Source organism: Rhinolophus sinicus, chromosome 2 (genome assembly GCF_057876585.1).
Source record: "Rhinolophus sinicus isolate RSI-liver-muscle chromosome 2, RSI-T2T, whole genome shotgun sequence".
NCBI lineage: Eukaryota > Metazoa > Chordata > Mammalia > Chiroptera > Rhinolophidae > Rhinolophus > Rhinolophus sinicus.
The window spans coordinates 23,184,662-23,256,750 of NC_142502.1; the positions used below are offsets into that span (position 1 = coordinate 23,184,662).

Sequence of the window (72,089 nt, forward strand, 5' to 3'; positions counted from 1 at the left end):
ACTTCAAAAGGAGAATGTGGCGAAGTTTTAAAAAGATGTTCACAGCTTTGAAGATGATCAGCCTCCCGAACAGCCTCCTGTTAGCTCCTACCCCCTGAACATAGTATGTGCTCAGGAAATGCTAAATTGAATAGCATTTAGCCCATCGATCATGACCTGGGAAAGACTAATTTTAGTGAGACAGTCATCATTGTTTAACACCAAAGATCAAAGGCATTTGGGATAGATGCTCTTTTTTTTTTTTAAGTACCAATAAATGGAATCATCGCAGACTCGCTCACTTTAATAACTTCTCCTATTTCTCATTGAAGGGTTTACAAATTCATTTTTTATTAATTCAGTTAATCTCAAGAATATTAGAAAGTTGATGTTTGTGTTTTCATGCTGTAACAGAAAGCATGATCTGAAAGGTTATGTGATTTGCCTGAGTGTGTACGAGGCACAATTGAAACCCAGGCCCCTGACCTCAGAGACCAGCACGTTGCCAGGCACTGGCCAGGGGTTCACGACCCGTCCAGTACGATGTGCAACCTAGATCCCCCGAGCTGCATAGGGCCCAGAGAAGCAAACACCAACACTGCAGGCATCAGCAGAGCCAGCAGAGTGGCCGTGATGTTTCCATCACATCCCAAGTGTTATCAATTGTGACATTCACTGCACTAAGTCAGGAGTGTGGATGCCACGCTTCACGGGCATACTTCAGATGAAGAAAACAATCACTACAACACAACTGTTTTCCTCACCAAGGGGAAGAAGTGGAGTATTTTCCAGCCCAAGAAGAAATAGGATTTTTTAATGTAGGTCTGTTTGCAGTTAAACCCAAATGGGAAAAATCAAATAGGGCTTTGCCAAAATTTCTAACCTGCCTTACTAAGTCACATTTCATCTATTTATTAGTCCCACAACCTTTTCATCCCTTTTTTTTTTTTTAACTGGGGAAGGGGAACAGGACTTTAGTGGGGAACAGGGTATACTTCCAGGCCTTTTCTCCAAGTCAAGTTGTTGTCCTTTCCATCTTAGTTGTGGAGGGTGCCGTTCAGCTTCAAGTTGTTGTCTTGTCAGTCTTAGTTGTGGAGGGTGCAGCTCAGCTCCAGGTCCAGGTGCCGTTTTCTAGTTGCAGGGGGCACAGTCCACCATCCCTTGTGGGACTCGAGGAATTGAACTGGCAACCTTGTGGTTGAGAGACCACTGGTCCATGTGGGAATCCAACCGGCAGCCTTCGGAGCTAGGAGCATGGAGCTCTAACCACCTGAGCCACCGGGCTGGCCCTTCATCCCCTTCTTAATTCACTGTCTCACTGAGGCCTGGTTTTCCCTTGCTTCACACACCCACTGATTGGAGCTATGTGAAGGAATACTGACAATTCAGAAAGTATTATTCAGCAAACATTTTTAAAAGATGTTCATAGCTATTAGATGGTCAGCCTTCTGAAAAGGCTGCTCCCAAAAGAAGCTCTTGCATGCGTTTGACATAAGGTCTGTAATCCCTCCCCTAGTATCAGATAACTCTCCAGGTTTTCAGGAGCCTCCTGGTAAGAAGCCCCCTAGGGAATATCCTTAGGGTTACCCCCTTGTTGGTGAGGCTCAAGGCCTCCAGCCCTCCATGCTGATGGGTGTTGCTGAGCCACTTTCCCCATCTGTCAAGCAAGTTGAGTCAGACAGCACCTAAGGTCCTTCCTGCCCTAACTTTGAGTGCTTTCTAAAAATCAATGATCCTAATTAGGCCCATTTTCAGCACTTCACTTACATTACTTCACTTATACTTCAGTGATACCCATACCCACAAGTAGATACTCTTAATATTTACAGATGAGGAAAGTGCGCATTAGACAGCTTGGGCAGTAGAATCTCCCTTAACTGACCTTTACTCAGCCAATCCAGCAAATGTGCTGATTCTAATTCATTTTGTCATACGGCACAGTGATGAATGGCCTCAGTCTGTGAATGCTGGTGGCTGGTGGACCAACTATTAGGCAGGGTCTGCCTTCGGTTTCCCCCAGCAAAGTTTGTGTGCTTACCAAAATTTAATCGTGTTTGTTTCCAAACTTGTTTATGTCAGTTACACTTGTCACTGTAACAATGAAATTTAAGAAAAACAGTATACAAGCCAATGAAATAGAATTATAAAAAGAAAATACCATTTCAATAACTCAGAAGGAAGTTTTGGAACGACAAATTACACACACATTAAAAATATTGAGTTAAATGTAGAAGATAAAACAGTAAGAGATTAGGGGACAAAAGTCTACAGAGTTTTTATATGTACATCATGTCCTTTAAGTTCTCACTCCATTTTAAAGACAACCAAATGCAAAGTATGATTAGAGAATGCATCACAAAAGGTTTTGCAAGAAAGGCAGCATGGTCCTACAACTGCAGGAATCACATATTAAAACAAACTGAAGAACTGAATCTGTCAAATGACTGTATTCCTGATTTAAATTTAAATAAAATGTTTATGGTATATAAGTCATCCCTCGGGGGAGGTGTCACTATAGATTCATTTACATTTTCTGAAGTGTTATATAAATGGAATCAGTGTGTACTCTTTTTTTTCCTCTGGCTTCTTTCACAGCAGTGTGATTATTTTGAGATTCATCCATGCTGTTGCATGTATCAATAGCTTGTTGCTTTTTGTTGCCGAGTAGTATTCTACTGTATATACTCCACATTTCCTTCATCCATTATCCTGTTGAGGGACGTTTGTTTCCATTTTGGGCTATTACAAAGTAAAGCTGCTATAAACATTCATGAACAAGTCTGAGACATGCTTTCATTTTTCTTGGGTAAATACATAGAAGTGGCACGGCTGGGTCATAGGACAGGCATGTGTTTAACCTTTGTGAAACTGCCAAACTGTTTCCTATTGGCAGTGTATGAGTTTGTTACTTCACATCTTTGCCAGCTATTGGTATTGTGTTTTTTTTGTCATTCCAATAGGTGTTAGTGGTATTGTATTGTGGTTTTAACTTACATTTCCCTAATGACTAATAATGTTGAGTATCTTATCATGTGTTAATCTTATCATTAGTCTTTTTCTTTTTAGGTGAAGTGTCTGTTCAAATATTTTATCCCCCTTTTTTAAGTGAATGGTTTTTTTATTAGTACGTTAGGAGTTCTTTATATGTTCTGGATACATTCTGTGGTTTGTCTTTTTATTCTCCTAACAATGTTTTTTGAGTTCTTAATTTTAATAAAATCCAATGTATCCATTTTTAGATTTTACATTTAGATCTATGTCCACTTTGAGTTCTTTTAAATATGGTGTGAATATGAATCCAAGTTTGGTTGATCATTTTGGTTTTTGCATATGGACATCAAATTGTTCCAGTTCCATTTGTTACATTATCCTTTCTTCACTGAATTCTCTTTATATCTTTGTCAAAAATCAGTTGACCATATATGTAAGTGCGGATCTATTTCTGGAGACTCTATCTTTCCATTGATCAACTTGTCTAGTTCTATGCCAATCTATTTTTTTAAACTAACTTTTCTGATTTCCTGACAAGTTCATGTATGGGTTTGTCAGGAGACTTTTACCATATTCTAATGGTTAATAAATTTGATGCAATAGGAAAGCCAGGGGAAAGGATAAGGTAGAAAAGAGAGATGGGCAGGTACAGAAAAGATAAGGCAAAAGTATCACACAGGCAGAAGGATTAGAAAAAGTAGGCACTTTTTAAAAATAACATTTTCCCAACTCTGCCATCACCAAAGACCAAAGACCTGCCCCCCACCTAATATGACCCTATCCTGTCTTAACGGTTACGTCTATAAAATAAACAGTATTTATTAGGTAATAATTCATTTGTGTTCTCATATATTATTCATCAAAGGCATATGCTACTGCTAGTGTTTCTGAGTATGAGATAACCAAGGTTGCTACAACTCCTGTCAAAAATAAACTGACCTTTTAGATATCCTGTGCAGTGTTGTGGTAGGCAAGGTTATCATTTCCATTAAGCTGTTTGAAATATTCACAGTAGCCCCCCCAGGACTCAAACCATCTGCTCCTTGCCCAAACCACTTTTTAGAGCCATGAATTTCTATAGCCTCAGACAAATCCTAGCCTAGGGGTTTCACCCGGCTTTACTTCCTTCATCAACCACTTGCTGTGTCATCAGAACTTCAGAAAAATATGTGATTTGTTAATGTGATGAAAATAACAAGAAAGTGTAAAGCACCAATTGCCAACCCACGTTTTCCCAATAACTCAGAATATCACTACTTACCAGCTCAAAAGACCCTAGAAACCAAGAAAAATTTTAACTTTCTGAAAGAAACCTGTAACCAGGACTTTTTTCCCCCTAAGGTTGTATGGAATTGAAATAACATTAGGTTTAACAACTCAAAAAAGTCTGTGATACCAGAGCTTCAGACAAGATAATAAAAAACTGAAAATCAAATACACCAAGAGAAACTGTTTGAAGTTACTCAAAAAAGGAAAACCCTGCCCAAATTAGATAGATCAATGTTACCTAATCTGACAGCTTGACACACTGGAATCCAAAAACATCTCTAAGTCAGATCCCAAAGTGAATAAAATGATGGATTCCTAGTGTAGACTGTTAAAATGTCATCTTATACCCACACACAGTAGTCCTCAAGCAACGATGTATCTTAACAATAGGGAACAGATGTCAACAAATGAATGCATGAAAAATGAGGTAGAGGACACAATTACTGATTGCAAGTATTATTTTTCTCTTTTAGAAAATTGTTCCTGTTGTTTTGTTATTTTTTCCTAATATTGGGGGATACCTTCAAATGTGTTCATCGCCCTCATGGCGGAACCCCAGCAAGACCTCTCAGAATTATTTCCATTTTAGCACCTGTGCTGCTGAAACCAGGGCTACTACAACTTTTAAATCTACTGCCTCGTCAAAACAGGCCCAACGTTATCTCTCCACTGCAAACAATGTACTGCCCCACTGATCTCATTTTGAGGACTAGGCGAGGGCATCCAGACTTCATTCCCAGATAGCCATTATCTACGTGAACTTATTATTTAGATTTAAGCTCTCTGGGCCTCACTTTATCTCTAAAATAAGTACACTATTCAATGTAATTTAACAAACACATATTATGAATACAACAAAAATACATAGCCCTGGCTCCAAATTCTGGCATCCCTAAATTCTGTGACTATGACTTTTCCCCTTTTAGGGTTATGGAATGTAATTAGATGATTCTAAACTTGTTTTGAAGATATGATCTAAATTTCCAATCACATGTGTCAGACGGCACTTAGCCTGGGTCCATGACCAGGAAGTGGTACTCTGGGCCAAAACCATCTGAACGCTGACAAATGTCGTTAGTGTTGTCCTGCTGAGTTCTGAAAGACAAAGTGTTTTGTTATTTTCATTTCTGTTGTCCCTAAGGCCTAGCAATACCAGATCAAGCTTCTATAAAGTAATTATCACAGTGCTAAAGGCCATCGTTAGAAAAAATATGCCTTAAAAATACATTATTTCAAATAGTACTACTGTATCATACTTTACTATCTTCAAAGATATTTCACATTCATTAGATAAAGTTTATCCTAGGTGCGGAGAGCTGGGAGAATATGAAGAGAAAAAGCTCAAGACAAAGCTTTTTTCTTCCAAAATGTAACTCTTTACTAGATAAATAGTCTACGTAATTAGCAATCTAATTGCTGCCAAGTTTAAGTCAAAATAATATAAGCAAGATTTAAAGAAATGGAAACCAGTAAGAACAAATAAGATTTTTCTTCCATTAAACTTAATTCTTTACAATCACTGTTTAACTTTGTTTTTGTTTTTTTTCTTTCTACTACAGTAAGAACTGTACTTTCCTTATAATTGCAAAGGAATTTTACTGACATAAATTACACTAGTAGAAATCACAATATCCCAAGTCTTTGAGCTTTTAAATAAAATGTATGCTTCAGATGTCTGCAGTAAATAAGTGGTAAAACAGGCTTTAATCCACTAGCAGACTGGACTCTTTCCTCACCCACGTTTCCACATTTTATCCTGCGTTCTAATGACTCTGTGGATTGGAATCCAATGGCTGAGAGTGACATTTGAAATGAAGCACAACAACATGGATGGACCTTGATGGTATTGCAGAAGTGAAGTAAGTCAGCCAGAGAAAGCCAAATAACGTGTGATTTCACTTATATGTGGAATCTAAAAACAAAACAAAAACAAAACAAATGAACAAACATAACAGAACAGACCATAGATACAGAGAACAAACTGATGATTGTCAAAGGGGATGGTGTGGAGGGATGGGTGAAAAGGAAAACAAACAAACAAATAAAAAAACTAATTGAGTATATACCTAGGCTTTGAAACGTAAATGTTTCAGTAACAGATCAGAGCTCAGAAAAAAACACACACACAAAAAAAAAACCCCAGAAATGAAGGGGACAAGGAGATTTGAAAGATTATAAACTATACTTGATCATTGTGCATAAAGTCAGAAAGAAGTTTAATTACAACTCAGTTTTCGTTTTCTTATAATGAAGAAGCATGTGATCAAATCTTTTCATTATGAAAAATGTTACAGGCCTATGGACCAAAGAAAACATTCGCAGAACAGGATTATCTATCTTTTCAATAGAATTCCCTATAACCAGAACAAAAATTTGGATTATTCATATGTAATCAACTTTGTTATACAGAATGCTTATTTTTGTTGCAAAGGGAGTTTACACGTGACAAACCACTTTCAAACGGCATAAAAAGTTCATAGTTTTATTAGCTGCAGCAGTGACTTTGAAATGGTTACCTGAAGAGTGATCAAAACCTCAGATCTTCTCTACTGTCTTTTCTGTCAACAATTCCAAGCTCAAAGACCTTGAACCCCAGCAAAAAAATAAAGTGACACACTGAAGAGACAGTACAATGTTAGTTTCTGAAATTTTATTATTTTTAATACATATATTTCACAAACAGAAACCTTCTAACACCACACAATTCCGTAACCAAATGTTTCAATTTTATCAACATTCTTTAACTATTTACACTGTCTTCCCTCAACAAAAGTGCAATCCAAGACATCTTGACAAGAAATCTTTACTGACAAGAATATATTTTTGAGCTGGTTTTAAAGATGCCCATCCATTATAGTTTCTTCCAATTACCTGGAATAATAATAAAGTCAACAGGACATGGAGATGAGCTGAGTTAGGCAGCATCCGATTACAGGAACCAAAACACTGAACAAGAGCACTTTCTCCACACGGCCTCCCGAACCTCCAACTAAAATTACTCAACAGCTGCTACCATGAGACTAAAGAGAAAAGCAAACTGGAGTTACTGACCTGGGCACAGGACAAAAGACTGTATGTTAAGTATTGGTCTTACAGGACAAAATGAAAGATTTCAGCAAGTTAGTTTTGTTGGTCTAATAAGTTATGTATCAGTATATCTGTTAGTTTTAGAGTTTAAACACCTAATAATGATCTTTCCTGGTAAGTTAACTTCCCCCAGATATGAAAATACTTTTTACTCTGAAAATGAACTTTTTTTTACAAAAACTGTAAGATAAATACTTTGGGGAAAGCTCTTTTTTAATTAGAATGGGATAACTGACCCTGCAGCCCATTTTCATGGCCAATGTCTTTTAAGGTATAAACCCAGTATATCAACTGCTTCAGATGCAACCAGAAGAAAGTGCAGAACTGAGTTGGCCTGAAGAAAAAATGATGAGACCATCAGAAAGTCTTCCCACTAAACTAAAGTAAATAATTTTATTTGTTCAAGATATATAATTCTTAACAATAAATGATAAAAGTTAGAGTAGATGAAAAATAGCTTTGAAATTATAAGTCACTTATGAGTGGTTCGTATTACTGAACACTATTCATCAGAAAAACAGAAAATGGATTTCTTAGGTGACTAATATCCTCTAATATCCAAACCACACAAAAAAAATCAACTTTTTTGACATATTCCAATTTCCATCAAGGTACACAGAGCAAAGTACTTTGAGAAAGCATGGGGAAACATTAAGGTCAGCAGATTTCCAAAATAAGATTTATTCTTTACATTATTGGATAGTCAATTATATTTTATTCTCAAATCAACCAGATTTTCCATTTTAGACACGAATGCAATGCTTTGAAGGCAAAAGATGTGATCCTCTCAGATGTGATACCTATGCCTCTTCTTTTACAAAATTGAAGTATCCACAGAATTCCTAACTTCACCATCAAAATAAAAGCAAAAAGCCAATTTACCTAATTACAGTGACACCTCCTCATACTTATTTTTTAGGAATAGAAAACAATATAAGGAGAAAATACTGACTGCATCAGGCACTATCCTCACAGCAGTTTTAGACTGAGGAGCTTGCTGAATGTGATCTATACGTAAACTTTAAGCTTCAGAACAACAATGTAAGCAGGTTTCTTTACAAAAATTTAGGTGGGTTAAAGAACAGCATTACAAATATTTTACTACTCATTTTAAATTCCGAAGTAAAATCCAAACGGTACTCTGAAGACAAGAGAAACTTTTGTACTTGGGTACATGAGAGAATCAATAGGGAACAGTTAACTCACAATTACAGCTTTGCGTATTAAAGATAAATTTGCAAGGGTTATGTCCTATAGACCTCTTTAAGTTGCATCAAATACTGTCACACCAATAATGATTTTCTGCTTCTTACTGGCATTGAGCATTTCCTTCCACTGTGAAATATTTTTCAGATCATCAGACAGCAAACTAGATATGGTAAACCAAATTACAATCATCCAAACTGAAAGATGAAGAACATTAACATATTGGTTCTTTAAGGCTGTGCTGTTTCAAACAAAACATCAAATATTTCATGTAGTAGAACTGAAGCTCACTTGCAATAATATCTAAACACCTCTGAGAAGAAAAACAACTGTTTTTCTGAGGGAAAAAAAAAAATGGTATAAACCAAGTGAGTAACATAAAATGCTCACAGAACCCCAAACTTGGCTACTCATAAAATAAGTGTATTTTTAGCATTCTTTTAGCATATATGCATGTCATATTTGACATTATCCAATTCATTTGTGAGAAATCATAGTCCAGTTCTATAATGGTACAGGGCATATGTCTATTTAAATCACCAAGGTCTAAAGAACCGCAAGATGTATTTTGCTCTGACAAATTAAGTATATAAATGATCTTTTTTCACCAATGACAAGGTATCATGGAGAACTTCAGAATGATCTATTTCCAAACATATTGTTGTACATTACGATCAGTGATATTCCAAAATGAAACACACTTTGAACAGAAATATTACAATTACTCTTTTTCTCATAACCTCACAAATAATTTTTTGCCTTTTCTTCCTAGGGTCAAACCTTTGATTTTAGAAACTCAGCATTAAATGGGTAAGACATCGCTGTAAGCAATTCTGTGGAAGGTAAGTGTGGCGATGACTGCTTCTCAAACTCACCAGTTAGGTCTGCGGCTAAGGTTTACCTGTGAGAAGGATCTGACATCAAATGGCACTTCAACAGTGAGTGCAAGTTCTATACATCGGTGCCGCCCAAATCACGTTATTCCTGGATTCTCCTTAAGAGCCATGTGACCAACTTCAAATCACCATTTTCTGCCTTTTGGCCTCTTGCGTCAGTGTGCGTCATTTCCAGATTCTCAGTTAGTATATTCTCTGTTACAGGTCTGCTTACTTGCAAATATCTGCAATACCAATGGCTTTTATATGTCTTATAAGTGGGATGTTATGTTCAGTATGAAAACTGACTGTTAAATTACAACAGTGATGGAAAGAGCACTCGTGTTCACTTTCACGTAATCTGTCAGTGAGGGTAAACTGCAGGGCAGTGAGCCTGCACAACGCTAAACCGAGACAGACTGAAACCCTCTTGGCTCTGCAGGCACAGACTTACATTCACTCGTCACACGTTCTTCCCGAGGCCCAAAGCAGATCAAAAAGGGGGTCTTTAGATGGCTAACATTTTATTATAGTAAGCGCTTCTTCCCAACTCCTAGTTTAGAACCGCATGATCCCTTTCCTACATTCACCCCATCCTCCCCACCACCCTCAAAGCTGCAAGAGAGGTTCTGAGTGACAGGGAGCCAATACCCCACACTCACAAGATTACCCATTAGGGCTCAGGTCATGACCACAGACTAACACTCGGAGTCAAGAGAGGGCAAGGGGCAGCCCCCATTTTAGTGGCACACATACACAAAGGAACTCTCCTTTAAATTAGAAAAGAAATTACCGTCACAGAATGTTTTCCTAGAAAAGATATGTAACAAAGTAATAATATCAATAAAATAGCTATTACCAAAGCAAAGCTTTCATCAATAAGCTTCGAGAACTTTGAAGGAGGAAAATGGCTTCACAAAATGGTAGTCCAGGTTCCCACAGTGTGGACACTGCTGGACGTTGCTGTACTCGGAGAAGTACTGCATCCCGATGCGCACGTCGATCACGGGCTTGCCGCAGTGCTTACAGTTCAGGCGGGCCTGCGGGGAAGCACAGGGGCTGTGAGCGCCGTACCTGCCGCCCCCAACACTGCCAGTCATCTGAACCCAAACGCCAGATAGCTGTGTCTGGGAAACGGATCCCAAGTTGAGTAAAGCGTAAACCAAAAACAGGGCAGGCAAAGCATAAGGTAAGCATGAGGGGTATGCTCAAATACTTATCATCAGTTTTAAAGATTAACAGCTAATTTCTCGGCCAATACGTAGCATCACTACTGATTTCTCCTACCCGTAGAAGAAAGTATAAATGTGTACTGCCCTGAAGTTCTGCACTAAAGTCCCCCTAACATTAGGACATGTGTTCCCCCTGGATTTTAAAGAGTGGCTGAAGCTGACTTCCCCCAACCCAAACCTGCATAAAACTTCTTTGAAGATTCTGAGTTTATTTTAAAAATTCATATACATTTCTCATTCTTACTATACTTGTGTTTTCTTTGATGTAAAAATAAAATTTCCCTAAAACACTCAAGTAAAACTAACAACCTAGGAAGAAGTGCTATGTTTCTCCGGAGGCTTCTGGAACCCACTAGCGCAGTATATCTTCATTCATGCCCAGTCTTCTGTCTAATGGCATAATACTAAGGCTTTCACCAACAGGCCTTAAGTGAATCACCAGAAATAATAAATACAACAGACTCTCAATTTAGATTCATTCTATAAACATAAAACAATAACCTCATTTTGTCTTCAAAACACTACTGTGAGGTAGGTAGTATTATGTGAATTTTTAGATTATGAAACGGAGGCACGTAATGATAAAGTAACATGCCCAAGACCACACAGTTAGGAGGCAGACAGGCTGAGGTTCGAACCAAAGTAGAGCCCACGCTCCTAGCCATTATATGGACTACGTTTTGTAACCTGAGATAACCTCCCTTTTAACTCACTAATCTCTCTGAACAACATTAAGAGTGAGAATCCCAGCAAACCTTTCTCTTTAACCACTCTCTTTAACTTGTTATTCTTTTCTAATAACTAATCATTGCTTATTTTTGGCTCAAAGTTGTATTGGAAGACTTTCTTTGATTTCTTAGTCATGTCCAACACTTGTCACAGGGAATATAGTTAATTGATTTTTTTTTTTTTTTTAAGCCAAACAGTAATCAAACATGTTTTCCATTTCAGTAGGGGGCCAGAAAATAAAGGTCTGGGCTTACTCAGTTTTAAGGAAGACAGACACTGAGTACCAGTAGGCTGGGTGTGGCTGGATGCCCTTCTGCTTTTCTCCCTAAAGGTAAGGAAATAAAGCCATTGTTTTCAGTGTTGTAGTAGAAAGAACACGGGCCTGGGAGTTGATAGGTTTCATAGGTTTTAGTAGAGGCTGTAACACACTTGTGAAAAACATTCTAATTTTTTAGGCCTCCACTACATGTGGAAAAGGAGGAGGCTGGACCAGACCTCCCAGGTTCTTTCTAACACTAATAGTGTATGTGTCACAGGCCCAACATTCTTTTCCCTCCTTGCTTCTCGAAAAGATAACCCTCTCAGGTGTATGTGTGAGGACGTAGGAGCCACTTCCTTTTGTTTCCCTGACCTCAAGAGGTGGCATTAAGGCACAGTGAGTACTATAAAATGCTACAATGGAAAAGACTGTGGCTAACTTTTAAAATGGAAATGTGGGCCATGCATTAGCATAGTGTAAAAGTAGTCAGCCCTATCTGGAATCAAATGGCAGGCTATGGGGGGCCATTTAGGTCTCTCCCAATCATATTTCTCTTCTAAGATCAGTGGCATAGACAAAGTATAGCTAAAATCTCGACACTGCCAACCTTTTAATTTATATTCTGAATAAACTGCTAATAGTAAGGCTATTCTCCTTACAAAAATCAAACCATAATGATAAAGATACAAAACTATGTAGTAATCTAATAAAGTGTTTCTTGGGCACTTACATAGAAAGCCAGGCTTGGCCACTGAAGAGCAAATGAAATATCACTCCTACCGGTGAAGATCAAGAACTTACAAACCAAGGGCTTGCTTTTTCCAGCACTTGGAAATAAAGCAAGGCATTTCCAAGACTCTGTCTTGTCTCCTGTGTTCCCTATGGACTTGTTTTCACATGTTCATACTTCCCTCTTTTCCTGATGATGGCTAAATTTCAGATGTTCTCTTAGCAGTGTGAAACGCCTCCTCTTAGCAGCCCTTTAAGGATTACAAATCTTTCAGGGCAACCGCCAACACCTGACAAGACAGGTGGTTCCTGGGTAATTGTAATGTCCCACAGAAAGGACACGAAAAGAAAATCTGATCTACTAAAGAAAGTGAAACGTTCTACTTCCTTTTGAAAAATAACTTTTTCTTACTAGAAACTTAGGATATGGTAATCATACAAAATATCAGAAAATAGAAGCAAGCAAAAAGAAAACTAAAGGAACAACCTAGCATCCCACAACCCAGAAACCTCCGGGTAACTAATTAGCAGGTCCCCTCTGCGTGTTCACTTTTTACAAATGGAAGCATTCTATGACGCCATTTATAATCTCTTTTAACTTCAAATACTGAATCTACTCCCCACACAGTGACACATTGTTCTACAACAGCCCTGTTCCTGACTGCACAGTAGTCTAGTGACGGCTGCCCCACTCACTGCCGGGCTTCGGGGGTCCATGGCTGCTCACGACCGAAGCCCCTTCGCCTCGCCCGCCCGCCGCCTCCCCTTCGAGCTCCTGCGCATTCACGCAGGGCCGGCTGGCGCTGTGGGGTCCATACCAACCTGACAGCACGGAGAGGCGGCCAGGATGTCGTAGGTGTACATGGTGCCCAGCTGGTGCCAGCTGCCGTCCCAGCGCGACTTGCACTTGATGCAGATGATCTTGTGCACGCCTTCCAGGCAGTCCACGCACAGCGCGTACAGGTGCATGAGTCTCCCTGCGCACAGAACACAGTGCTCAGCGTGGCCGTCAACCACACCGCCTCTCGTCTACCAAGGGGAGTAAAAAGGGGTCATCTATCCATTATAGGCAAACATGTTATGTGGATGACGACAAAAAGCAAAAGAGACGGCATTTATCACATACCCGCAAGTTGTCCTTTTAGAGTAACGATTACTCCTATTGTCAATGGAACATGTACTTTAGGTTCCATCTTAAGTACCTGCTTCAATGCACTTTTCCAAGAAGTGCTGCCCGGTTTACAACACGGACATCCAAACTCAAATGACCAAGGCACAGATGCTCAAAACCAGCCCTGCCCGTGTAGGCCTCCCTGCTCGGAAGCCTGCACGTGGCCTAGAGACTGAACTAGCAACACTGGTCTGCGGTCATGAGCTCTCGTCCAGTGACAGGTCCCATCACAAAGTCAAACGTCTGCCCTGGTAACGGGAGCGCAGAAGTGTACCACAGCCCAAATTACTATGTTAACTGCCCTTGTCTCCAACTGCTCAACCATCACCACATCTAATTTAGGAACCAGAATTACATCCTACTTGTAAGTGCTTTTTAAAAAGGAGATCAGTGTCTTGTTATTTACTGGGCTCTTAAAAGTCACATCCCCATCCCTCCATTATTTATCAACATCTAAGGCTTGTAAAGGAAAGAGGCCACCCGGTTTCTATAGAAGGGGAAAGTCAGAATGTGCAGGCTCTGCCTGGGCAGTGTGTGACAGGAACGTCGCTGCTTTCCATGTGGGGCCAGGAAGCTCCACGGTGCCCAAAGCTACCATCAGGAGAACACACACTGCTCAGGGGCTTTCTACTCCCACCGTGCTGCTCTCGGCCGTCAGCCAGAGCCTGAGTCTTCACCTGTTGTGCTAAGGCCCAGCCTGCTCCTGACACGGATTGCAGAGGGCTACACAGTGCTCAGATACTTTTCACTGCATTTGCTTACAAGACTCTCTCCCTCTTGAGGGCAGGAATATGCCTTCTTCATCCTTGTAGGCTCATGTCTAGCCCAGTGTCTGAAATGTCGAAAGTACCCCATAATTGTCTGTTGGATGAATGAAGGGGCATGTTAATAGCCAAAGACAATCTAACCTTGAGGGCATGTATGTCGAAAATGGAAAGGGTGACAAGAGCTTCTTGCAATACAGCCCACCTCTGCTCTAGGGCACTGAAAATAAAATGGGCTCACATGCCATCCCCACTCAGAGTGGCTGGGGGCATTTCAGGACGTGCTTCATTTCCAGTCTGCGCCCTAGACGTACTCACTGCAATTCTCAAATATTCAGACACCATGGAAGCTGCCAGGAAGGGTGGGGGCAGGGACAGACAGAGGTCAGGCGTTGGTAGCAGTGACCGGGAACGCTTCCTGAGTTCTTACCGGGGTCTGGCTGAGGCTGTGCTGCAAAGCTACATGAATTGTTTCACTTCACCCCACAGCAACACTACAGAGCAGGCATTATTGTCAGCCCACTGCAGACAGCAGGAACTGAAGTTTAGACACTCTGAGTAGCTTGCCCAGGTTCACAAAGACAATTAAGTATAAAAGACTAGGCTTAAATTCCTATCTGTCAAACTCATGGGAATGCCTGGGCTGAGTCTCTAGATTTGTTTCAGTTACTATTACACATTGTCCTAAATACAGAGAATTTTAAATTTCTAAACTTTAGGGTTGTGAGTTCAAACAAAAAGCAGATTCCTGACAGAACCATCACCTGTGGTTCTAAGTGGGAAACAAGCATAATTAGATCAGTCTTACTAAATTATTAAAATCAAACAAAAACATCTTATGAGAGGAAGAGTCCGAGAGCAGAAGCTGGAACCGGCGGCCGGGAGGGCAGTGAAGGGCAAGGGGCACGGCAAGAGAGTGCAATGCACAGGGGCCAGCCCTGGAAACAACAAGGTATTTCAGCTGCAAGTATATGATCAACTGCAGCCTGCAATCCTGTGGCCTGGAACGGGGCCTTTCTACTGGGGTTGAAAACGCTTTAAGGAATCCATGGCTGGGACTCTGTGATGGAAGAAATGATTTACGTACACTAGCTTGCTATCAAAAAGAATGCATGGACTTCTTGGAGATGTGGCAATAAAAACACTGGCACGCGTCAAGCAAGGCCCCACCTGTGGCACTGACTTGTCTGGTACTGATAAAACACCCTGAGCTTCAGATTTTATCTTCAACACAATTTTCAAGACCTACACCTCCATTATCTATTTGTGGATGCATATGTACTTAGGTGTACACACACACACACACACACGTTCTCAGGCGCAATTTTCACCTTCCTCCATCCACTCACTCCCTGATGGGTACCCTCAAGCTTGGGTCTTCGGCTCTGTCATATACTCTTCTTTCTCTTTTCTCCCCATTCAAGAGCACTTCCGCTCTGAAGATTTTTAAGCACCATTCTAAGCTCCCCAATTCATCTCAAATGTTTATTATTAGTAGTGCTCGCTAGACACCTCCTCACAAAGTCCCAACACCTTTTCAAACCCAATACGTACACCAGTGCCCTCGTCTTTCCCCCAAGATCAGGTCCCTTTCCCAACATTCTCCACTCCGGTCTGTGACAGCATCATTGTATCTGATCTAGAACCAAAGTGAGCCAATGAGGACGCATCTTCATCCTCTACAGGCAAGTTGTCCCTGAAGTAATTTTTCCTTTAAAATAATCTCTTGCAGACAGTCCCACTATCAGCACCCAGCTCTTTCTTATCTCCTTCCATCTACATTAGAGATATAAGTTCCAACTCTCTGCATCTAAGTTCCATCCCCTTCAAACAACTTTTCCTCTAAGCAATCATCTGCTTTAAAAAAAATTTTTTTAACCCTTCAATTCATAAAGAACACTGCCATCAACACTCTTTATTATGGCCTGAAAGAGCGTCCACAACCTGTTCTTTATCTGCCATACTTAGTTTCCACTCTAGAGTCTCTGCTCAACCAAACGGTTCTCTCCAGTTCTGTCTCTCGGCTTTTTTAAAAGCACTGTTCCTTTGCTCACATTGCTCCCTCTCCTTATCCAAAAACACATGGGATGGCTGGAACCTCTGTTTATCAAAATCCAGCCTACCTTTTGATATATGCTTTCACATTGCCTCTGGCTACCAGGGCCAAAGTGGCCCCTTTCTCCTTAGGAATTACAGGATGCTTAATGCACACAATAGCCCGGTATTACTAGTTCCACTGGTGGTACTAGGGCCTTAGGCCTAGTAGCTAGTTACATTTTCATAAAAAGCATCTACATCCTATGACTGTAAGTCAATGAACAGCAAGCACTGACAGTAACCAGAACATGTAGGAAATTCATGTTTGATTGGCTGGTGAACGGATTCAATTAAAAGAATGTGTCCATCACGAATGGAAAAGAACAACACTATTCTTGTGTACCGTTTACCCTTGTACCCTCATTCATCTTCATAAAGAGTATCTCTAGCCTAAAAATGGTAAAGGTATTCCTACTTACTTTCCTCTAAAATTATCCCCCAAACAGTATAAAGAACAAGGAACAAAGCACAACCTCTATCTTCCATGAAACTGTGCAGTACCTCAACCCTGGAACAGAATGTGAGGTCAGAAACTGGGAGGGAGGAATGGTAAGTGTTTTAGCTCTGAAATTGGCCCACAAGCATGGAGAAGAGTGGGAATAGGTGCTGAAAGGGAAATAGTGGGGTACACAAGTGACCATACATTACGTGCAACTTTTTCCATTAAGAAGCAGAGTCTATTTAATCATCCCCTGAATCTGGGCTAGTCTTACAACCTATTTTGAAGAACAGAATGTGACAGAAGTGATGTTACTCAGTTTCAAGCTTAAGTTTCTAGCGAGACGGGGTAGCTCCACTGTCACCCGGCTGAGGACGCCGTGTGAAAAGCCCGGGCTAGCCTGTTGGGAGATGAGAGGCCACACAGAACAGGGACGAGCCATTCTAGCTGAGGCTCTGGAGGCATCTACTCTGCCAACTGCTAGGTGTGTGTGCGAGGCCATCCTAGCCAGACAATCCATACAACTGTAAGACATTATAAATCATCACTGTTTTATACCACTACGTTTCGGAGTGGTGTGCCTTATCACAATGGCTAAAAGACAGGGGATTAGAAAACTCTAGAAAATAAATGAGACCACTCCCTGCTGAGAAAATGACAAGAAATTGCATCCCTGAAACTAGGACACTATTAAAAAGAGCTCTTGGGAATTAGAAATGTGAGAACAGAAAATCTTTAAACTCAGTAAAAAGACTAGAATATAAAGTCAAGGAAATCTTCCAGAATGCAGAATTAAAGAGATGAACAACAGGACCAAAAACTATATAATAAAGGTAAATCAAAAGAAAATTTCCCCAAACTTAAAAAACGTAAGTTTACCAAGTCAAAAAGCCACGAAAGCACCCTGCACATCGAATGAAAAAAAAGACCCACATCAGGGTGAAACTTCAGGCTATAAGGGATAAAGAGAAAATCTTAAAACTCTTGGAGGAATGGGGGGATAAGGGGACAGGAATAAAAACAGTATTAGGTTTCTCAATAGAGACACTGGAAGACAGGAGACAGTAATGAAATGCCTTCAAAATTCTAAGGAGAAAATATTTATAACCTGGAAGACAATAACCAACAAACGAGCAATCAAGCATGAAGATAGCAGCAAGACATTATCACACTTTCAAAGTCTTAAAACATCTCTTCCTATGCTCCCTTTTTCAGAAAGCTGCTAGGGTACGTTTCTTAAGAAATTGAGGAAATAAACCAAGAAAAAGAAAATAGAGGATCTAGGAAACAGAAGACAAAAAATGGGAAAGAACTGAAGGAATTCCTAGAAGGACAGCTATGCAGTATAGCGGGTACCGAGTGCACCGGGACAGACAGGAGAAGGAAGATGCAAGTCTCCACAAGGGAAATTTCTAGAAGAAAAAATCCATAAAATGTCTGACAAATATGTGGAAATGTTTTTGAAATGTTCCTTGTCACCTTCAAGGTACTGTATCGCTGCTGGAGAGTGAGAATATCCAGCCAAAGATTCAAAAAAGGCTAAGCAAACGAAAACGTGAATTATTAACTTCAATAAAAACAAAAGGTACCCTAGAATGTACTACACTCTATATAGGAAATACACCTATACTTCTTGGCTCAACACTAAATACCGGGGGTGCCAAAAAACAATGTGTACACATGACTTGTATTTATCTTTTGTTATCGGTATATATTATTACAATTTTAATACAGTTTTTTCCTTTCTTAAAATGTGTATACATTTTTTGGGCACCTTTTGTACTTACATTCTCAAAATAGTAAAAAAATAAAATTAAGGATTATCCAAGAATTGTGATATATTATCCTGAGAGAAAGAGGAAGTTATAAGAGCGCATAGTCATCAACCTTAAAATTTTGTCAATAGGTATATCTAAAATTGGAGAATAAAGATAGCAGTTTTAAAATTATGATGGTAAAAACCTGAAGAATCAGTTAATATTTTAAAGTGTTTGTCTCTGGGAAGTGAGACAGCAGGAGTTGATGTGAAGATAGGTGGGATATATCATTTTTACTACAGGCTTTTTTAGACACTTATAAACATATTTATTACATGACATGTATCCCATCTTTATAAAAATGCAATAGTTTTACATGAATTGACAGATTTCTCACTTACACTGACCAAGCCTGTCATTTACCTTATGGCTGAAATGTCACCAAGTCCTTGTATGTTATCAACAGCGCTAATAAGCTCCCAACCCTCACCCCCAGGGGAATGTCTGAGCTTTCAATATCCATTTTCCTTTCGCTGCTATCAAGAAAGTCTCATCTTTCATACATGTCAAGATTAATTCAACTAATCTAAAAACACTTGGCCCTCTGTGACCCCTCCTTTCCCTCACTCTGTATGTTTCCAAGAATCAAAGAGAATACACAGCTTCCTGCGCTCATTAACACAGGTTTCAAAGGTAACTATTTGACAGTGAGTGTCATTTTTATGCAATTCTTCTCTAAATTTCCTCCCAGTTATGAGAAATTATACACCAGGAATCCTCTCTTCAAATTACAGTACAACAAAAACATAAAGTTACCCACCAGGGCAAACTGTACTCTTGGCACAGTGACATCAGAGTAAAACAAACCACCACCTCCCTAGACGAGCTGAAATATTCAGCTGTTACCCAGCACCTGACTAGAACAAAAAAGTACCATCAGTTAAAATTAAGCCTGAACAGAGAAGTCCTGTCTTGTTTGCTGTCCAGCTTTTAAGGAACAGAAAGCAGGCAAGGTGAATTAACACCTGTACCTTGAAGGTGACAAGGAACATCATACTCGATCTCATCATGTCTCGATGGGCTTAAGAACAGAGTTCCGTCCACCAGTGGGAACTGTTCGAACACTGGGAGCGCCCGGTGGCACAGGGCACAGTTTACAACATTTCTGTGGCTGGCACTGAGGGCCGCAAGAATGAACTTGCGCAGATCCTCGCCCTGGCCCATTTGGGCATCGTCTTCCATCCGCACGTGGAAAGTGTTCAGTTTATGCCTGGGGATGTGAGTGAGCAGCTCGGAGAGGTCCAGCCGCCGCAGGAACTGCACGGGCGCATCGAAGTGGCTGCCCCTGTGAACCGATAACCCAGCGGGGCTGTAATCAAAGTGGGCGTTTCGGAACACGTGGCCCCCGGCCATGGCCTTTTTGTGAGGCTCAAGATGGATGGCGTTCTTTAAGAATTCCCCAAGGTATCTGGAGGAGCGGGGGCCACTGAAGTGGGCAGGGGAGAGGATGGAGTAGCCGCTGGGCGGGGACTGGCCCGGGGAGCCACAGGGGGAGCGGGCTGCGTAGGCCCCGGCGCTGAGGGCTTTCTCCTGGGAGTTCTGCCGGTCCATGGAATGGCGGCGGGGGAGGTCGTGGTTCAGGCCTTTCTGGGGCTTGTTCGGGGGCCTGCACTTTTTTGCCTCCTCCCCCGCCTCGCCAGGGGGCCTCCCCGTGTTCTTCTCTGACCCAGACTTCTTCTTCTTCTCATCCTGCATCCGCTTCACCTGGTACCAGTCTGTGTCCTTCTTTAAGTGGCCCTGTCCACAACGACAGGAGCAGAAGCGGAAGGCCAGGTCGTAGCCCTTCTTGGTCCACATGTTCTGGCGGCACTGCTTCTCGTTCCAGCTGCGGGCCCGGCCGATGCAGTTAAACTGGACCAGGATGCTGCTCTCCCACTCGTAGAAGCACTGCAGGTGCATCCAGGTGCTGTGGGGACAGTGCTCGTTGTTGCACACCACCTTCTGGTAGTCGTCCTTCTCCAGGTCAACCGGCCTCCCGAAGCTGCAGATCAGGGGCGTGGCACAAGGGGCTTCTGGGGAGAAACAAAAGGACAGCGAGTCAGCATGGGGGACGTGGGACTCCAGCTGCCACCAAGTCAGAGATCAAAGCGACCATCCTACATGAGCCCATTCATGCCAAAGGTACTTTTCTGGTGCCAAGATTCCCACCACTGGAATAACACCACACATGGTTAGAAAACATTTACCATTTTCTCTGGTATGGTGTGGTGCCAAGGGAATTTATTTTCTCATATTTGTTATCTGCTGGAAAACATACCAATAACCTTCAAAAAGTCCAAATCCTTCACAGAGCAATTAGCTGTATGTCAGTACTTGCAATAGTGTAGTATAAGGTTTTTCCAAGACATGGGTGTAATGACAGGCAGTCCCAGGGTTGTCCTGAAAATGAATCACTCCAATGAACTAGGAAATAATATGATGAAGCTACTTTACCAACCAGTTCGTGTGGTAGCTCCAAAATGGCCCTCAAAGCCCTTACCAGGGTTAGGTTATTATCCTGAATGCCATAAAAAACAGACGAGAAAACAGACTGGCCCCTCCCCCATTCTCTTCTAGAATGGTCTGACACCTCATGACAAGGATGTTTGATCAAACTAATTGCTGGTCTACACAGAATTACACTGCCAGGTCATGAAGGAAAAACAGAATTCCCCTAAAGCTAACAGGACAGAAAGGGGTAACACCAAGATTTTTCTACCCCATTTAACCACATGCCCCACAGGGCGTCCAAAAGGCCAAGTACGTTTCCAGAAAGGAGGAAAAACTTGGTGACACAAGTAGAACCCACTTCTTAAGAAGTAAACAGGATTTATGGCGATTGGAACTCCACTGAATTCCCGTTACTTCAATGTCCATAACATTTTCAAAAGGCCCCTTTGTAGGATAAAGGAAAGTTCCATACACCGTGCTCAGTTTAGACTTTACCCGTTGTAGCTGAGAAGCTAAATGAGGACTAACCCAGAGAACCCCTCAGTCAGAGTTCTGCTTTAGAAATCTCACCCTGGGGGCAGTGTGGGACATGAGTCTGGAGGCAGGGAGGCCGGAGTGGGCTGTGGGGGTGCCCCGTAGTCCAGGTGAGAAATGACCAGTGCCTGGGCTACAGCAGCAGAGTAACACGGCTCCCGTGTTGGGGGTGGTCAGACGCAGTGAACAGCGAACATGGGAGGGGCAGGTCTGGGCAGAAGACGACTCTGGGCTGGCCTTGTTTTTGGACCTGCCGAATTGGGAGTGCCTGTGCACCACCGACATGAAGAAAGATGTGACTGGAGCTCGAGAGGCTTGGAGCTGTGAATACAGATGTGGAGGAATGTATCCAGATATGGAGGTTAAACCGCTGGAGTGATGAGCTGGGCCAAGAAGAACGTGAAGAGAGGAAAAGAATCCTGGGAAGCAACGTTAAAAGGCAGGAGGAGAAGAGTCCTCCACAGAGATTGGTAAGGAATGAATCAAGAATTCACTGGAAGACAAGTCAGGAGAGAACTCTATCAAGGCAGTCAGAAAAGCTGTAAGATGGAGGGCTCGAAACGTCCTGGAGGGCCAGGTGAGATCAGTGAGTCTCAGCGTCTGCACAACTGACACTTGGGGCTGGGCAAGTCTGCTGGGGGGCTGTCCTATGCACTGCTGATGTTCAGCCACAGCCCTCCTGCTAGATGCCAGCAGGGACACCCCAAATGTCTCCGCTCACTGCCAGATAGCTGGGGGCAAAATCACCCCTGGGTGGGAACTACTCAGTAAGACGCAGACTGAGAAGTCCTCACCAAAATGGGCAGAAAGTCAGGCACTGACACCTCCGTAAGACAGTTCCAGTGGGATGGCGGGGGACAGGTCACAGGCACATGGTAAGGAATGGAGGTGAGGTAAAAAAGTAGAAGCAGTACACATGACCCTCCAGAAAACTCTTTCCAGAAGTACAACTGTAGAGGGGAGCACACAGAATGGGCAGAGGACGCAAAGGCGGAGTCCTGAGTATGTTCACGAACCGGGGGAATGAATGCCAAAAACTCAGGACAGCTTGAAGATGCAGGAGAGGGAACAAGCTACTCAGAAACCTTCACAACCTCACCTCTGCCCACAGAACTACAAACTCGACTTTCCAGCAAATGGAACAGCACAGTGATAGGACCTGTAAAGCCCACGACTCTTGTGTGTTACAATCATCCCCGTCGGTGTGGGATCCCAGGACCTCAGCAAGGCAGCCCTAACCAACTGGTCTAGCTGAGCGCCTTTGATCACTGCAGCCTCCTCATCTACCTCCTGGGAGTCCGCAATCCTTAATCTTCATGTGTCTGAATCCCAGCCTCCTACTGTCACAATCCAGAGCATGGACTCTGCAGCCAGACTACCTGAGCTGGAATCCCAGCAGCACCATTGATGAGCTATGTGCTCTTGGGCAAGTTACTTAACTTCTCTTTGAGTCAGTTTCCTGTGTAAGATGCAGGTAACAACTGAATGTACCTTAGATGGTTGTCATAAGAATGAAATCTACGGATACACAGGTGGCGCCCAGCGCAGGACCTGGCACACAGTAAACTTCCTCCCCTGCCCCCACCCTTCAAGGCCCAGTGATGGGACCAGTAAAGGACTCCTCCCTTCCTTGTACCCTGGACCCCTTCCAGCACAGTCTGCTCTGAACCGGACTTGAATCCCCACTGTGGTCCCACCAGGCGACGACGCAGGAGAGGCTGGCTGCCTCTTACTCAACTTTGTGATCCTGGAATCACTGGGCCCTTGCACACATCCACTGCTGAATAAACTTGCATTAAAAAGACACCGGCACCCGAAATCCACATATAACAAGCAGAGCAGAAGGAAGAGAGAGAGCTGTAACCCTAGAGAAAGAGAAAAGACCTGACTGTATCGAAAAGAGGTAGAAGAGTGGTTTGTATATGGAGTAAATTAACTGCAGCCACCTGGGTTGTGACCTTCAGTGTCCTTTAACACGTTAGTGACAAGTTCAGTGGCTTTTATCTTCAATCCTTCAAGGAACAGCCTTAAGGAAATGTCTCTGAAATGTGATGGCAGTAACCCAAGTGATATGACCCCAGCTCTAACGAAATTAAAGAATTGCCTAACTATCCCTGTGCATTCACAATATCCCAATTTTAAAAATTTAAATACTGAGATTGACTTGATATTTCTTTTAAAAGTATTTTCACATTAAAGAAAGACAGACTAACAGAGAAGAAATCCTATTTATATATTTTCAAAAGAGCTGCAAGTGTACCACTTAACCAATACTGAGCACTTCCTGCCTTGGGAGCTGGGAAGACTGGCAAATGCCTGCTGAGCGCTCTCACAGAAGCTGGAGCACAGAGGAGGCACTGGCTGCAACCCCGTCCCTGTAACCTTGCCTGCAATCACAGCCATTCAACCTGCTTTCTACCCTCCAAGACTCAACAACCAAGAGCCCCCACCCCAACTTGCCAGCCTGCTTGTTTACAGCTCAGTCACTTGGATGTGGCCTTGCGGTTAGGCCTCAAAAATACAAAGCCAAGGGCTTGTTTAACACCAAACATAATGTGCAACAGACTCCTGTCCCTGTTACCCCACGCCGGCCTGAGGGCGAGGCCCCAGGGATACCATGAGTAACAGGGTGAGCCTTGGCAACAGTCAGGACCTCTGACAAGGCTTCTGCGTCTCACAGCCTGCTGAGGAAGCTGCAGTAGGCAACCTGTACATGATTTCCTTCAAAGCTTGGTTCAAACATATCTCCCTGCCAGGTCCCCTCTTCCCCCCAATTCCCACTGACTACACTGGAAAGGCAGCTGGAAATGAGAGGAGTTTGGGTACCAGTGCTGCAACTGACGAGCTTTGACATGGAGCAGTTTCCTCAGTTTCCTCACCTGCAAAGTGAGGATGAAAACGCTTGCTCTCACCTCAAATATATGTAGAAGTACTTTGCAAACTGTAAAGTTCAAAAACAAAACCTTTTCTATGCTTCCACTACCATAACTTTATACCTGTGAATTTAGCTCCCCATCAAAATGCAGACTGCTCTAATAAACCTCCTACTTTTTCTACCTAAGGTTTTGGACACACAACAGGTGTTTAAAAAGTAGGTAAATAAATGGATAATGCCGTGCCTGTTTTTCGATTTCCCAAGTCTTACAATTCACCAAGATACACAGGAAAAGATTTTGTAACTCTAAGAAACAGCACTGGTGGCATTCAAATATATACCTGTAAGAAATTAGCAGTATTATAGAAACATATTTTACTGCTTCCTGAAAGCTGTGTCTAAATTTACAAAACCCCTAGCTCTCAACAACAGCTGTGCCACAAAGGTATAAATGGAATACAGATTGATGTGACACAACTATACCTTTAACTGAAGAAAGGAGAGAATGGAATCCCACATTCACCAAGAGCTTGTGTCATACATCCTTTGGGACATTCCTCTGAGCTGTGATAGCTGGACTAACAAGCAATATGTGCAAATGTTACTTTACGCTGAGTCAATATTGTATTAAAGAATGTATGTAAGCTCTCCAGTGCCTGTTTTTATAGCTTCACCATCAAATATTCAGTACTCAGCTTCTATTTCTCTCTGCCCAAGTGAAAATAATCAGGGCTCACCTCACTGGGCAACAATCTCAAATAGTTTCAATTCTGGACAACAGGATAACTAGGCTGAGGTCACCTGGGCAAAGACTGTCCCTCTCCCCAGCCTTCTCATTCTGTATCCCTCGCCCCCACTCAGGTCTCCATGATCTGCTACCCATTAAGAGGAAGGATCTGACAATAGTCATTTACACTGGCTGCCCAACAAACCCAAACCCCTTGACAAATTCATGCACACTAACAGGAGACCCTTAAACCAGGCATTGCCATCTTCAGCTTTGTACCTGTGGAATTAAATGTTTTCATTAAATAATTGTAAGCATCACAATCAGGAGGGGAGTTCTGCAGGGCAGAGTGGTGAGGGGGCTCTGCTGAAGTCATCTGAGGCTTTCTGGGCAAAACCTAATGTAGGGACTTGGTCCTCTTCATCCTTGTAAACCCACTACGATGAAAATCGTATTAGCGTTTAACAAATGTCTCGTTGAAGGACAGTATGGCCCAGTCAGATTCTGTACTCGCCAGTGACTGGGAAGGGTGGAGAGGGAAGACGGCGACTCCTGGGGAGCACAGCCTGCTGCCCGGCTCCACATGCGCCCTCAGCAGATCTTCCAGACTCAGCTCGGGACTTGTCTTCCAGGGCAGAGCCTGGCCCTCCCTCACCGCCTTAAACTTACTACAACATATGCCATCCTCCTTCAGTATCCAGTTACCAAATGTAAATATTAGGGTTTCTGAACAACTATTTTATTATACAGCTCTTTTCTACACAGTAATTCCCCTAACACAGAACACATCCCCTCATGCTGAGCAAGTTTCCTTCAGGGTAGGAGGTTTTGACAAAAGACTCCTCATCTCCAGCTTCCTGAGAGGCCAGAGGTTGAGAACACAGACTTAGGAGCCAACCAGCCTGGATTTGACTCTCAGCTCTGCAATTTATTAGTCTTTAGCTTTTGGCAAGTCACTTAACCTCCTGTGCTTCTGTTGTCTTTCCTATAAACTGGCAAAAACAATAGTACCTACCTCAAAGGGTTGCTGTGGGGATTAAAGGAGTTATTAAGGCTGCTTGGAACAGTGCCTGGCATATAATAAGCACCATTAAAACACAAGCAATTATTATTGAAAGTCCTGTATTACTTGATGTATTGCTTGATGCTTTGAATGCATTTAGAGCAAAGCTAGAACCAGGAAGTGACCATCTTCCTATCTCCATACATAAATAAGGACAAGAAGTGTGGATTTCTTTCCCACAACAAACAAAGCAGGGTGGAATGCACCACATAATTTGCTAAATATTCACTTACAAGTTTTAAAGAAATAGAACCAAAATTCGTTTCTCCTAACCCCTTAAAGATGTTCTACTCAGTGTCAAATAAGTACGTTGCTATATATTTTTCAACCGAAGTGATTTTTTTCCAAGTCTAGGTACCAGGAATTCATAAAGTATGGCTGTGTCTGATCCATGGGATGTGTTCCTGAAGAACTTACATAATTCAAAATTGATTATCCCACGGTCTGAGGACAGAGTGTGGGGAAGGCATCCTCAGAACACATAAATCTGCAGCCATTGTGTTGTATTGTTGCTATACTGATGCCTTTTATTATCAGCATTATTTCTAATATTTCTCAGTTGCATCTCATAAATTGACAGCATGGCATATCATACCGTGTTTAATCACATTTTTGTTCCAAAGTTACTGATTTTTCAGGATTTTTTTCAGCACCAGTATTAGCACACTTGGATATTTTTAAAGCTATAATAAAGATCTAAATTACAACAGTTAATTTTAATATAACACAAATTTCACCAAAATCCTTGAAGAAATTCTATAAACAATAAGAGCTTACATAATAGTGACAAGGGTAAGTTTTTCTCTTTATAAGAAAAGGTGATGCCACTGGGTAACAAAGCATTTTTACAATTCAGCTGACCTGCTAGCTTTGAAAATATGAGATGGCTTGATGCATAATTTGAGGGAATGTATCCAATGAAATTTTGCACATAATGTGAAGCTTCTATTAATATTATTTATGTGTCATTAGTTGAGATTTGTACAATTCAATTTGCATATAATGGAATCACACTGTACTAGGAAATAAATTAGCAGGCTGCATTTCCGCTTGCCCGGGCATGACCTTGAGGGCACTGGATCATGGAGAACTACAGCTCCCTAGCATTACATGTACTACATGCACATACCCTGAAGGGAAGGTGGGTCCAAGAGCTCTCAGAACCAAATCACAACCTGTTAAGATGGGAACAGAACCCCAGGTTAAAGTGTATGTTACATGCATGAGTGTGTGCACACATGTGCATATAGATAACGGCAGGGAAACTGTCCAGTTGTTAAACTGTCCCATTTTTAAAGACTCCAGGAAAGACTTCCTGTCACCCTTCAGTACTATATTCCAATTTTAAAGCATTTTCCTTGCCTCTTCTGAAACACTACAGAACTTGATTTATTACCCTGTCAACACCCTCCCCTTGGCCAGCACAGATATTCAAAGTGTGGCCATAATTAAAACTCCTAAATCCTATTTTTACATGCTATCCCTACTGACCAGCTGAGTTACAGCATGGCACCCCCAAAACGCTGGCCTGCTTCTCTCTCTTGGTGGGCCCCAAATGGTGCCTGGAGACCAAATTCCATAGTGGAGCTGGCCCCCTCCCCTTACCTACGGTTCCCAACGGCCTCAGCTGAAAAGACGAATGACTCTGTTCCTCCCCAGTCTGTCCAACAGGAACATATGGGTGCATGATTAACTGGCAACATGGGTCATGTGCAGACCAGGTATCTGTCAGAGAACACAGCCTATAACTCACTGCTTGCTGTGCAGTATCTTCCAAAAGCTCAACTGAGAGAAACAATTTTTAAGAAAGACTGCACAGATGATGTCACACACCGCTCTACAGCAGAGTTAAAGTGGGCTGGTTTGGCCTGACGTGTGTCTTATTAGACCAGTACGAGGCTTTTTGTTGTTGCTATGACGTGTAAATCTGAATGCCTTTTGGGCAGCATGGCAGGCTCTCCCATCATCCGGGCCTCCACCCCCGTCCCGTTCATATACTTATTCATGTGCCAGGACCCTGGAGGTGTTTGAGGGTGACTCCTGTGCTAGATAAAATCTGTCCCTCAGTTAAGCCAGGTATCAGAGCTGCTTCCCTGGGCCACACTGTTTCATTCCCTGGGACAGACTGATTTTAATGATGTGAGCAGACCTAATAAAATTTGTTTTACTTATGAAATGGTATATACTGTCATTGACACTGCTCAGTATGTTAAATGTCTTATAAATGGCTAAGTGACTTTTTAAAAAATGTGATGGCTACTGCAGAGCACACCACTACTTTTGTTTGTCTCTTGCCTCTGTGTGCAAGAAATGTGAAAACCCAGTTTGTGACTTACCTCTTGTAATGACTCAAGACATCCATTATTTTTCCTAATAGTATTGTCCCTACTACTAATATTCTCACATTTATTATTCCTTACAGTATTACGTATATTTTTGTAAGCCACTTTATTTTTGGAAGAAGGGTACAAATGATCAAAACAAAAAACCACTCTTCTCATAACTTTCCAATCAGTTGCGCCTAATACGTATAAAACCTGCGCCTGCCAGGTGCCGAGGGGCTCCCCGCCCTCTTCACTTTGCAGAGCTGGCCAGAGAAGGGTGAGAAGGGAGGCCAGTGCGGACCCACTGGTCCCAGGAGCCCCACAAACACAGTACCTTTGCTGAAGGGCCACCCTCTCTGCCACATGCGGTGCTGGCCCCTCAGAGAAGCAGCTGGTGGCGCAGGCACAAGAGCGGGCAGTCCTACGCGCTCACCTCACCCATCCCACACCTCTCATCCACCTCCCCTTAGCTCAGCTCCCTCAGCTTCAGACGCCATTCCTTCCTGAGCCTGTTCCTGTCCCCAGCTCACCTGCTTTCTCTCTCAGCTCTTCTCTCAGGTACTTCTTAGGCTGGCTCCTGTCGCTCAGTCCTTCTGGCCCCACCTGGTCCATGGAGCTTCCCCCCACCCTCACTTGCTCCCAGCCTCACTGGTGAAACCAAGACAGTGAAGTGGGTCTGGATCCCTCCCAACTCTCTGCTGCCTTGTCTTTTCCGAGAGGTCCCCTCCTTGGCTCTAGACTCCTCGGGGTGATGTGCTCCTCATGTGGGCCCAGTGCGGTCTCCACTTAACGCTGAGCAGCACCCACTTTACTTCCTCTTCTCCCCTCCTCCTTCCCACACATCAAACCTGGGAATTAATTTCTGGCAAATATGAAGAGTCCCGTATCTACCTCAGAGGCTACATCTATGGGGAGAGGCAGAGAAAAAAGAGCAACGAATTGAGAAATGACACGTGATACAGATGTGACCACATCATCTTAACCTGCTGCTGGATCACACCACAACCCTGGCAACTACAGGCCAACGAGATCCCTCTCCTAAGGGCTACTTAAGGAATGTCAGTGTAACAACTCAATAGGGAGACTAACAGACTAGTGTACTTTTCTAGGCTTTATTAATGGCATTAGCAATTATAATGGCATCTTGTTTTAATAATAAGAAAAACTCACTCATTGGTAAACTAATCCAATTAATATACTCACATATAAAAATTATAAGAAAATAATATAAGATATTGTGTTATATTCTTAAATATAACAATTATAAGAAAAATACGTATGTACTGATATATCAGAATTATAAGAAAAATAAGCTTATAACAGGTGCCAATTGAAGTAAGGCACACACACTCAATTATGTACATGAGCTTATCTATGAATAAAGATATAACCATATCCGTGTAATTTTATACACATGCACATATCTACTCTAGATGCAATATTATTTCCACAAAGAACAAAGAAAACCCCTGCATATTACTTTCACTTGCTCTAGTGCAAAAAATCCAAAATGCTCTTTCATAGAATTGCTTATGTTCTTATGCTTTCTGCAAACAAAAAACTATAAAACAAAAAGTAGAGAAGATGAGGGCCTTCAATTTATCTGAACCCAAACTAGTCTTCAAAAAGGAGTTAATGGTTTTGTTAACCAAGTTCCTTCACAGTTAAATTTTAACCACGTGACCCATTGTGAACCCCCGTCTTGGCCTTGCTTACAACTGCCACTAAACAACTGTCCTTTATAGGATGCCCTTTCTCATGTCACTCTGAATGTTGGCCAGTTGAATCTGCCACCACCATTTGGAACTCTGACCCCCTTCTCTAAGACCTAAGATCAGGCCCAGTAATCAGCCCTGCCCCTGCTCGGCGTCGATGCATGCATCTTCTGCTGAAAGTGACACAGGATTTTTGAAGCTTACCAGTCTAGCAGGACTTTATTTTTCAGACACTGGAGTAAACAAAATGATGAAAAATATAGAAAATTATACACAAATGAGTATTTGGAAACACAAAATATTGGTAACACTCTGTGCACAGGTGTGATGACAGCAGGCTTTCTTCCAGTTTCTTCTTTTCTGCTCCTGGACTGAATCAGGGAATATCAATACAGTACATTACGACCCTGAATTTCTTCCATCATCACAACTGATCATGAAAATGGTAAAAGTTTGTCATCTGCAAATATTATAGATTTGAGCCAGATTTTTAAAATCAGTACGTGCTGATTAGATTTAACACCAATTTACTAGGTATGACACACCAAAATCCTCTGAATTATAATAAAAATGTCACATATAGGATAATGTGAGTACTTGACTATAGGTCACTAGAGATCTGGACTTCTGCAACATGTATATAGTTATATTCTCAAAACACTTTAACAACCTATGAAGACAAACTTCATCTAGGAAACATTTCAAGGTGATCTGGTCTGTGACTAAGTCAGTTTTCTTAGCAGGTTTATTATATATAAAGAACGAGCCTTCAAATTTTCCAGGATACTAATAAACACTCATTTGGACAAATTAATGGCTTTCTTAAATAGCTGTCATTTAATAAGGACCCTGTTCTAGAAGACATAATAAAAACACCAGGGTTAAACACTTACTATAGAAGAAAGAAAATACATGGGATCGGAAAATCAGCTAATTACGACCAGGGACTGATCAACGCGAGTCACATCAAATGACGTTTTGAACCCCTGATATGTGGCCAGGGCAGAAGTTAGCACAGGGGATGCAAATGGTAAGATCGTAAGCCCCGCCGCATTCCTCTTTCTTTGACTACCTTATATTTTTTCTTGTTGAAAACGAGACCCTTTAAATAACATAAGGTGCCAATTCTAAAAATCTGATTCCCTCTCCTCCCAGGAAATGCTATTGCTGCTGCTGTCTATATTTGGTAACTTCCCTGAACTAATTCTGTCAAGTCTATATTTTTTTGGCATGGGCAGCCACTTAAGTTTCTGTTCAGTTAGCTCAGTGGTCAGCTAATAACTGGACAGAGCAAGAACTTGAGGGTGCTGGATCAGAGAACTACACAGCACTCACCCTGAAGGGAAGGAGGGTCCAAGAGCTCTCAGAACCAAATCACAACCTGTTAAGATGGGAACAGAACCCCAGGTTAAAGTGTATGAGTGTATGTTACATGCATGAGTGTGTGCACACATGTGCATATAGATAACGGCAGGGAAACTGTCCAGTTGTTAAACTGTCCCATTTTTAAAGACTCCAGGAAAGACTTCCTGTCACCCTTCAGTACTATATTCCAATTTTAAAGCATTTTCCTTGCCTCTTCTGAAACACTACAGAACTTGATTTATTACCCTGTCAACACCCTCCCCTTGGCCAGCACAGATATTCAAAGTGTGGCCATAATCAAAACTCCTAAATCCTATTTTTACATGCGATCCCTACTGACCAGCTGAGTTACAGCATGGCACCCCCAAAACGCTGGCCTGCTTCTCTCTCTTGGTGGGCCCCAAATGGTGCCTGGAGACCAAATTCCATAGTGGAGCTGGCCCCCTCCCCTTACCTACGGTTCCCAACGGCCTCAGCTGAAAAGACGAATGACTCTGTTCCTCCCCAGTCTGTCCAACAGGAACATATGGGTGCATGATTAACTGGCAACATGGGTCATGTGCAGACCAGGTATCTGTCAGAGAACACAGCCTATAACTCACTGCTTGCTGTGCAGTATCTTCCAAAAGCTCAACTGAGAGAAACAATTTTTAAGAAAGACTGCACAGATGATGTCACACACCGCTCTACAGCAGAGTTCCAGTGGGCTGGTTTGGCCTGACGTGTGTCTTATTAGACCAGTACGAGGTTTTTTGTTGTTGCTGTGACGTGTAAATCTGAATGCCTTTCGGGTGCATCATGTGTTCTCTGATCACCCAGGCCTCCACCCCAGTAAGGCTCCCACCCCGAACTCACCAAAGGGCTGTGTGTGTGTGTGTGTGTTAGGGCACAACTTCAATGTTTCGACTGTTTACACCTCTGATTTAGGCTTTACTTTCTGCTTCTGCAGAGCCCCAAGGTCTCTCCTGGGTATGCACACAGCCCTGCCCCTGCATGGTCTTCTCAAGCACCGGGAATATATCAGAGTTTTTCAAAGCCCCCTGTGGACATCTCATTCCCACAATATCCTATTCTGTTTGGCCCACTTCTTGTTTGTCCCAACTGGTATCACTGCTGCAGGCAACTGCCATGTTACGCACCTGCTGCAAGTTGTTTTCAACGGACACCCAAGAAGGGGCTGTCACCACTGGATGGTCTCTAGATCAGCTCAAGGAAAGACAAGCTCTTTGAATGAGGCTTTATCAGGGAGCTTCCAAACAAGTCAAATGGTGACAATTCTCTGGGTCTACGGCTTTCGGGGGAGCTTCCCCCTCTAATGACTGGTAGGCTGCTTGTTTTAAAGTGACCACAAAGGGAGAGAAAGAGGGCGCGGCAACAGAGGAAGCTCAAATCAAACAAAATTCATTGTTCTTACTGCAAGTCAGCCATTTCCCTTAAATAAACACTCCTAAGATTATTGGAAGCCTTTGGTTAATTTCTAGATTTCTGAAAAAGTTGATTTTGGTCATTTTGCCAGTGTTTTCATTACCTTTATGGAGAAGCAGACTTCTAGAGGTCCTTACCCTGCCATTCCAGAAGAGCTTCTTAATATAAATGTAAGTTTACATACATTTTTTATAGAAAAGTGATAGGATGATCAATAAAAGCCTTTCAAGAAAGTAATACTCTTAGGATAAAATTCTGGGTAAGAACTGAATAGAAATAAAGAAAAAATGTAAAATATCTGACTTATTTTTAAATGGTCGACAATGGTTATCAAGCTAATATATTTGGACTGTTTAAATACATTTAAATGAAAATGTTTACAATAAACTAGAAACTGTATCCTCTGCGTTTATGTAAACCTTTAAAAAAACAACGATGTGACAACATTAAATGTTTCAAGAAGGACTTCTTTTTTCAAATTCTTCTAGGGGACACACAAGCAAAAAAGTTTGACTACCACCTTCAAATCAGCCTTCTGAAAATTACACTATGATTATGCTGTATACACATTCAGGAACCTCAAAACCCCCAGACTGAAGCCCCAAGTTATTTGGATTTGTTCAGGGAGCTCCACACTTAGGCCTCCTTCAGACTTTCCACCTGATCACCCACCGGCCCACAAGCAAAGCCTCTGCCTCTGCCTCTGCGTCAGCTGTGACCCCCTGGTGGCTGCGTGGCAGAAAGCAGATTAGACGGGGAAGGAGGGGACCCGGACAGTTAGAAGGTTAATTGCAGGCCGCTCGTGCCCCACATCACACCTCAAATTCACTAAGTGTCTGAAAATCATTTCTGGATTAACTGGTGAGTATTATTTTTAACTGAAAACTAAAAAGGTTTTTAAATAATTTTTCTCAACTATTTTGGGACCTTTTGTCTACTAAAAATTTCTAAAAGACACTAGTCCAATACATAAAGTATTTTCTCATTTTGTTTCAATTAGTATAGGAGCCACACTAAGCTCACTTAAGTATATCGATCTGGTTTAGTTTATCCTCCCTTATGTTATTTTAGTGTGTGAGACTGTTCCAAAGTGGGTAGCAAGTTGAGTACATGGTTATTATATTCAGTTAAACGGTTTTTATGCTTAGAGTAGGGTTTAAACACAAGGCTTTTACTCAAACCACTCTATCCAAATAAACATGGAAGCTTCACATGCCCCCCCAAAAAAACAATGAACCCTTAAACTATAACAACTTGGGTTTCTAACATTCTGTCAGTACATTCAGTTTATTCTCCTAGACCCACTCATTTCAGGTGTACAAAACAATGTACTAGACATTTATCATTTATACACTTCACAAAGTGATAATCCCCTCCCCCAATCTACTACCCCTCTGACATCGTATATGGCTGTTACATTTCCACTGTCTCTATTCCTAATGCTGTACTCCACTTCTTGTGACTATTTTATATATATATATGTGTGTGTGTGTGTGTGTGTGTGTATATATATATACACACACACACACACACACACACACACACACGTAATTATAGTTGACATTCATTATTGTTCAGCTTCAGCTTCAGGTGTACAGTGCAGTGATCAGGCATCTATATCATCCCTGAGGTGATCTCCCTAATGAGACAAGTGTCCATCGGTACCCTACAAAATCTTTACATTATTGATCATATTCCCCAAACTGTTTTTCGTATCCCCGTGGTAATCTTGTGGTTACTGACTGTGCTTTCTAACCCCCTCACCTTTCCCGTTATCCCCACCCCCCATCTAGCAACCCTGTTTTTCCTCTATGTCTGAGACTGTTTCTGATTAGTTCATTCATTTATTCTTTTCTTTAGATTCCACATATAAGTGAGATCATATGGTATTTGTCTTTGTCTGACTTATTTCACTTAACATAATGTTCTCTAGGTCCATCTATATTGTTGCAAATGGTAAGATTTCTTTCTTCTTTATGGCTGCGTAATACTCCATTGTATAAATGTACCAATTTCTTAATCCAGTCGCCTACTGATGGGCATTTCGGTTGTTTCCATGTCTTGTCTATCGTGTATAGCGCTGCAATAAACATAAGGGCGCATAAATTTTTTCAAATTAGAGTTTTGGATTTCTCTCGATAGATAGATACCTAGGAGTGGAATTGCTGGGTCATAAGGTAGTTCCATTTTCAGATTTTTGAGATACCTCCATACTGTTTTCCATAGCGGCTGCACCAATCTGCAATCCCACCAACAGTGCACAAGGGATCCCTTTCCTCCACAGCCTCGCCAGCACTAGACACACTGATTTCTTACATTCGATTAAAACCCACCAGCCTACCCAGCCTCAAGCTCAAACTAAACAGAAAGCAACAGACTTCTATTTTACCTATTTTTTATTTCCATGCTGACTCCAACACTCTGATGTTATATCAATATGGACTATAAAGTAGAAACTTTGTATTTTCTTTGTCTAACAGAGGCCATGTCAATATCCAAAAGGACATGGACCCCAAATAAGCCTGGTTTAGGCTGAATATCAGGATGAAGATAATGGTTTCATAGTTTTTCCTGAATGTTTCTTAAAAATACCAAAGTTCCACAGAACAGAAATAAGGTAATCCCTTGGTTCATATTCTACAAACACTTCCTGAGCCCACTTCCAGGTGATCCGCCCCAAGGTCACTTAACTAGTGAATGGACTTCTCTCTTCCCTTCTCACCCAGGACCACAGACCAGTCAAAGAGCATAGATCCAGTTTATAAGGAGAGGCAGTGACCAACGGCATTGTGTAACCAGATCATAATAAGTGGTTCTATGCTTTGGAATAGCATCTTACTCAAAATTATACAACTACTTACTATGATCTGGTTATACAAAAGTTTATTCAAAATGTTCAATACTCATATTAATCCTCAGAATTACTTAAAAACTAGGTATAAGGAAAACCAAATAAAAGACACAAGGGCCTAAACCGAATTACAATATAAAGGTTTCCTGACCCCAATCTTTGCACTCCTTAAAAACAAAGATAGACAATGAAGTAAATCTACTCTAGCGAACAGAACTGCAAAACTAAAAAGGAAAAAAATATGTCATAAGCAAAGGCTTACTTGTCATTCAATGAGAATAAGCAATTTCCCTTGGAAAGAATGTAAAGAAAAACTATGCTGTCAGTATGGAGACTACCAAATTGAGCAGCAGAAAAGGCACTGACATTGAGAAACAGAGCTCAACGTGGCTTGCTTGAATCCCATTTGGGTCAAGGGACTGGGTCAACATGCCACCTCCCAGGACCATTTTGAAGACCACCGTTTTTAAAACCCCAGCACAATGTGGCTAACTTCGTTTCCTCACCTTTGTTTTCCACGTACCTTTTCTGACCTGCTGATCTCCCTGAAAAATACACTCTTTCTGCTCCCCTGCCTTCCCTTCAAAATAAACGTGGGAAAACGCTTTCCACCGATCCCCCCACCCACCCACCCCACCCACCCCCCGGCAGTCACTCTGCTGGGATGTAGGGAGAAAAGACAAGGCCTTTGCCTGGGGGCCACACTATTGGCAGATGCTGTCAGCAACCAACAAGCAAGTTACAGGATCTGTTGCAACAAGGAAAGACTTGTCAAAGGAGAGGCGCGTCGACGTCTTATATAAACCTCAGTAAAAACGAAAACTAGACAAGAATCAGTCACGTGTACTTGGCCCAGCAGTTCAACACCTAAGTACACTCAGCACAGTTTGTTTTATGACTTGTTTTCAAGAGTGTATTTCATAAAATTTCCTACTGCAAAGGAAACTCAAAGTTTAGACCCCACTGATATATTAAACCAGTGATGTCATTATAACTAAACATTCACTCCTTTCCCCATTGCTAACTTGTGAAACACAGATACAAGTTTATAGTATGACCACTCTCAAAGACCCAAAACTGTTCATTTCTAAACTAGAAGGAAAAAATAATATACCATTTATAAAAGAGTTACCAAAAATACTAGAAATTTCTTTTTGCCATAAGAGAATTTGTCATATTACATATAACTCTATTAAAATATGTAAATATAGACAAATGTACATATGATTATATTCCAAATGAATTCTAAATATTAGGTTGGTGCAAAAGTAACTGCAGTTTAAAAGGTTAAAAATAACTACAAAAGCCGCAATTACTTTTGCACCAACCTAACTGGAGTTCCAAATCTGGAGAAAAACATTCCAAATTAATTCTTTAAAAATTCTTCCACGTAATCTTTACATCACATATCTCACAGAATGTTAAAAAATAAGTTATGAAGAAAACTGATTCATTCCAAAGTAAAAAATTCCAAATCTGAACAGCTCAAAGATGAAGTTTACAAATTGTTTTTAATCAACAAAATCCCAAGAAAAGCAATGATTCAATATAAGCATATTGACGCATTTACATACATACACTAATACACATACATACCAAATATCGCATGCCTATAGAAGTTATTCTGAAAAAAAATCCATAGTACAATTTGGTTTACTCACAATTCTTTTTTTAAACAATTTTTTGAGGTAACATTGGTTTATAACATTATGCAAGTTTCAGGTGTGCAACATTATAAATCGATGTCTGCATCTATTATATCATGTTCACCACCAAAAGTCTAGTTTCCATCCCTCACCATACAACTGACCCCCTTTACTTGTTTCACCCTCCCTTTACTCCCCCGTCACCCCACTTCCCCACTGGTAACCACTAATCTGTTTGTTTTTGTTTTGTTTTCTTTGTTCTTTGTTTTCTTTTTCTTTAACCTAAAATAAAATGCAAAATCTAAAAGGGAGGTAGGGAAACAAATTAAAATCATATGTAAGCATTTCAATGCTTTTATGACACTTTAAACTCCCATTTCACTGGACCCTAGAGGAAGGTAAAGAGCAGAAAGCAGAAAGGCCTGAAGTGAATCAAGATACAAACTATGTGAGGCCTGATTACAAGTACAGGCACATACCTGCAAATCATGCAATCTAACAGGCCAAAAGCAAGGCTCTGTTGATCAAATAGTTAAAATCACAGTGGAATCTGCTGTTACGGTGAAACCTGGGGACAGGATGATTCACAGATCACAGCAAAACAATCCTCAAGTCAGCTATACTCACACTGGTGAAAGAACCCTCCCCAAGGCTTCCGCGGTCACAGTGCTTCCCCACTCGGGGTCAGAAAGGCCTTTGCAGAAACTGCAGAAGGGCTCAACTCACTTAAGGAGCTGACTTGCCCTGAGACCAGCAGGCAAGCACAGCAGTCTCTGGGAAAATCCACACAGCAAATGCTCCCAGATCTGCACTGGAAGAGAAACTAAAGGCTCCCTAAAGGAGGCAGAATAAGGATTTTAGGAGAGTTACATTGCTGCAAACTCCCATGGGGGAAAGCAAAGGTCTGCCCTGAGTTCTTCCAACAAATCACAGAGTGCATTTCATCACAAGTTGGGAAGCAGCCACACTACCACATGACAAACTGAAAACCAAAAACCCAGCTAGAAAACACTGAAGCGCTAAATCGTGACACAACTATTTGCTTTTTCCAACAGCTTTACAGTTTGTTTGAAAGGCAGTCACAAACAATATCATGTTATCCTCCCTTTCTACAGATAAGAAAACATTTGGGCTCAGAAAGGTTCACTGGCCTTGCAAAATGGCAGCTCCCAAGCTATTAACCAAATCTCAAATCTCACACTCTTTAGAACAAGCAATGAGTTTGGGAACCTTTTCCAAGTCTCAGACATCTGAGAAGGCACAATGGCTGACCGATCAGCATGATGTACGGGGTGTGAATAAACTCGTGTTTCAGTTGAGTGCTATGTTCTCATTTTATTAACATACAAATGTAATTTCAATCCAAGTGCCAGAATGAGAAAAATGAGAACTTTCTTATGATTCAGCATTTAAGTTTCTTATCACAAGGAGGTTTATGGGCAATTTAGCCTATAAGAGGCCTCAGTTTGCAGCTTGGTTGTTGAGAAGAGGCGATAAGAAAATAATGGGCCTTTATCTATAAGTTTCAAAGTCCTTGGAACTGGCTGGAATAAAACCTGCACGGGATTTAGAAACGTGCAAGAAGCGGAGGATGTTGAGCCCTGGAGCTCAGCTGTCAACTGGACATAGTGGTCAGGGAAGTGAAGGCTCAGGGAGGGTGGCAGGACTTGCACACAGAGTCTCCAAAAGTAAATACCAAAAGGAAACAGAGCTCCACAAGTGTAACAGTGTTATCGTGCACTGATACCCAAACGAACCCAGTCACTAACCTTACGTCACGCCCAAACCACTTACTTTTCCTGCGAACTGTTTCATGCAGCTTTCCTCATTCTCCCCGTCTTCCCCTTCAGGTTCTACTCTATGAGGATGTTGTGTGATCATACAAAACTGTAACATTTTGAACCAATGAGAACATCTTAAACAGAGCAAAAACACAAACCATAAACCTGGGAAAACGTACATCAGGAAGTATCCTGAATATACAGACTGTGCAAATCACTAAGAACCCAAATATCCCATTAGTAAAATGGGCATAAAGAACAAACAGGAAAATAATACAAATGAGCAATACATATAGTAAAAGACACTCACTCACTGATAAGCCCACAAATGCAAATAAAAATAACAAGGGACTGTGCGTTTTTTCATCTGTCTGACTGGCAAAGGTGAAAATGGTCATCAAACTCCATGCTGAGGAATGTAAACAAAGCAGCCCTCCATGCAGGGCCAGCGTTAGCGTAAAAAGGCTGTAACAGACGCTTTGTGGAGCGTGGTTTGGCAACATGAATCAAAGTCTGAAACCCCAGAGGCCTTGTGACCAGTCATCCCACTTCTAGGACTTTAGCCTGAAGAAGATAATCAGTTCCTAGTTGTGAACTGTGATCCATTAAGAACAGCAAGTGTCCACTCAAATGTGCACAATCTCCACAATTTCAAGAGCAGGAAGTCCTATCAAGAGAAGGAATCAGGTCACCCTGAGTGTACAATGTGTGAGCAAGGTGCCTCCTCGCTCTAGCGTTGTTTTACAAATTTAACTTCTATTCAAGTGCCAGAATGATAAGCATGAGGCCTTCTAAAAGTAATTTAAATGGCTCTATTGCTTCCTTGATGTTTTTATACTGAATTTAAGTCCTCTTCATGCACACGTGTGTCACTCAAGATGAATCCAACATCAGTCAGGTAGGATCCAGCTGTGGCGTCGAGTCGGGTACGCCTCCCCGCCCGACACGTACCTTCTCTGTAGGAGGGGAGGTGGCCTTCTGTGGAGCTCACTGTCCTTGTCCTCAAATGCACACTGCAGACTGCTGGGTGTCACTCCTGGTTTTAGGAAGCTCTCAATAAAGAGCACTAGTATCATCATCATTCCTATCGTCAGGAACGGCCTCGTCTTTCTGTGGATTCTATGGGTTCTGCAGCCCCAACACACCTACCACCCAGGAATCTAACCTCATTTGCTTCTATATTGCAAACCATCACCCGCACCTCCAAACCAAAGGCCTATTATAGTGGAACCGTACCACTACAGGGCTACCGTTCCTGCCACGTGTAAGCACTACGCAGTAAGAAGAGACCTGAGGAGCTGAAACCATTTGGAAGAATTCTTGGACCTGCTCCACGTTAGATATGCACATTTTTGCCTCCACTACTGGAGGACACTTCCTATTCTCAATGCCAGGCTCTCCACATGGCTCTGGCAGCACTGTCTGTTCAGTAACAAGCCATCCCAGGCTCAGTCTCTCAGATTACAGACTGCACCTGCTGCCAATCAAAAATAGCCAGAACTTGCTTCTGTCCATTCCCCAGTTTCCACTTCTGCCCAGACACTGAGTTTGTGTTATAACAAAGTTCTACTAAATATTATACGCAAATCATCATCACATTCAGGAGTGCTCATTTAAAAACCTAAAATAGTTTGTGATTCAGTTTCAACATTAATGTTGAAAGACACTCTTGAGATGCTTTAACTTAAAGGGACATAATCTAAAGTATCATCAAAGTGAAGCTTACCCCTAGGGAAAAATATGCATTTTATATTTAGCAAATATCTCCCTTGCTTACATAAGCAATTTGATATCCTGCTAATTTTTGCCTCGAGTCATCCCCTTTACAAGCTCTATAAAGGCATATGCCTTAAGGCTATCTATTTCTAATAAACTTCCAATAAAATGAAAAATAGAAATACTGCGTTATGACACTGTCTTTTGTTATCTGACTATCTGTAATTGCTATTATTGGGGATAATGTGATTTGAGCTGCAATATATTTTGAAGGGGTCCAGAATATGCCACTACGGCCTAAAAATTATTTTGAGCTGAAGGCACTGGAGTTCCTGAAATCTCTCATTTGCCTTAAACAGGACCTCTCAAAATAACTCAATTGTCATAAATCCCCTCCCTAGGAGCAACCAGGCAGGATTGAGTTGTATCACCAGAGATGAGTCTCCACACTACATCTAAACAGACATTGTCACAAAACTATCATAGCTGTCATGTGTTCTCTAAGGACTCATTTATAATATCTTTCCAAAGAGTTATTTGTTTGCCTATAGGTACCCTTCCCCTCCCCTTCTATTAAGAAGTTATTTGTTTTCCCATAAGTCACCCTTCTCCTATTAAGATGATATATAAGCCACAAATTCTAACCCGTGGTGCCTCTGAGTCACATTTTTCTGTGATTAAGTCTGTCTTCCTAATCTATCTTTGGTCAGTTTAATTTGCAGGCCCCCAAATACTGAACCTAAGAGGGTAGATGGTAAGCTTTTCCTCCCTGACAATTTAAATCTATGAAATACACTGTATTATGAGTGTATGTGAGAACCATACTAACTTTCTTATTAATTGCAGTGTAAATAATTATGATTAATGAATAACACTTCCTCTTTAAGTCTTCCTCTTCCCTCACTTTTCTTTAAACTTCCTCTTAATCTTTATTTCTAACTCTTCAATTTTTTTCAAGTATTATCGTCATAAGTATAATTTAGCAGAAATAATTTGTTTTCCCTTTCTACTTCTAATAAATCAGTACAAATAATTATTAAGTATTAAAAATGCTGCCCACTTTTTGCCAGTTTGTAAAAACCTCTCAAGTACAATCAAGCTAAAACATCATGTTGATTAAATAAATCAAGTTGCTATTTCACCAACCACTGAGAACTGGAAGCTCTCTGAAATATACAGAATTAAAACACACACAGTCACTTTGTACAAAACCATGATATTCCCCTCACCAGAGTTTATTGTTTTAAAACTGATTTGATGATAAAAATAAAATGACAAACCAAGATAATTAGTCCAAGCTGGCACAGAGATATACACTTTGTACCAAAGCATGAAAAATAAACCATAGGGACACTCCCCTCCCTCCAGAGAAAAGCCTTTCTGCTCAGATGGGCCCAATCCCTCCTTGGCGTTCGGTTCTCTGAAGTTAACTTCAATTAGCTAGCCCCCCATGGCTCAGAAGCACAGGAATGCTGGTGCCCACAATTAAGACAGACTGCTCACAGCAGCCGTGGGTGCCGGGACGCTATCAGCCTGCTGTGCAGACTGTCCATTCACTGCTTTGCTGAAAAGTCACAATCAAGGATCTGAGGACTGGTTGGACCACAAATCCCTGACTAGCTGTATCAAAAGCAACATTGCCAAAATACCCATTCTGTTAAAATGTACAGTAACTTTACAAGTTTGTCAACCACCTACGATTATTCCCTTCCACAGGTTCAGCTGACCATGCCCCTGCTGACAAACCGCAGGTATGGTTCTGCACTGGCTACAAAGCATCCGTATCTGACTGTCTGGGTCCGCCTGCCGCACCAGTGGTTACCTCACATCAGATACAGACTCCTGGCAGCAACCAGAACCAAGGCTCTTGCCTACCTCCCTCTGCTTGAAACATCCTTCCGCTGTTTTCAGAGCTAACTGCTTCTCTTCCTGCAAGACTCAGCTCAACTGTCCCCTCCTCCAGGAAACAAACTATTTTTTCCACTGAGTATACACAGCACATTACCATGGTTCCCAGTGTTTACATACATGTCTCTGTCCCAGCTTCACCAAGAGCCCATGGGGCTGTACATTCTAACACCTCCAATATAATTCAACATTATGCTTCCAGTCTTAGAAGACAGTAAGCACATACCGTGTTTCCCCGAAAATAAGACCGAGCCGGACCATCAGCTCTAATGCGTCTCTTGGAGGAAAAATTAATATAAGACCCGGTCCTATATTATATTATATTATATTTATTATATTATATTATATTATACCATACCCGGTCTTATATTATAGTAAAATAAGACCGGGTCTTATATTAATTTTTGCTCCAAGAGACGCATTAGAGCTGATGGTCCGGCTCGGTCTTATTTGCGGGGAAACACGGTGACCAATGTTTAGTACATGGATGAGTGCGTAGATGAACAAAACAATGACTAAGCAAACAAATGAACAATGAACTAACAAATGGACTTGCTGCTGGTTGTTTGGAGATGGGAGGGCCTCCATGTAATTCCCCTAACGTCCACCCTGGCTGACCCCTGAAGAACACCCTGAGCTCCTTACCTCCTCTCGGGGACTCTTCAACTCCACATGCTCCTTTCATTTCTCTGTATCTTCACATCCAATCCCCATATTTAATCTAATATTTTACCATCTCAGAAGCTCCTGCTCTTTATTTTATAGCTGCCCTGGGGCAGTACATGTAATAACTTGACTTGCACTTGTTTCTATAAAGTCTCCCAACTAGACCAAAATCCCTGTGGGCCCAATTCTTCTGTCCCTGTGATCCCTAATTCCAGAGCCTAATATACTACCTGGCAAACAATACACACTCACATGTATGAGATGGATAAGTGAATGAATGAAGAAAGGAAGATGTAACAGTTTTCACACTTTGCTTTCTACTTTCTCTCTTTTTTTCTTACTAAATCATCTGATTTTTCCAGGTAAACCATGATTAGAGAGAGGTAATGAGGGAAGAAGATCATTTACAGTTAAATCAAAGCTTATATTAAAAACTTGTATACCGGTCTTTTTCTATAGTAATATTCACAGACCCTTCACCACCGTCTTACTGTCTCTCAGTATCTGTTCTCAACAGCATAATAGTTCGACAAGTTTTGTTATTGGATAAGGTTGAACAAATCACGCAACTTATATAGGCTATTGTTGACAGTGCCCACATCTGTCGGGTCCTGTGCCAAGATTTTTCATATATATTTGTGCTAATCTTTGAAAACACTCCAAAGAGTTGCATTTGGAAAATAGAGGTGAAAAAAGGTTAAATAATTCGCCCCAAAGTCACTTTGCTAGTAAGTTGTGGCACCTCAGTTTACACACAGATCTACTCAAAACACATACTTTTTGACCAGAACTTTAAAAATCCTAGGCCTTACTTAAGCTTAGAATAATGGTACAGACTGAATTTCAAAAGCCTATGCTCTTACCTCTACTCACTATTACTGCTAAAATATCAGTCATCATTATTAGATATTTTGTTGCATTCTTGTTGGCACCAAATCACCAAAGAGCACAGAAGTCCCCAGCAGGGATTCCCCAAAGTATGGCAGCAGCTGCTCCAGGTACTCAACCAAACGAGGCCCTCCTATTGCTGAGACATTATGGGGCACCAGTAATTCTCCAGCATGCCTTTAAAACAACAAGAACTAGGCCATAGGGAAGGGGCACTCTGACTACAGCACGGTCAAACTGGTACAACCTTTTTATAAGACAATCTGTCAGCATGCATTAAAAGTCATATGCATATCCTTTGACATAGCAAGTCCACAGGTAAGAATTCATCCTAAGGAAGTAATTGGATAATGCCCAGAGATGTATGAATAAGAACTGAAATATCAAACAATAGCAGAATGATCAAATTATCCAAGATGCAGACATATGATGGCGTATTATGCAATCATTAAAAATGGTGATGTCGATGAATTGTATTTTGCATTTTTGGGTAAAAGGAGCAAAGCGAGGACCTGGAGATATACGCTGGAGCAATCTCCTCGAAGGGATTCAGCACGAGTAGATGGTAAACATTTCAAGGGGAAAGGGAGGGTTTGTTTAAAATAGTAAATCAGTAAGTTATTTCTAAATTTAAAGAAAACAAAATTGGAGTTGAAGAATAAGTAGGTTCCCTATTGGCTGTTGTCATTTTTCTTTGAAAAAAAATAGAAAGTGACATACCTGTTCATTTACTGCTCTGCTAAAATGTCCGCAAAATATTCTACGTGTAAACAGCAGATTATAAAACACATGACCCTCTCTTTTAAAAAACTGTATGTAGTTTTAAAAGTCTGTAAGACAAAAATTTGAAGGCTACAAGAATATATATCAAAATGTTAACAATGGTGATCTAACTAGTGGGATTATGTGCTTGACTAGAGAGCCAAAAAGAACTTTGCCTGTCTTCTTTCATTATTATTTTTTTCATTTTTTCCACAATGCCCATTTTATGACTGGTAAAATAATGAAATGACGAAGTATTTTTAATTAAATCAATCCCTTAAAAATGCCAAAGAGCTGGGGATCATAATCAATCGGGACATTTTTTCCCCCCAAAGTCTTAAAGTCTTCCTTCAAGTTCTTTAAATTGTTCATTGCTAAAAGCCTGGAGTAAATTCATAGAAGGCTTAAGCTACAAGAGATTTCCTAGTTTTATCTCCTGTTTTCAATTCTTTACAGAATGACACATATTTTTGGACTTACAAGAAAGCTGACAATGAAGGTTTAGTTTCTAGAATTTAACCTCAGGTCCTGTAACAAGTAAGAGAGAAAGAGTAAGGGCTGTGCATAAAACACCATTAGCAGGCACAGAGTAGTTCTTACTGTAACAGACAAAGCACACAAGATGAAGCTTTGATGGATGAGGCAATATTTTCTACCAATGCCCATTACAAAGGTGGATTTCTAAAAGATAAAGTCCAAAAGTAGCAGATATTTTTAAAAACCTGACAAAAGTAATTTCTAGATAAGACAAGAAGAAAATGTCTTCCAAGATCACAATGGTGCTTTACGTACCTTACTCCCTCAATAAATATTCCTGGATTTGAAAATAAACAGCTGGCAAACACTCTTATTTTCCTTCCAATGGATATAACTAATTTAAAATGTAATAAGAATTCAAGTAAACCTAAAAAGAGAACCGATTTAAAATATACTACAAACCTGGGGTTATAAAAAGTGTGTTCAGTGGCTTACGTATGCAGAAAACTACAAATTTTGTTTATAGGGAACAGATGGTGCGCCAATATTTGTACACAGGTGTATGGCATTCTGAACACATTTTGCCATCAAAACAATGTTATAATGGTGGTTAACTCGCAGCCTGGACCACCAAGCCTATTTAGTCGTAGTGAGAACTATTATCCCACACCTGCATTTTTGGGTGAATGGCACTAGAGGTCTAAGTGAAGAAACCCATAATGCTAGGAGCGTAAGAGCTGCTCTCCTACACTGGAAGCCAAAGGCTCCCAGCAAAGAGATGCCAGCCCCAGGTCATACCCTCTTCCTGGGGGCAGCCCATGTCCAAACGACTAGTCAGTGGGGGAGGGGAGGTTTACAGGGTCTCCCCCCATTCCCCCAGGTGAGATAACTCTGCAGGGCCATCCCAGCTCCAGAGCTCAGTTATAACTTCATCACGGTTTAACTCCTCCCTCTGCCCAAGCCTCCTTCCCTCACTACCCCAACTACTAATCATGTCAAGAGCAACCCCAGTAAACCTTCTACAAATAAATCTCCATCACAGAGACTATTTCCAGGATTTAAGACAAATGGTAACACTCAATAAGCTCATTTTATAAGTCAGGCATTGTTTACATATACTGACGGTGCCAAAAAAATGTATGCAAGTGGACACTTTGGTCAACGTTGTTCAAGCAGTAGTTCCCTGTAATCCGAAGTGTCTGGATGCTGATGGTAACCACTTTGAGCACCTCTTGTAATTGCAGAAGTCAACGTGACTTGTATTTATCTTTTGCTATCAGTATATAATGAATATTACAATTTTAATAGTCTTTTCCTTTCTTAAAATGTGTATACATTTTTTGGGCACCATCTTTATATACATCTATATATAATATGCATGAAATATATATTACATATATAACAGAGATAGAAATCTTACTATATATATATGGGTAGGTACTATAATCCCATTTTAAATATGCAGAAACTGAGGCTCAAAGAAGTCAAATGACTTGCCCAAGATCATATGGCAAGCAATTTGAGGAGGCAGGATGTGAATCTAGGTCTACCCGTTGCAAAGCCAATCACTATGTAAACTAAGTCCGACTCCTAGAAAGAGCTGTTGAATGAGTTAAGCAGACTCAGCAGCCGAGGGGTTATGGTGGCAGTCAGGAATAAATGGAGTGGTGAACCATCGTCATCCAGAAAACAGGAATTTATAAAAGGACTTGGGATCCAGGCCCACTGAAAACTAGATACAATGATCAAGGGTTTATATACTTTTAGGCCTAAAGCAAAAAAAGAAAAAAAAAAAATGTGGAGGTCTAATGGAACCAGAATTCCAGAATGAAACTACACAGTTATAATCTCCTGCATGACTAAATCCTAAAAATAATAATTGGCAAATCTTGTCCACCTACATAGAGGGGGTGGCCAGTTAGCTCAGTTGATTAGAGCGTGGTGCTGATAACACCAAGGTTGCCAGTTTGATCCCCACATGGGCCACTGTGAGCTGCACTTTCCTGGAAAAAAAAAAAAGTACTACATACAATATATGCATACAGATGTTTACTACGTAGGAGGAAAATTGTGATTCATCATCTTTTACTCCAATCCCTGCAAAATGCTTCATGACTGGCAAAATAGCAGAAAAAATGGTAAAAACATATACAGACAGTATCTAAAAATACTATTAAATTTCTTATTGGGGTACAAAGTCTTTACAATTAATATTCAAGTTACCCAAGATGCACAACTGTAACTGGTTCAACTTCTTCACCTACAACCACACCATAGCTTCCCCAAGCTTTCCCTAGCTAGCAATCCTCTTTTATAGAATAAGTAGATATCTATGTCTACTGACAAACAGTGAAAAAATAAGAATTAATATTACCCTGCCCTGGTGACCACACTGCCCAGGAACTACAAGACATAAAAACCATTCTATAAACTCCAAATAACTACAAATAAAAATTATTAGCTTCAAGTGAAGTCATTAAGTTTCATTCTTGCAGATGTAGATCACAACTGACTCAAACAGTGAGAACAAACCACTTAAAAGTTCAACAGAACGCAGATCTACTACATCCTTGGAAGAATTGTTTGATTTGTAATATTCATAATCACAAAGTCTAATGTCACAGTTAAGTAAAAAACCGAAATCTACTTAGAAATACTATAATAGTCCCATTAATATCATTTTAAAAATCAAAAACTGGGCCTTATCAGTTGATTGAGAGTTTGCACATATCTGTTGCCCCTGCCTTTAAAAATTCAGCAATGTCAATCCTCCCACCCCATATTATAATGCACAGCTTTAAATGGTAAAACAAAATGCATTTGTAATTTCTTTATCAATTTTGCACACAGCATCCATCTTCAGTTCTCATCAACTGCAGTGAGAGGGTCTTCAAATTAAGGTGGAGCATTCACTGAGACTGCACACCACGTCAGAATCAAGAGATGGGCATCATAAACCTCAGTTGGTACCTTCTCTAATCCTGATTATGGCAATGTTTGGCCCATTTCTTCCCTCTTTCCCCTGTTCAATTAATAAAACAAGCTCCAAATCAGAAATACATAGCTTTACACAGATATATACATAACTACTAAATATACCTGACTCTGCCACTTCCAAGGAGAGTAATACTAGCAACACCATAACCAGATCAACGTTTACAAATGAGGAGACACCACCAGCCTAAGAAAAAAATTTCCTCACACCACCTTAAAACAGTCCAGTCTTCTGAAGAAAGAAGGAAAGAGCCAACTTGACACTTCCATACAGACAAAACATAACAGGATAAGCCACAACCACCGTCAGAACAGGAATGCAAGCTCCACGGGGACCAGGATGTCCTCTCTCGCAATTACCACTGTATCCTTGAATACTTAACACAGTATTTGTAACACTGCAAGTGCTTAATTTTTGGATGAACAAGAGCGATCATTGTCGATCACTTATTTTTCTTGAGGAACTTTACTAAACTCCCCTCTGACTGAGCCTTACAATAACGCTATGAGGGGGCCTATATAATAAATACATTTCTTTTTTTGAATTCTACAGGCGAGGAAATTGAGGCTCAGAAAGACTGACCTTCCCAAGATGCTATCAAGTTGTAAATGCCTGAGCCAGGAGTCTGTCTTCCTTCCCCTCAATCACATCAATACCAAAATGAAGTTTAGAGTTAAGAAAACAAAGAACATGGAGAAGGTAGTGTGGCCAAAAATTGTATTACCAAACATTCACCAATGTGGTAAGTTTGGGAAACTTCCTATTTCCCTGTTACTGACACAGCCAAAGGGCTTAAGGTTCTATTTCTAATAGGCAACACTTCACTGTGGTGTTAAGTGCAGGTGCTCTGTTTAAAAAGTGACATATCTACATAAAGTATTGTCTCAAAAGCTTAAAGCTACAAGTTAAAAGCCAGAAATAAAGATCTCAATCTCCTTCCATTATAACCTATCTGTACTCCCTTCCCTGAAAAATTGCCTGACCAGAGGATTTCAAAGGAACTGTCCAAGTAAGTAAAAAGTGTTTGCACCCTGTAAGGAAAACTATTATCTTTGCAGTGACAAGAGCAATCCTGTCACATTTTCACTATTTCAGTAAGTGCCCCCTCAAAAGGTGCATTCGGGCACTACCTACGACTATTAGGCTTCCTTCTAAAAATGTGAAACAGAATTAAATAGAGGATGATTTTTTTTTTTTTTAAACTCCAGGCTGAGAACGGAAGTCAAATTCAGATTCTCTTCCTTCCTCAAGCGAGCAAGAGAACAGAAGAACGAACACACACACACACACACTCACATACACACACACGCCCTACAGTGAAAAATGTCTCGGGGCCTCTTCACCTGTGGCAATCGACACAGCAAGCCCGGATTTGCTGGGATTGAAGGCTATTCGCCGTGGAGGTGGAGGGGGGGAGAAGTAAGGAGGGTGGGTGAAGGAAGCACAGGGAAGAATGAACTGGTTGCCTAAGTTTTCAATCGGATCATTCTTCTCAACTTGGGCAGCTCCTTCCTCCCTTCCTCCCTTCCTCCCTTCCTTCCTTCCTTCCTCTCTCCCTCCCTCCCTCCCGGCCCGGAGCACACACTCGGCTTTGCCAGCGCGGGCACCACCAGCAGGGCCCGAGGGTAGCGCTGCCGCAGCCGGGCACCCGGGCGCCCCTCGGAGTCTGGGGCGCAGGCTGCCCAGGGCGCGCGACCTGTGCGCGGCGCGAACACTGGGCAGGGGCTGCAGATCTATCGTCGCCGTCAGGCGTGGGGACCGGGAAGGGGCAGCCACGGCGGGGCGGAGGGGCGGGGTGAGCACTTCCTGACTCGCATTGTCCACGCATCGCCCGCGCCACCCAGGGCCCAGCCACCGCGACGACCCCGTCGAGGAGGAAGTTGGCGCTCGCCCCGCCAGCCCCGTCTTACCGTTCTTGGCGTCGCCCGCGGCTGCAGCCCCCGCGGCGGCCGCGGCGTTGGCGGCACCAGTCCCCGCGCCTCCGGTGCCCGTCGCGCCCCCGGTGCCCGGCGCGCCCGCTGCCGCCGCTCCGCAGCCGGCCGCCGCCGCCAGGGCCCCCCCGGCCGACGCGCCCGCCGCGCCCGCCGCTGCCAGGGCCCCGGCTCCATTTTCCTGCTCGTCCCCGCTGCTGTTGGCGCGCTTGTTTTTGCGGCCGCCTTTACTGTTTTTGGGGTTGGGCATCTCGGGAGCGTCCAGGTGTCCGGCGTCAGCGAAGGCGGCTCCCCACGGCGCGGCCGCTCCCGGCAGCCGGCTCCGGGACGGGGAGAATGGAGGGAGTGGGCCGGGGTCTCCTTCAGCGCCCGTCTAGCCGCGCGGCCCGCGCCGCGCCATCCCGGCCGCCGCGCCCTACCCGGCTTCCTGGAGCCGGCGCGCGGCCACCCGAGGCTCGCAGCCGCGCGGGCGCCACGGGCTCGGGGCGCGAGCGAGACGCTCCCGAGCAGGAGGGAAAAGGCGGGTCTCCCGCTTGTTTTGATTCGGCTTCGCTGACACGCTCTGGCCCCGCCCCCCGTCCGTGACGGTACTGGGGATTCGGCCTGGCCGCGCCCACCAGGTGACCTCACAGCGGACGGGCCCTCCCGCGTGACGTCACGCCCGCGCTGAGTCGGCCACCTTCGAGTGACGTCATCCGGGCGCCCTAGTCTCAGGCCTCGGGAGCTCCCGGCGTCTGCGAACCGTTCTTTCTGAAATGGCCCCGAAGGCCAATCCGATGGCATCTGAAGTTATTCAGTGGCCTCCTGACCGACATGTAATTTGAGGATTGACACAATATGGTCAGGAAAAATAGGTGAGTAGAGCAGGAATGTAAAACAAAGGATTTCAAATTTCGGACTAATAATCCATTAAAAAGCGTTGCCATTCAGGAACAGTCCTAGTGGTGACAGTTCATTGGACAGGACCCACCATCCAGGGATGTAACTGAATGTTGCCTGTGACCAAGAAGCAGTCACTGCCTGGGGGAAACCCGCAATCCCTGTGGATAGGACTGAGTTGTCCTGAAAGATGGGTGGCCACTTGTGACCTACAGAGATTAGAAGGTGACATGAGTGATGAGAGGCAATGATCTAAGGGCAGGGGACCCCCGGGAAGAGTTTCATATGGTCCTTTATTGCAACTCTTTTCTGCCTTTTCACATATCAGTTTCTTCCCCTCCCTCAGGTCCCAGCGCAAACACACCACTTCCTTCAGGATGAGGCACCTTCCCAGAAGAGCTATCAGAAGTATCACCCTGTTTATTTCCCCTATCCATCTCTAATTATTTTGTCAGTGTATATGTTTACTTGTTTCCTTCTCACTCAAATGAAAGCTCCATAGGATAGATTTTTTTTTCTGTCTTGGACACCTCAGGAAACAGCTAGCATATATTTGTTGATTCTTTGCCCATGAACAGTGAAGGGAAAGCTATGTTAGCTGACAGTTTACAGTTTTCCCCTCCTATAGTGTGATCTTTAATTAACCCAGCTCTTCAGTAAGACTCTGTGGCTGTGTTACTGAGCATGTAGAGACAGGCAAGGAAGTACAGGGAAAAGTACCCACCACTGCTCACCTAAGGAGGGGATTCTAATTGGGAACTCGAGGCATTCATTGCAGTCCATAGCAGAGCCTGGAGCTGCAGGAAGGAGTCCAACTAGAAATGCTGGTTGGACTTTTCAGTAGGAAAATAATGCACCTTTTAATTCCCTAATTTTTATTAGAGAAAAATTACTTTAGAGGGCCATATTCATAGTTATAGTAGATAGATAGCTGTGTGCCTATATTTACAAGTCTGTTTCTCCCATGCCCTGACATCCTCTCAGCACTAAGAGAGCCAGGATTGTGTCTTTCTAACTGCAGATTCTAGAATAAAGTCTGACCCACAGTAAGTGTTCGATAAAATTTTGTTGAATGGAGGATGCTTAAAGCACTCTTCTTATGGCTATATTTTTCTGAACCTTAAAGCCTCAGCTAAATCAGCAATTCTCTAGGAAGATCTCTGACAACCAAAGCTAGATTCGTCCCCATTTGCTCCCTGTACCTTCCCCACCACACCAGCTTGCACACAAATAGGTATTGAAATTGCCTATTGTCTCTTGTCTGGGCTCCCACTGGACTATAAGTTCTGTGATGACAGAAACTGTCCCAGGCGTCATTGTATCCTTGGTGCCTAGTACCGTTCATGGGACACAGTAGGTATTTAATAAATGCATGACAAGTACATGAATAAATGAATGGGAAAATGCTTTGAAGGTAGATGCAGCAAGATTTGGTGACCACTTGGCCGTGAGAGGTGAAGGAGAGAGTGAAGTCAAGAAATTCTGAAAACTGGAGGAAATAATGATGGTTAATTAAATGGAGACATCTGGGAGAAGACAGTGGAGCTGCAGATAAAGATAATACGTTAAAGTGGCCCATTCAGACTTAGCCTAATTTCATTACTGGTATTCCTCATTAGAGGTGGCTGAGAGATCTCAAAATCTTTGGCCTTTCTTTTTTCTTTTGTTTTAAGTGGTGAGGATGAAGTAGCTTAGGTTAGAGTACAAGAAAATTGAGATAATTATTTTCTTGAATAACAACATCGCGGGCAGCCGGTTGGCTCAGTTGGTTAGAGCGCAGTGCTCATAACACCAACATCACCGGTTCAATTCCCACATGGGCCAGTGAGCTGCGCCCTCCACAGCTAGAGTGAAAACAATGGCTTGACTTGAGCTGATGGGTCCTGGAAAAACACACTGTTCCCCAATATTCCCCAATAAAAATTAAAAAAACAAAAAAACAAATAACAACATCTCTGTCATGCCATATTGGATCAGAGTAATTGTGCATGTACCCTGCAGACAGACATTCACACCAGCTGCCTCCCACCTCTACATAACTGAGATTCAAGAATTGGAAACTTTCCCACAAAAATATCATAATTGGCTCAAAGCACACAGACAGCCAGTTGCTGTTCTCTTTCATTGTGTGAGCCACCTACTTCTCGTTCAAACCGAAACAAAATGAAAAGAAGGAAGGAGAAGCTGGGCCACCTCTTTCATGCTCAACTTGCTAATCTATTTTCAGCCTTAGTCAAAAGTCCTGATTTATTGTTACAAAAAAAGAAAATGTGCTAAAATCAAGATGTTAGATGTTAAAGGATTTCAGTTCCTACTTCCATACATGTGGAATTTAACAGGAATCCTGTTGTTCTAACCCTTTTATCTTTTGTCCCACCATTTCTGAAGGGGGGAGAGATAGAGAGAGAGAGAGAGAGAGAGAGAGAGAGAGAGAGAGAGAGAGAGAGAGAGAGAGAGACCTACCTGAAGAGAAAACATGGCAAATGGTGACAGAAAGCCGTCCCCTCAGATGCTTCCATAAGAAAATATAATGAGCTCTAGGAATCCGAGGAATCCATTGTGCTCTTTGTATCCACACTTGGCTTCTCTTTCTATAATTTCCCTGATCAATTCATATGCTCTGAAATAAACTTCAAAAAAATTGCATCTCTACCCAAGGTTTCCTTCCCCCAAACTTCATCACCCACTCCATCACCCGGGTCTTTGCAAAATTAAACAAAACAGCAGCAAAGCAAGATCATGAAAGATACACAACTTATCCTTGAGAAGAGGAACAAGCTAATCACGGGCTGCATGGGAATAAGTGATCATTGTTTCAATGTTCTTGCTCTGTTTGTTTGTGTTTGTTGTTGTTTTGTTTTGTTTTTTGCTTGACATTTGTACCTGTCTTCTGAATTCTTGGGGTCAACTAAGTCATCTGGGCTAGAATTTAGCCTGATCTGCTAAAGTCACTGCAAGTAAACATAGTTTGAACCATGTATGTTATCTCTATGCACCATTTTCTTCTTCTGGAAGTAGCCTCTCCTATGCTTACAGGTTTACTTTGAAAAATAATGATAATTGTGATTATAAAGAACTTTGACAAAAATGGAATACTAATGCAAATAATAATATGGATTATTAAATGTCATAGATCTGCTCTCCCTTTAGACTATTCCAAAGTATCAGTATTTTTCTCAAAATCTCAAAACCTCAAAATCTCTTTTCAGGCCTTTAGTTTGACGATTACATTTTTTCCATAATCTATAATACAAAAGCAGTCATACGAAAGGTCAGAATTCCATTCTCAGCAAACCCTGAACTTGCTGCTTCCTCCAACCTCGGTGCCTTCTTTGCTTGTCCTGTTGTCCCACTCAACGTCAACACTGTCCTGGACCCCAGTAATCTAAGCAAGATGCTCCTTTTGAGAGCTAGGTCAAGTATAATTTTTCCCAAGATAGACTTCCCTGAATTCATACTACGCAGTACTCTCTCTTTGTTATACTACTTCACAGCTCCGTGTGCTTACCACCTGGCTACACCAATGTTTTCCCAACTGTGGGTCATACATATTCCCTTTGCAGGTTGTGAAATCAATTCAGAGGGTTTCTATCAGCATTTTTTGAAAACTGGAACACAGTAGAAGATATCAGAATGCACTGCATATAGAAAATAAGTATTGTTTTGTAAAACATACATATTATTTTGTAAAATTCAATTTATACACTCAAATATATTATATATATATGTACATATATATATATATATATATATATATATAGAGAGAGAGAGAGAGAGAGAGAGAGAGAGGATGTATAAAGTATAAAGTTCATTTCTGATGGGTGCAAGTCAAAAAAAAAAGAAAAAGTCTGAAAGCTATTTGCTATACCATGCCATGAAGTATTAGATTGATACAGGCTGTCTTTCCATGGTCTTCTTACCTCAGAAGGAGCATTTTATCTCTCCAAGTACATTTTTAAATTCTCCGAAGACAGGCATCAGATCTTTCACCTTTTATATTTCTTCCAGTGAACTTACTACCATCAAGAGTGCTTTCCTTGCAAGTTCCATGCATACGCAAAAGCAAACCAAACTCAAAAACCTGAAATTCTAATGGGGTAGAGGGCAACACAACAACAAACACATATGAAATAAAAATTAATCAACTATTAACTTAAAATAAAGAAAACAAGAAAGGTAGGTCGTATTTTGTTTCGTTTTGTTACCTTTTGTTTTAGAGGCAGAGTGGTCCCCTCAGATACTCAGAAGATAGAGGGGTTACTGGAGGCTAGAATGTCAAAGAAGGCTTCTTGGGGAGGTGTAGAGACTCTGGTGTTTGTTGGGTAGAGTTGAGAAACAGATCACGATGGGCCCAAAGCAGCAGTGGACACACAGTAGGTTGCAGTCCAGACCCTGATAACTGGTAAGGAAGCTCACCCTCCCTCTCTCCCTTCCTTGCTTTCTTTTTCCCAATAGTACTTAATTACTGTACTATATATTTTTTATCATTATATTTATTTACTTTGTTTACTCTGTCTTGCCTCTCTAGAATGTAAGTTTCAAGAGGATGAGGATTTCTCTGTTGAATCCTCAGTGCCTAAAACAGTGCCTAAAACAGTGCCTAGCATACAGTAAGTGTTCAGTACGTATTTGTGGAATAAAGGAATGTATAGGACAACACCTAAAAGGAATAATCTAAACTAGATCTCAAAGGAAAAATAATAGGAACCTCTAAAACCACATTACTGTGTTCTCAGTAGATATAACATCCTTCCCCTGTAGCTCGCATACCATTTAAACCAAAAGGGGTGGTTCCAGTCAAAGGCTAGTTTGGTGTAACAAGGTGGCCACCCACAGTACAGAAGTATCTTCTTCAGCAATTGCAGTGGTCATGCAGTTATCCATTTCTACAACTTGTATTTCTGATACCTCCTCTAGAACCGGCACTGAAAATTCAAAGGTTTTCATCACCTAGATTTCATCTTCCATACCCTCTGTTTCTTCCCGATTAAATCAGTATTTTCCTATGCTGTCATTCTAAGGCATGATTTAGCCACAGTGCTTTGCTCTTCCTTCTACTGTCTGCAAGGTTTGATTTAGAGAGCACAGCATTGGCCTACTCCAAATATCTCTCTTAATTTTGTACTAGTTATCTATGGCTGCCTAACAGATTACCTCCCAATTGAGCCGCTCAGAACAAACGCACATTATCTCTCAGTTCTGTGTCAGGAATCGGGCATGGCCTAGCTGGGTCCGCAGGCTCAGGACCTCTCACGTGGCGGCAGTCGAGGGTCAGGAAGGCTGCAGTCATGTCATGTCAAAGCTCAGCTGGGGGAGGAGCCGTTTCCAAATGCACTCCTGAGGTTGTTGGCAGGAGTCAGTTCCTAAGGGCTGCTGGCTTGAGGCCTCCTTCATGTGAGCCTCTGCATGGGCAGCTGGCTTCATCCAGATGAGCAAGTGAGAGAGCAGGAGAGGGTAAGCCGGGCAGAAACCAGTCTTTTTTGTAACCTAATCTCAGAAGTAACATCATCACTTTGCTGCACTCTGTTCCATAGAAGCAAGTCTCTAGGATCAGACCACAATTAAAGGAAGAGAATTATACACAGGTATGAATACCAGGGAATCAGGATCATTTGAAAACCATCTGAGAAGTTGCCTACCTACAAGGATGTTAATATATTGCTTGCAATCCAAATTCTTAATTCTGAAGGCCCTCAAGTTTTTAAGAAAGGAAGAGTGGATTGTGATAATGATTTCACAGTGTATACATATATCAAAACATCCATCTTCGTACGCTGTACATAGATGCAATTTTTATTTGTCAATAAGACAAGAAGAGTGAGAAAAGATAAGAACTTGTTCTGCTTCTTCCTTTCTAACTTTTAACTAGTCAATTTTTTATGATCTTGGCTGATTAAATTTCATAAATTTAAAATCACTTTTGCAAAATGACCTTTTTTAAAAACTGTTTCAAAAATCTGAAAGCCACTTGCTATACCATGCCATGAAGTATTTGATTTCTATAGGTTTGGCTTTCTCTGAGGACTCTCTCACTGGCTTGCAGATGGCTGCCTTCTTGCTGTGTCCTCCTGGTCTGTGTTTTCTGTGTCCTAATTGCTTTTTATCAAAACAGCAGTCATGGGGGTGGCCAGTTAGCTCAGTTGGTTAGAGCGTGGTGCTAATAACACCAAGGTTGCTGGTTCGATAACCTGCATGGGCCACTGTGAGCTGTGCCCTCCTTAAAAAAAAAAAAAAAAAGAACAGCAGGAACAGCAGTCATAGAGCCCGCCCTAACAACCCTATTTTAACTTAATCATCTCTCTAAATACAGTCACATTCTGAGGTACTAGAGGTTAGGGCTTCAACATATGAATTTGGAGGGAATACAGTTCAGTTCATAACAATGATTAATCTACGTTCATTTTAGAAATCATAAGGACTGTTTCAGTCCTCTGTATTCAAGACACTATTGATGTTTGGAACAAATACAACAGTATAGTATATTATTAGAGCTGAGGGCCTGCTTCAAGGACACCTAGTAAGTGCTAAGGCTACTGCTGTGCCAGTTTCTGGAGTAAATTTTGTTTGATCTTGAATAGAATTCTCTCTCAGGATTGTTCCTCCTCCTTTATTTCCACTTAGAATATTTTCTAACAAGCATGTCCCAAGGAACAGTAGTTATATAAGATGCCTCTATTTCTGTGATTAAATAAGTCTAGGAAAAACTGTATTTTTTTGAGTCATAATATACATTACTATAGTAAAGACCATAAGAGTCCCAACAGTAAAGAAATATGCTTATTCTCAATTAGAATTTCCCAAGTTTATACAACCTATGAATCCCTTTACATGTAACACCCATTAATATCCCGTAAAACTAGAGTTCTGCTAAATACATGCTTGAGAAATAATGCCTTAGTGCTCAAAATGCCTGCTTCTACCATTAACATTCAAGTGAGTTGATGCAATGGTGAAAATTCAAGTGAAAAGGCAAACACTGGATCCCCCTTGTAAACAACCAGTTCTTTAGAAGATGTCTTGGGAAATATCTTTAAAACTCTGTAAACTCCAACTGTTATAATGATATAAATGCATTAAGTACTCATTCTAAATTACATGAAACAATTGAATATTCACAATACCGCTTCCAACTTCAGAAACATTAATTATGCTATCATTGTTCCATTGAAGAACAAAATTAGTGTCCACAACATTGTGAGAACTACTTTTTCTTAAAGGGGAATACATCCTTACCAATATTATAACCACAAGCAACTTCCAAGTCTTGTTCAGAACTTACATCTGATATAATAAATATATAGAATCTAGAAGAATATCCTTTGAATACGATGTGATTCTTTTCTTTACCATCACATATCAGTTTCATCTTTAGTCCGGTAATAAGAGCTGTTATGTCTGTTTCTGGAGTTAATTTTGATTGATCCTGAATAGAATTATCTGTCAAGATTTCCTTGCCTTCTGAAAAATATTAATTCTGAGTCCTTGAATAAAAATATGGTACTGCAGGGGTTCAGGATGGCCACAGATTTGCTACTCCTTTCTTCAAGAGGTGGAGCCTATTTTTGCTCCTCTTGAATCTGACCTGGCCCTGTGACTTACTTTGACCAATTGGAAATGCAGCAAAACTGATATTGCTTCAATCCCCATCCTAGCTTTTGCTCTTACTCTCTTAAAGCCAGCCACCATGCTATGACGGAACTTGAACTAGACTATGGAATGATGAGAGGCCATGTGGAGAAAGCAACAAAGACTCTCTCCTAGATCAAATTTAAGTCAGACTCCTATGAATCCTCTTTTTGATGAGGCCCTAACCTTGGGCTCTGTCCTTGGCCTGCTTAGTCTAGTTTAGGCAAGAACCCTGCTAAGTTGGTTTGTCAAAAATTTCCCACTCTTAGCATCAGATCACCCTTGATATCTTATCACCATGTTCTGCATTCAGCAAGAATCCCGTCAAGTCGGTTTAACCAAAATCTCCCTATCTTTGATGTTTCCTCTTAGTAATTTTCCATTCACTCACCCCCACCCTGCTCCTTGGCTATAAATTCCCACTCTTCTTTGTATTTGGAGTTGAGCCTGATCTTTCTCTCCTATTGCAAACCCCACTGTAGTAGTTTCTGAACAAAGTCTGCTTTACTATCTTTAACAAGTGTCATTAATACATTTTTAACAAAGGATCCTCAATACCTGGAAGATGAGAAGCCACCCTTGGTGTTCCAGGGTCAGTCAAGCCCCTACCTAGCTCAGTGGTTCTCTGCGTGGGCAATTTTGCCCCCTGGGAACATTTTTGGTTGTCACTCCTAGCATCTAGTAACGAGAGGCCAGGGATGCTGCTAAAATCCTATAGTGTACAGGGCAGCCTTCACAACAAACAATTATCCAGCATCTAATGTAGTACCAAGGTTCAAAAAGCTTTCCTGGCTGAAAGCAGCCATGAGTCACTAGAGCTTTACCATATGTAGCACATTGCCCAGATGAGCCCAGTCAATCCACAGAAGTGTGAGAAATGATACATAGCTGCTGTTTTAAGCGACTGATAGGGGAGTTTCAGTCCTGTGCTGTTGTTAAACCACTGAGGAGGAGCAAGAGAGGGAACCCCGATTTGTAGCGTTTGCATTCATCCATGGTAGAAATACTCATGGCCAATTTTAGGCTACCAACATAAGCCACTGAACCCAAGGCTGGAAAAAGGCGTGCTCAATTGGCCCCTGTGAGCCAATAGGACTTGGTTACATTGCAATAGGCAACTGAGGCAACATCCTGTGTCTGTATGAATTCTAGGCATCGGCATTTCCTGTGTTCAGTTGACCGCCGAGTCAGAGTTCTCTACTTGTGTATTGTGGTCACATTTCTAATGGAAGCTTCTTCTTTAAATGCCAGACTTTGATGCTACAGTCTTTCTGGCTTTTGCCGTTTTTTGCACCATTAAAATTGTCAAACTGGGGTTAGTCAAGAAGCTCCCACAGAGGATCATAGCATGAACTCCACTCCAAAATAATCCCACAACACTCTCAGATTTGTAGCACTGAGGCAAACAGTCTAATTGGGGATAAAACAATGTCCTCACTAAACTGGGTTTTCTTTGTGAAATGCACCATCTGAACAATAACTGAAGGAACTAGGCAAAAGTGAAAGTTGGGGTGGTGAGAGGACTACCTGTGTCAGGTTTGGGCTCACGCTAGAGCATACTTTGGTTCAGGAAAAAACGTTTTCCTTCCTGATAGAGGGAATTTCTTCTAGCACATAAGCCCAAAACATTCTTTCTTATTTCCTAGAGCAGCCATTTCTCAGGTTTCAGGGTGGATAATAGATTTAGGTTTATCAAGAGTTATTATAGTTTTGTGGTTAGGAGTGTATGCATGGAGCCAAACTTCCTGGGTTTCAATCTTGGCTTAGCAGCTGTGTGACTTTGGGCAACATATTTGTGAAATAAGGATAATAATGGTATCTGTTTCAGAATTAAGATAGATAATGTTTGTGTAGTACTTAGCACATAGTAAGCTCTCAATAAATATTAGCTGTTACCTTTAGTAGCAGAAGCATTTAAAGTTTATATTCACTATTGCTATTGCACTTTCTTTTAACTGTAAACAATTTTTTTTCTAAAAGCAATGCTCGTTCTAGGTCAAGGATACACTGTTTTCAGCACACAACTTTAGTCTCCTCCAAGAACAAACCACACCTTATTTCCTGTTGCATGCAAATACGGGTCCCTTAAAGGGACAGTCAAAACCAGGCACCCATGCAGGATGCTAAGGTTGCAACAGAGCGCACTCTGGTGTACACAGCTGGAAGCCAGGATGGGAGGAGATCACGAGAAGCAATGCTTTGCCCAAGAGTTTGAAGTTGATTTGTGTGGATATAAGGAGTTATTGTAAGTTACTAACTTTTTCAAATTATGTAATAAAAACAGTATTTTTGCAAGAATAGTCTGACAGTAACATTCAGAATTGATTTAATAGAAAAAGTGGTGACAGGGAAGCCAGTTGAAAATCCATTGTATCATTGCTGGGGCAAGGCCATGAAAGCTTGGGATTAGGTGGTTAACAGGGGAACCAAGATGAAAGAATGTGTGTGGCAGACATGGAAGAAGAAATCATAGAACCTAAAGACAAAAAAATCATTGATTTTAACAAAAGGCAATCTCATCGACATCTTTTTCCATTTAGATGGATACCATGAATTTCAATACCCACAAATAACTTGTTACCATCTTCTATTCTAGGAAAGCCTATAAGGGTAAAAAAGAGCCCAATATTAACTGTGTTAGTTTGTTTGCTTTTAAAGAACAAAATTAATTTACTATTAATCAAGACTTGAAAGTTCTGGGTAAAATTGATAATTTGGTCATTAAAAGACATTGCTCAGTGAGCTAGATGTGTGTTGTACCAGCTCTGGATTAAGTCCACCATCCTGAGTTCAGTGATTTCCCAAGACATTTTGAGGTTTCAGTCTGAGATAAAAGAAGTGCCAGATATTTTCTGCCAAACATTCTAGGTGACCATTTCCCAACCTAGTAACCACAGAGGCAGGGCTAACTCAACATGTGTTTATCTAGTACCAATTTTGTGCAAAGGTCTGTAATAGATGGATAGCAAGCACCTTTCGTTTTCCTTGGTTTCTAAGCCACAAGTGTCACGACCGTAGTATCAACAGGTTAAAAAGGAGGAATTTTTATTTAGTCCATCGGTTTGTCGTTGACCCACAGAAGGAGTATCTTCTGCCTTCTCATCTGTAGGTGACAACTTGATTCAAAGTCTTTTCCTTTTGTCTTACCACAGAAAAGAAAACTGGCATCACTCAAATTACTAGACGATTCTTTTATATTTTATAATGGAAAACTCATTTGGTTCATTTTGAAAAATATTTACTGAGCATATAATGAAGGTCTGTGCCAGATCTAAGTGCAAAGTGACACCAACAATCCCAGTCCAGTCTCAAGGAACTTACATCCTGGTAAGAGGAACATGCAGCTATGTCTTTATTCTCATGCTTTTCTTCAATAGGACTTACAGTAAGAAAAAGATGTGCAACACAAGAAAATAAAGTATATTTAGAAGCAAGTGAGAAAGATAAGGCAAAGGGAAAGCACTAATGGGATCATACAATACAGACAGGCTAATGCACAAAATGAAAATGCAATGAAGGACGACAAGTATTTGCTACGGATCCACCAGGAATTTGGCTCTAAGCTTTTTAACAATCTCTATAAAAGGGAAAAAAACATGAAAAAAACACAACCCATAGGTTCCACCAGATAACAGCAGACCAATTGCTCAGGAAAAACATAACTAGTCCTGATATAAAGCCAAACAAACAAACCCTCAAGGATCCTGCCCTGCAATACTCTGTGATATACTGAACTACACCCTCAATGATGTCCTAATAGCAAATGGAGAGAGGCTGTTTCCTATAGCACTTCTAAGTATGGGCTGATGGCTTATCATCAAAGTCCAGTTCAGAGAAAGCAATTTTACAGAGGTTCACTTAAGCAGAAAATTTCATTACAATGCAGTAAGTACAGTGATAGAAATACCATCAACTGCTATGGGAAAACAGAGGGGACACAACTTCAATTTCGTGATTCAAGGTTGGAGCAGACATCGTCATCAAGGAGATTCTGGAAACTTCTATTCCATTTCCAAAGAAAATATACAGGTTTTGCTGCAAACACCTAACGCTCTTAGAACTCATAGTTTTATTATGGATGGAATATTGTTCTAAAAGGACTTTGTCATCACAGCAAAATTCACATTAAAAAATTAAAACGTACCTTTAATAGAAAGATTCTCATTTTCTTTGTGGTTTGCATATTATGCGTCACCCTTAAAACCAAATATAATGAGAAAAAAATAAGAAAATAGAGTCTGCCTACATGAGGGGTAGGTACCCAAACAATCAATGAGGGTTTAAAATTATATCAAGTTTAAAGCTGTCTCCCCAAGAACTCCAAGAGCACAGAACAAAAGGAGTTCTTTGGGGATCAGTTCTGATTCCATATTGCATTGTTTTAAAATGATATGGTCAAGAGTTATATTTCTGCCAAATAATAGAGAAAGAGTAGACAGAAAAGTAAGTTCTCAACCTAAAATGATGCACACATCTGGTCTCAAAAATAAAAATGCCTTAGATTTCTCATCCATTCAATAAAAAGAGCTGACAAATTTTGTCTTGAAGGGAAAAAAAAAGCACAAAGAATGTAATATGCTTCTGTGGATGGTTTTATGAAGGTAATATTTTTGTTCAGTGTTCAGCCAGGTGTGAAAAGCAAGTAGCATCTCCCAGCTTTTTCATACAGTGACTAACTTCTTCATCCAGGGGTATAGAATGGCTCCCATAAGCCATGCAGGTGAGTAGCAGAAGGGGCCTCCAAAGCACTACGATTGGGGCTAAGACCAGATAACAAAGGATAATACTAAATTCCCACAAATAAGGATGCACAAAATGAGAATTACTGGCAGATGAGAAGTCAGAGGTGACCCTACTTGCCGAGTGCACCAGAAACATTTGCACTGACTTTATATCCGAATATATGTGATTAGTTGCTGAGATTACAAAATGATATTTAAAATCTTTACCCAGCCTTGCTTTAGATACTAAGATTGACAATTGTGTGTGTGTGACAGAGTATTTAAAAATCTATCTGCCACCCTATAAAGAAGGTGGATCTTCCAGACTAAGGATCTTTTGTTTGCTGAGCACAAATGAAGTCATCCTCAGATTTATAGACTCTTGAACATAGTATTCAGTGATGGGTGAGGAGTTGGGGTGAGATGTATTTCTATGCATAAGAGAATGGAAAGGAAGGTGTGGAGAAAACAAAGGGGAGGTAGCTATGGGTTTTATGAAAGGAAGGGAGGAGGAAAAACGGAATAAGAGACTCATCAGCTGCCGGTGAGGAGGAGAAAAAAGATTTCGGGGAGAAAAGAGATTTGGGGGAGGAGACCGTCCCCATTTTTCCAATGAAATGTCTTGCCCTGTAATTACCTTCCAGCTGTCCCAGTCTCCATATAGTCTTTTACACACAAATAAAACTGCATGTAAAATGCCAACCTCTCAATACTGGTTTATGGGGTAGATTTTCTTTGGGGAAACCAGTAATGAGGATTGTTCAATCCTACTTCACAGCTGGAGCGGAGCAAGAACAGAGGCTGCCATGAGAAGACAGGTGCACTCCTCTATGCTCTCCTAACTCTGTGAGGAACCAGTAAAAATAATTGAAAGGCTGATGGCATCCTTGACTCCACCTCACTCTTGCCTGTTTCATCCTGTGAATTTCCAGATCCTGTCAATTCTGCCTCAACGTCTCTCACAAGTAGACCCCCCTCCATTCTATTTTTACTACCATTTTCCCTCCATGACCTTCCGTGACTTCTGGCAGAATAGTTTCTCCCACCCCTCAATACTAATCATGCTTTTCTGTACTTTACTTACCCCATTGGGCATGTTCTAACTTACGTTTGAATTATTTGTGAAGACACTATATCCCTGAGTGCGACAGCAGCAACTATATGAGGGCTGCTTTCTGGTAGATTTGACAATACCTCAGACACAAATAGTGTTTAAGAAATCTTTTTGAAAGCAAAGGAGAGAGGGGCAAAGGGAATGAAAAGGGAACTAGAAGAGAATAGAAAGGAATGGAATAGCATGAAAGGGGAAGGAAGAAAAAGAAGGGAGTGGAAGAAAATTCTATAGCTTATGTATATGGAGTATATGACAGGTCTGCTGTACAAGTCTAATGCATTTCCTCTCAAAATAAGCTTTTCCATGCTCTCTTTTTTCATAACCAGATCCTTATTTTATTTGGAATGGGTGTGTTAGTTGTAGCTGCTAAGAACTTAAATCACACAGCATTTATACATATTCAAACACCAATGTTGATCCCCATATGTTTCTCTTATTCAAATACCTCTTCATTTTTATTTTTATTTACAATCAGTGTTCTTTATTCTTAAGATAATAAAAGAGTGGACTAAATAACTTGAAGACTGTTCAAAATATTTTTATTTTACTGTGTACTTCATTTATCCTTCCTTAGTAACCAAGATATTTACTGGAGGCCGGTATATTGTATATATAATAGCTAAAATGATTATTTTTCTCATTGCTGTAGCTCAGAAAACTCTGACCAGAACCTCCACAGCTGCACCTTGGAGTCTCAGACTGCGATCCCCAGCCAGTTGCAAGGACAGGGGCTGACCATGAATATCCCCCAGCTCAGCTGTTATCCCAACATGTGCAATGCCCAGCATTAGGGAGGAGGACTCTATCCAATCTGCACCCCTTTTAGTAAGGAATAAACTTTGCTATCATAGTTGAAATAGCTTCTAACAAGTTAAAAGAAATAAATTGTTTTATGCTATGTGTTTTTCATCCAAAGCACGAGTGATAGATGCTTTTTGGCGATCCTAATGTCTGAAGTAGATACAGAGCCCAAGACTTTAGGCTGCAAAGGTTATTAGTGAACTGATGTATGTGATTTCACCCAAGTCTGCAATGGACATCAATCCACCATGAAAGTACCCTGTAATCAAATATAATTGACATAATGAATAGGTAAAACATGAAACAGAAGAACACATTGGCAGGTAAAACATAAGAGGGACCAAAGAAATACATGTAAAAGGAATACAAGACAATGAAGCTGGACTATAATTCAGTTTTTTAAAGTCCTGACATTATCTAAGGAACCTCCAATATAGTGTGAGGGGGGCGCTAGCTTACAAAGGCCATACTCTTCATTCTCTTTTAAATTAGTGTCTTATTCATAAATACTTGATGAACTGAATTATCTAAAATCTGACAGGTGGCAGAAACAAAAGTATTCTGTATCAGATTTATTTTAGTCAATGTCATATAACCTTATATTGGGAAGAGACTTTGCAATCCAATCTCTTGTTGAGCCCTGGAATTTCTTCCACTGCACCCTGAAACAGAACGTCATTTAGTCTTATCCTGACTCAAGTCTTGCGTGATCAGTTAGACTTAGCTTGAATGCTTCCATGACAGGAGCTAAGCCCTCTGGAAGTCAGCCTACTACATTATTGAACAGTTTTGGTTCCCAGAAAATTCCTTTGTATGTTGAGATGAATCCTTCATCCATATAATTTCTCTCCATTAATCATGGTTTTATTATCAGGAAGATGCTATTTTATAATTTGTGGAGAAGGTAGAAAGAGTGACAATTTAAGATATGCTAAAACATGTGAAAACTAAAAACATGCTACTAAACAACCAAAGAGTCAATGAAGAAATCAAAGAGAAAAGTCAAAATATACCTTGAGACAAATGAAAATGGAAACACAACATTCCAAAATCTGTGGGACACAACAAAAAGCAGTTCTGAGAGGGAAGTTTATAGGAATACAGGCTTACCTAAAGAAACAAGAAAAATTTCAAATAAAAAAAATATATAACCTTACATCTAAAGGAACTAGAAAAAGAATAAAGCCCAGAGTTAGCAGAAGAAAGGAAGTAATAAGGATCAGAGTGGAAATAAATGAAATAGAGGCAAAAAAAAAAAAAAAAGAGAGAGAGAGAGAGAGAGAAGATCAATGAAACTAAGAGCTGGTTCTTTGAAAAGATAAACACAATTGACAAACTTTTAACCGACTAATCAAGAAAAAGAAAAAGCCCAAATAAAATCAGAAATGAAAGAGAAGTTAAAACTGACACCACAGAAATACAGAGAATTATCAGAGAATACAACAAACAATTATACAGAAACAAACTGAACAACCTAGAAAAAATGGATAAATTTCTAGAAACAATCTTCCGAGACTGAATCAGAAAGAAACTGAAAGTCTGAACAGACCAATTACCAGTAATGAAATTGAAACAATCAATAAAACGCCGCAAAAATAGAAGTCCAAGATCAGACAGCATCACAGGTGAATTCCACCAAATATTTAAAGAAGAATTAATACCTGTCCTTCATAAATAATTCCTAAAACTTAAAAAGGAATGCTTCCAAATATATTCTACAAAGCCAGCATTATCCTGATACCAAAACCATGCAAAGACATTACAAAAAAAAAAAGAAAATTATGGGCTAATATCCCTGATGAACATAATTGCAAAAATCCTTGACAAAATATTAGCAAACTGATTTCAACAATACATTATCAAGTGGGATTTATTCCAGGGGTGCAAGGATAGTTCAATATCTGCAATCAATCAATGCAATACACCACATTAACAAAACCAAGGGAAAAAAATCATTACATGAAGTAAAAGCATTTTACAAAATTCAACATCTATTTATGAGAAAAACTCTCAACAAAGTGAATAGAGAGAAAACATACCTCAACATAATAAAAGCTGTATATGAAAACCCACAGCTAACATAGTACTCAACAATGAAAAACTGACAGCTTTTCATTGAGATCAAGAATGAGACAAGGATGCCCACTCTCAGCTTTCTTACTCAACGTAGTATTGTAAGTCCTAGCCACAGCAATCAGACAAGAAAAAGAAATAAATGGCATCCAAATTGGAACGAAGAAAGTTTGCTATTTGCAGATGGCATGATATTATTTGTAGAAAACCCTAAAGAGTTCACCAAAGAAAACTATTAGAACTAATAAATAAATTCAGTAATGTTGCAAGATACAAAATTAATACACAAAAATCCATTCTGTTTCTATACATTATTAACAAACTATCAGAAAGAGAAATTAAGAAAACAATTCCGCTTATAATTCCATCAAAAAGAATAAATTAACCAAGGAGGTGAAAGATCTGTCTGAAAACTATAAAACACTGATAAAAAAATAGAAGATGACACAAATAAATGGAAGGATATACCATGCTCACAGATTGGAAGAATTAATATTATTAAAATGTCCATACTAATCAAAGCAATGTATAAATCCAATGCAATACCTATCAAAATATCAATGGCATTTTTCAGAGAACTAGAATAAATAAACCTAAAATGCGTATGGAACCAAAAAAGATCCTGAATAACCAAAGCATTCTTGAGAAAGAAGAACAAAATTGGAGGTGTCACACTCCCTGATTTCAAACTATATTACAAAGCTATATTAAGACAGTATAATACTGGCATGAAAACAGACACATAGGTCAGTAGAACAGAAGAGAGAGCCCAGAAATAACTTTGTTAATTAATTTATGACAAAGGAGGCAAGAATATATAATGGGGAAAAGACAGTCTATTCAATAAATGATGTTCAGAAAAATAGACAGATACATGCAAAAAAATGAAGATGGACCATTTTCTTATACCATTTACAAAAATAAATTCAAAATGTGTTAAAGATTTACATGTAAGTCTTGAAACTATAAAACTCCTAGTAGAAAACATAGATAGTAAACTCTTTGATATTGATCTCAGCAATATTTTTTTGGACATGTCTCCTCAGGCAAAGGCAACAAAAGCAAAAATAAACAAATGGAACTACATCGAACTAAAAAGCTTTTGCCCAGCAAAGAAAACCATGAACAAAATGAAAAGGCAACCTACTGAATGAGAGAAGATATTTGCTGATAGGATCATTTGCTGAAATTATGTATCCGATAGGGGTTAATATCCAAAATTATAAAGAATACACACAACTCAACATAAAAAAAAAAAAAAAAAAAAAAAAACCTAAACAATTGGAATAAAAGTTTGGCCTGAATAAACGAGGACCTGAATAAACATTTCTCAGAAAAAAAAGGCATACAGTTGGCAAACAGATATATGAAAAGATACTCAACATCACTAATGATCAAAGAAATGCAAATCAAAACCACAATGAGATATCACCACACACTTGTTATAATGGCTATTATCAAATAGACAGGAAATAACAAGCGTTGTTGAGGATGTAAAGAAAAGGGAACCCTCATGCACTGTTGATGGGATCGTAAATTGGTGCAGCCGCTATGGAAAGCAATATGGAGGTTCCTCCAAAAACCAAAAGAACTACCATACGACCCAGCAATTCCACTTCTGAACTATTATCTGAAGAAAACAAAAACACTAATTAGAAAAGATATATGTACCTTGGGTTCGTTGTAGCATTATTTAAAATAGTCAAGATATGAAAACAACCTAGGTGTCCATCAATAGATGAATGGATAAGGAAGATGTTATATATACACACACATCTACAGTGGAATATTACTTTGCCACAAGAAAAGAATAAAATCCTGCCATTTGTGACAACACAGATGACCCTAGAGGGTATTATGCTAAGTGAAATAAGTAAGACCGAGAAAGACAAATACCGTATGATTTCACTTATATGTGGAATCTAAAAAACAAAACAAATTAACAAAAAAAACAGAAACAGACTCATAGATGCAAATAAAAATTGATCATTGCCAGAAAGGAGAGGAGTCAGGGATGGGTGAAAAGGGTGAAGAGGATTAAGAGGTACAAACTTCCAATCATAAAATAAATTAGACACGGGCATGTAATGTATAGCACAGGGAATATAATCAATAATATCATAATAACTTCATTTGGTGATAGATGGACTTATTGTGGTGATCACATCGTAAGGCATATAAATGTAGAACCACTGTTATACACCTAAAATTAATCTAATATTATTTGTCAAGTATAATTTAATAAACCACAAAAAGATTTTTTAAAAAGGTATCTTCTGTCCAAAGAGTAGGGAATTAAGAGAGGTGAATTAAGATATATACTTTTATACCTAACAATTGCTTTTTGGATCAAAGTAAATAGCATACTCATTATTCTAACTTACATTCAAGGTCTAATTAAAGAATTAATGTATATAGTTTAGACTTCAAGGCATGTCACTCCAAAGTGCAATGTGATACTTTTTCTAACTAGTAGACTCAATCATTCAATTTTTCATGCTGTTCTGTTTTCTGTAATCTCCTCAGCCTAAAATCAAGTAAGTTAAAGGCTTTGGGAGTAGGAGACCCAGGGAAATACTTTCTCCAAGAATTTTTTCCTGAAAATATTAAAGGATGGCATTTTGTTCTGTTTTATTTTTAGTCCAATAAACTTGATGTTGAAATTGTCACTTAGAATCAGAGACCTTAGGAGACCTCTGCATTGCTCCAGCCTCAGGCAGAACTTCAGATATTACAAACAACACTCTGAAACTCTACCACTTCCCCTGATTCTGAGGTTAAAAGCAAGCGCTTGCCCTCATTACTCTAGTTAAGATCTTATCTTCTCATGTTTTTCTTCCTCTGGTAGAAAAGTGCCTTGATATTTGCTTTCCTCAAACTGGAGGAAGACCGTTAGGAACATACAGTTACACACTCACACTCTCACACAAACACACACACACACAGTCACAGCATAGTCTCCTTGGGGCCTGACTGCCCACTTGCTACTGCATTTTCTAATTCACCTTCCTCATCTGTGATGGATACATTACCATGTCCTGCTTTGGGTTTTTGTAACCAGTTTCATAAAAGAGATTTGTTCACTTCAAGCAATTCTTTTTTTCTTCTTCTAAACAAATTTTGAAAAGAATATATTTTAAACATTATACGTTAGCCCTCTCATACGTTACTAATATGCTGAATTCCTTTTGAACAACAATTGTGTTTACATTTCTTTCATGTGATTCAAAGAACACAGCAGAATAAACTCTAGGAAACACTCCAGACACATTTTTTGAATCCAAGTAGTGAAATTAAGCCAGATTATGCTGGGAATCTTTGAAATATTTAAAAATCACTAGAACTGATAAAATTAAGAAATACCTATTCAAATACAAAATAATTATGTTTTACCTTCTAAGGTCAGTGAAAAAAACATTCTCACAATTTTACAACTATTAAAAAATAGTCAAACTATATATCACCTACTTTCATAAATATTTATCCAATTTAATCCTGAAAACAAGCCTAGAGACATTAATGTCCACATTTTTGCAACCAAGGGAACTGACCTAAAGAGGAAGAACGGAGACAGGCCCAACACCCCAGAAGCCAAACTTGAGAGTCTCAGAACTTCAGAGCCTAGGCATGTCCCTTAGGTCAGTTATTCCAGTGATCTGTGGGCTCGCTTTGGCTCCCTACTCCAAATAAAAGAGACCCTTACATTTGCTTTCTAAATATTTATCTTCTAAACATCCTCAGCCTAGTAAATCTTGAAATCTTTCAAATGGTTCTCCATCTATGGGTGAGTAAGCCAGGTCCTTTGCCGGAGATTTCCAAAAATAAATTGGAAGAGATGACCTCTAAGACGTGTTTTAATTCTAAAACTCATGATTCTATGAAGTTACATGTAAAAATATAGCAGAGAAAAACAAGCACATATTTAAATACAGACATACAGTGTTAGAGTATGTGAGAGTCCTGCTGTGTGTAAGATGGAATCGCACCTTTGGACAAATATTGAAATGACCTGGAAATTAAAAGAAAAAACTGAGAGCCTCACCCTCAGAGATTATGATATAATTAGCCTGGCAAAGAGCTCCCAAATGAAAAGTTCTTAAACTTCTTGAGAATGGAAGATGGGCAAAGGACAGTTCAATGACTTTCTCTTCT

General features: G+C 40.7%; 1 protein-coding gene across 1 annotated transcript; it reads right to left on the minus strand.

The window, feature by feature from the left end:
• Window positions 1–6,874: 6,874 nt before the first annotated feature.
• Window positions 6,875–51,119, minus strand: HECA (HECA ribonucleoprotein granule regulator). Its single transcript, XM_074333640.2, has 4 exons — window positions 50,703–51,119; window positions 19,616–20,656; window positions 13,179–13,333; window positions 6,875–10,447 (listed from the first exon to the last, which is right to left on the minus strand). The coding sequence occupies exons 1-4, from the start codon at window positions 50,971–50,973 to the stop codon at window positions 10,283–10,285; spliced, it is 1,632 nt and encodes a 543-aa protein (XP_074189741.1). The 5' UTR covers window positions 50,974–51,119; the 3' UTR covers window positions 6,875–10,282.
• Between the last annotated feature and the right edge of the window lie 20,970 nt (window positions 51,120–72,089).

What these genes read in the sequence shown, in the direction of transcription:
- HECA (XM_074333640.2), bottom strand. Translation starts at nt 50,973, where the DNA reads ATGCCCAACCCCAAAAACAGTAAAGGCGGCCGCAAAAACAAGCGCGCC. An exon ending in CGCGGGCGACGCCAAGAACG is followed by an intron (nt 20,657 to 50,702) that starts GTAAGACGGGGC and finishes GTTTCTCCCCAG; the next exon opens with AAGCCCCTTGTGCCACGCCC. An exon ending in TGTTCCTTGTCACCTTCAAG is followed by an intron (nt 13,334 to 19,615) that starts GTACAGGTGTTA and finishes TTCTGTGCGCAG; the next exon opens with GGAGACTCATGCACCTGTAC.